The sequence below is a fragment of the Micropterus dolomieu genome, linkage group LG17 (assembly GCF_021292245.1).
Source record: "Micropterus dolomieu isolate WLL.071019.BEF.003 ecotype Adirondacks linkage group LG17, ASM2129224v1, whole genome shotgun sequence".
NCBI classification, from domain to species: Eukaryota; Metazoa; Chordata; class Actinopteri; order Centrarchiformes; family Centrarchidae; genus Micropterus; species Micropterus dolomieu.
In genome coordinates, this window is record NC_060166.1 from 22,851,506 (window position 1) to 22,923,594 (window position 72,089).

Consider the following 72,089-nt stretch of genomic DNA (forward strand, 5'->3'; position numbering starts at 1 on the left):
TTCCATTTGCTTTGTGACTACATCTGCATGCTTAACTGCTGAGGTCACCATGTTTTGCACCCTCTCCTTAGTTTGATTTGTCTCATCAGCACTCCCCAACAAGGGCTCAGCATGGCGACTTCCACTATTTGCATTTTCAGCGTCAGACTTGGCCCTCAATATTTCTTTCTCTGAGGCTGATCTTGTTAGGCCTGTCAGGCAACGGGTGCCAGGTAAACTGTCCCCTCCATACGGCGTGAGATTTAGCAGTGGTGACATGCTGCGGAGAGGAAACTGATAGGTTTTTGCTTTAGGGCTCATCGATGCCATTAGAGTCTGTCCAGATTTCTGCTCCGAATGGGCTGTCTGCTCTGACAGCTTAAATGACCATGGCTGGCTGGAAGTCATGTAAGAAGAGGAGGCGTGACTTCTCTGAGGGGCAAATTGCCCTTGGTGAGGCTGCAACTGGCCTATGGAGATGTGGGCCTCAGATGACAAGGCTGCAGCTGTGGGTGGCCTGATAGATGAGTCATTATACATCTGCTGGGGTGGAGCAGGATTCACTGAAGTAGATTTATTTAATTCTTCAGTCATGTTAGAGGTTAAAGAGTCCTTGACATTGGGTTCAAATAAATGGGCTGGTATAACATGTTTTGCTTGCTCTCCCTCTTTTATAGCCTGTAAAAGCGAACTTGCCATCGAAACTGAAGTACTAAATTTATGCCTATGATCTGAGATGCTGTAAATAATTGATACACTGAGAGTAGAACTATTTACCGTAAAGTGGGGCTGAGCTCTCAGGAAGCCAGCTGTGACTGCCAGTCGTGGGGTGGTGAGTGACAACATATTGCTGATACTGTTTAGTACAGGCTGTGCTGATTTAGATGCACTGCTGTGGGTGGGAATTGTTGGCTTCAGTGCATCACTAAATTTTGAAGTGTTAACTCCAAATGTTTGAGAGAGTTTTGGGACCATTTTTTGTATGGTAGTCACAGAAAACGTAGTCTCAACAACTTTGTTCTGAGTACTTTCTTTAGTAAGTGAAGGCGTAGCTCCATGCTGTGTAAGCATAGCCCTGTGGGTAGAGAGATGAGGTTTAATCTGTGTGTATGGCTCTTTGGGAAAAGATGTTAATCTTGATAGTTTCGGGCTCTGAGATCTCAGAGTTGAGTGTAGTGGTCTGAGATTGCTTGTCACTGGCTTATTTTTCATTTCCACAATTTGTGCAATATTTTCAACCAAATGAATACCTTTGTGCTCAGTAGTTCCCAACTGTTTAATCAAACTGTGGCAGGAAGACAGGTTTGTAACAGTGTACCCTTTGTCTCTGTTAGTAGTAGGTCCAAGGGGAACGTTTGTCATGTCCCCTCTCACAATTTCCCTGTTATGCTTAATGTCTTCCTTGCTCATTGTTTCCTTTCTTCGAGCCTCTGCTCCTTCCTTTGTCAAAGGCTGCTTTTCAGCTACATCTTTGTTGAAATTGTTTGTGTTTATTTTAGTCGCACCTGTTTTTTCAGCACTTTCTCCTTCCTTCACTTCCCCTTGTCTTGGATCTTTTTCTTGTCTCAAAGTTACATCCTCCTCTCCTATGGTCCCTCGACCTTCATCTCTACTTGTCTTGCCCTCATTCTCATCCATTCTATCCTCCTCCCTGCCTGCATTTATATTTATGTCTACTCCAGGATTAATTATTTTTTCTTGTTTCCCACTTTCCATCTCATCTAATCTAAATAATTTGTCCCATCTTGATTCTGAAAGAAAAAACTTCACAGGCACAGTAACTTTTCTTGTTGTAAAGGCTGGAGTTTGTGATCCTTTCATAACTGGTTCCTTCACTGGCCTTGAGGGATCAACAGAAGACTGTTTAACAATGCTGTTTGCAGTGATAAATGTCCGGTGGGACTTTTGCTTATCTGTCAGGTATCTTTTTGTGGTTACAGATGCAAGCTTGATGGCAGAATCCTTTAGTAACAAAGTCAACATGGGTTCTTTGGTCTGAGTGCTTGGTTTAGCTGGTGTTTGGCTCCTCAATACAGAGATCAAAGAATCCGCTCTCTCCGTCAGAGAGTGAGACTCAGGATTTTTGACTGCAGAAGTGGTTGGCTCACTAAGGTTGAAGGATATTATTGTGCTTTGAGTTTCAATCAACCTCATTCTTGCAGTTGGATGTGATGCAGCACTGTGATCACTACCTTCTGGAAAAACACTTTTCGGACCGCTGTGGAAAGCTTTAGTGATGCCAGGCGTATTGCTTACTGACCCACTGCTGAAGTCAAAAGGTTGGATTTTAATAAATACATTTTTGAAGTGTGTTGGGAGACCATGGGAAGCATTTTTGTTATTCTTACTGAGATATATCATTTTTGAGTGTGGGTCCCCGATGCTCACATTTTTTTCGAACATCATTTGTTCTCCATTTTTTACTGGTTTTCCTGCAGCATAAAGTGACTTTGATGAGCGATAAAGCGCAGTGGTTGTTGAAATAGGTCTCTCTGTTACTAAAGTTTCACTAGGATTGGTGTTCCTCGCTTGTATCTTGGTGTCTTTTTGTGTTACTGATGACATCTCAGCAAGGGGCCGTATGCCAACTGTTCCTGTATCTGAGAGAGAAGATTTGATTTGGAAATTATTCAAAATGCCATGACTGTAATTCACAGTTTTATTGACGGATAAAGGAGGAAGTGTCACATTATAAACTAGTTGTTCCCTCATACTGAAACTAGAATGCTTTGTAATGTTTTGGTGACTGATATCTTTGTTCAGCAATTCTTCAACAGGCTGTTGATGTAAAGTGGGTAATGAGGTTGTAAATTGATTAAAATCTAAGGCAACCCCCTCTGTAAGAAAGTCTGAAGAACCATCGGGTGACAGTGCAGGAACAGCCACAGATTTCTCAATGGACACTGCTCTTCGATTTTTCAGGCAGGTCAAACACAAGCTTGTCACAGTGTTTCCTCTAGCTGAATCTTCTGCTGTGTTGCTTTGGAAGATGGACTGCATCGTAGTGAACAAATGCTCATTTCTTGCCAGGTATGAGAGTCCCCTTTCATCCTTGCCTTGAGATCGTTTGCCATCATTGTCATTACGCAGCATGGCCAGGTTATCAATTACACGAGGATGAGATGCAGATAGGATTGGAACTCCCGGCCCTCCGTCAGCAGATGTGAAAGTAATAGAGTCAGTCTTTCTCTGATTCCTGTTATCAAACAGAGTGTGGAGCCAAAGAGAGGCTTTCACTGCATTTGCGGAGAAATGGACCTCTGGCTCAGAGGTGCCATTCATCTTTGATTCAAATGCTGCTGGTGTAGAAGAGAAAACAATCTTCTCATAATTAGAGATCAATGGCATATCTGATTCACTGTGGATTCTCATAGCTAATGGGTTGTCTCTTGATATGGAAGAGTCTGGACCATTTCTTGAAACAAAATGCCTTCCCCTCGTTGAGGCAATTGTAGCCATTGCTTTTGTGATTTGTGTTCTTTTGTAAGGTGCCGTTGGTCTGGTATCAAAGAGGACCGCCCCTAGACTCTTGGCCGTCACTGCCAGTGCAGTGTGTTGATGTGTGCTCCCGTCTGTAGGTATTGCTTCTGTGCCATGACCGATTGTGTTTTCCTTTTTCAAAAGCAGATCTGTTGTGACAGCTATGCCTTTTGTTTGTTCTGTGTGGTGACCTTGGAAATCTTCATTTTCTGCCCTGACTACACAGAAAAAAAACTCAAATCACTCAAATTTCTTCCCCGAAAGATGTATAGTACTAAGTACTGAAAACTAAATTTAGATTAATTAGTATTGTAGATTCATGCTGTCTTGTCTGCTGTATAGGAGTTGATTAAAATTAATGTTGAAATGTTGCATTATTTTAAACATTAACGTTTAATCAAATTTAAAAGGCTTGCTAGTGCTAGTGCTTTGATCCCACTGAGAATCAACCAGGGTTGCATTTCATGTTAGCAAGTAATGCTGTCAGGATGGGATGTGAAAATTAAATAACTTCCAAGTGAATAAATAGTACATCATGAGATCCATTGATATTCAACACATATAAGAGTGTCAGGTTACTCCAAAAACACTAGCTAGAAAGGAAGGAGTTCCAATAAATGCTAGTCTGCAGCTCTGTCCAGACTGGCATGTTATCATGATTTAGATAACATTATTAGATTTATTATCATGATTAAAGTACCCTTTGTATTTTTTCACAACTAAAGGTGTTGCAGAGATATATTTTTGTGAGTGGGTCCACATATCATTAGTATCACATATATGCAATAAGAACACGGGTGACGTTATATATTTCTGCTGTCTATGGAGGCCTATAATGGGATTTATGGTGGATTTATGCCTCTCTGTTGGCTCAGCTGGATGGATGGATTTCACCAGTTGATTGGCATACCATAGGTAGCAAAAGACCACAAAATATAAATTAGTCTAGCACTGGAACATAAAAAACAATTAAAGGTGGGGTATGCAAGCCTGGAGATCAAATACCATGACAAATACCATGATATAGAGCGGAATCTGGCGAATATTGTTGTTGGCTCGCTCTGAGCCACTTTGTTTGTTTGCCTGACGGTTTGTTTGCTGTGTACAAACACTCACAGCTAGCGGACGGTGAGGAAATATTCCCAGAATTTGACAAAAAGAACTGTAGTGGATTAGAATCGCATACCCCAACTTTGAGCAGCCCAAGCTAACCAATCACAAGACTGTTGGTGGATTTTGCAAATGTTTCCTGCGGTAGAAAATGTGTTTGACAGTTTGGTGAATGATGCAAACAAAATGGTTTACACTCCAACCTCCACAGGGTAACTTTAATAATTTCCATCCATCCATCCATCCATCCATCGTCAACCGCTTAACCTGCGTACAGGGTTGCGGGGAAACAAAGTCAGAGAAGTTAATTAAATTAATTATATTGTTAATAATATTGACACCGGGTGACTGATGTGACTAAGATATTTGTTTTTACTGTTTATTGCAGCACTAATAATATTAATAGGGAGCTTTACAATGAAATAAATTTTTGAAACGAATTTCTAGTCTGGTGTCAGATATCAATTTAGATGATGAACTATGAGGAAGGCAATGACAGCGTTTGTATTGTATAAGATGTTATATTAAAACATAGAAGAAATGATCAAGGAAAGTGCAGGAGGCAAAATGATCTAATTACATTCACACTGCTGTAAGTAGTGATATTTTCCTTACATATATTATATTAAGTATATTATGTTAAGATAAAGTTGTGTGTCAGCCACAGTGAGATGCAGACCTACTTATTTATTACTATTACTATTTCAATATTTCACTGTATAGTTGTTGATTTTATTTTTTTATTTTATTTTTCTATTGATTAAAGTGATTAAATCAAGTGAGTGATTAAAATAAATTTATAGAGAATGTTGGATTTTGGGCTACTTTAAAAGTGAAAAAGACCAATTAAAGCCATTCAGCTCCTATTTGCTTTTTCATGTTTAAACTGCATATAAAAACTTTAACCTTATAAATGTTTTTTGCTTTAAATCCATATTTATGGTGATCCAGAAAAAAAATCTCCCTATTTGTGTCAGTTTGTAGATGAATCTTTACAACATTTATCATCAGGACAGTAATCCCATAACTGACAACTGTGGCAGTATTCAAATTTAAAAAACAACAATGTGTATTATGTTTCAAATTCTGCATTTACCAACAGTGCAAATGTGCTGGAACACAATGGAAGTAAAAACAGTAAAATGAACAAAAATATGAAAAATACATACCTGTAAGCAGGAACAGTCCTAGTGTGAAACAGTAAAGCCTCCTCATTTCTGTTCAGTCTTGTTTAGTCAATAACTATCGCCCCGGTAAATAACTGTTCTTACTACTGTTTGGTCCTACTGAGCAGACGGTATCAGTTGTATCATCCCTTACAGGGAGCTTTTGTCCTCTGCAGTTCATTTATACATGGATTACATTTCTCAGTCACCGTTCCTTTGACAGTCACTGCAGTCACCACGTAGCCAAGTGGTACAAGAGAACAGAAATTACATCTCTATTTATGCCAAATTGTATTAGTTTATGGTAATATGAGTAAACATCCTTCTCTTCACTTTAACTCTATTACAAACTTCAGATTAATTGCTAATTCTATTGGTCCTACATGAAAAGTCAAGGGATCACCAAATTCATAAGGCACGGGCACCATAGATATCTGTGCCAAATGTCATGGCAGTCCATGCAATATTTGTTGAAATATCTTACTAAAAACAAAAATGTCAACCTCATGATGGCATAAGAAGAAAAAAAGTCACGGTATCATCAAAGTCAGTAGGCTTTTTTCCTCTTGGGAACCATAAATTTCATGGCATGGTAACATTTCATGGCAAATTATCCAGTAGGCTAGCTGTCGAAATGATTCAGTCTGGATCAGAATGATGGAGTCACTGACCAACACACCACCATTGCCATCCCAAGAATCCTTTTTTAATCTTTTTTAAGGTGTAATAAAGCTGTGCCCATACTAGTTAAGTGTTATCATGATTCTTTTGATGCCAGCCTTTTCAACAGGGCTATCCAGCCACAGGTTTGTGCATACTAGCGCTCATCATTCCTGCTCCATTTGTCTCTCCCAGTACTCTACAAGTCATCACCAACATTATGCTAGCAGAGTTATAACTCTGACCTTCTTACAGTGGTTTGGCTCACTTTGGTGCAGTGGTTCAAAGCTGCTGTCACACAACTAGAAACCTTTCTACATTAATTTCCTGGGCCAAGCCATTTCTGTGAGTTTACAATTAATCCTCATATTTCATTCACATCCAGATTCTGGCAGACATCAAACTACATTTACCTAACTGTAAACAGTCTTGAGATGACTTGTCCCTCCAGTACTGCCAAACAGATTTTTTTTCTTTATCAGTAATATGGGACTCAACTGCACCTTTCTGGAAAGGAAATTTTAAAAAAACTAAAAAACAACAACACATCTACAGAACCACAAAATAAGGGAAATACTAAAGGTCAGCACAAAGTAAAATTACCCTTTAGAACACACAATTTATTAGAACTTGTGATTATGGTCACATAATGGTGTGACTGACAAGATTCCCAGTAATACAAGCTGTTATGCAAGCAATATGCTCCATAATTTGCATTTAACACACTTCTTCATGGTAAATAAGAGAAAGAGTGTCAAGACGAATGACTAAATGACAGATTATAACACTATGACGCCTTAAACAACAGGGATACAGTACATCCATCTAATCAGCATCTCACTTCATCTCCCATCAGTATGTTAATGCTGCTTGATCAATATCTGTCCTTCAGAATTCCATAATTACAGATTGTACCACTGTTCACGTGAAGTCTTCAGACTAGGTGCTTGTTTGCTTAAACAGTGAATTCTTATAATTTATTTATGTGCTTAGCAAAAGCAAAATATTCATGACAAATATTTTGTTTCGTGAACATATTTTGTACATTTTAATGAAATTTGAATCTACCAACAGATACATAAAAATTGTAAAACTGGCTGCACTTGACCCTCCATCCACACATACTGTATGCATGGCAATTAATGATATAAATTCACAAAGGCATGAAAAACAAGGATAGCCAAGAATGTTAAGGTTTTTGACCTTGTTCATGTAGATTAGGCAATTAGGAGATTTTCTCATTTAGAGATAGCCTTAAAGGTTCTTTCAATAGAAAAATCCATATTATTAAAAAAATGATTGATTGGAATAGTAATAAATGATAAGTTTAAAAAAGAAATAAGTTATACGGTGCACAGTGTTTATTAGCAAATTTTTGTTTTCCCCAATGGGTTGGTAAGCGTCTAATCCTAAACCAGAATACAGAGAACAAGACTGATGAGAAGCAATAAGATTATAAAACATGTTACTGTCATGGGTTCATGTGATGAGCTTCATACAGGAGTGCAGAATCTCAAGGCCGTGAAGTTCTCGAAGTTTGTTCATATGTCTGGAATTGACCACAAAAAAAAACACACATTAAAAGCAAACACAGTGAGAGTGTGTGCAGTGGGTTGTGAATTTGTGAGCTTGGGAACTAAAGATCAACACATCCTCAACACAGTCATAGAAGAGTGTCTTGTCTGTTTTTATGAATGCAAATTAAATGTCTTAGTTTTTGACTGTTGGTTTGACAGAAAAAGCACTTTGTCAAAAAAAAGTCCTATATAATTGCCCAAGCTGTCATCTTCAAAGTTTATTCAAGACAATAATAAGCAGATTAATGGATATTGAAAAAAAAGTTAATTGTAGCCCTAAAATATTTCTAAAAGGCAGCAATGTTGATAGACTAAATGGACTAAAATTTGATAAAACAACCAAACAAATTCAACAACAACTACGGCCAGAACCCAAACCCAACACTAACCTTAGATGTATATTATGAAGTCAAAACTCTCTTTCGCTCACCCTTTATCTTTCTCTCCATCTGTCTGGACTGTCGGGGACACAATCTAAAAATGCAATCCGTGCAATAAAGACACTGTCTACTGCTGGCTATCAGCCTATCCATCATGGTTAAGCAGTAAAGCAACTGCATTAAGAAACAGTAGTAACGTATAGCTATAACCATGCATTAGAATACAGTATGACTGTGAAAGTGGGGGATGTTTGCAGAAGAAAATGAGACAAACTAAAAATATGTTAATAAACGTTTGAATACTGAATTTGAGTATAATAAACAATTTTTGAATTTGCCTCATGTGCGACCCACTTCTTTAGATCATCACATTACCGCTTTGTCAGTGTGGCATTTCATCTAATCTATCAATGTTCCATCAGGCTAGTTTCTAGAATGTAATGAACGACAAGTGGTTTATAGAGTAAAGCAAGAGGGCACCTGGGCTCAGATTGACACAGCTTCCCCAAAGCAATCGCTGCATTTTGCTGCACAGCTGTCCTCTTAGCATCCCCTGCAGCGTGACGCAGTAGCAGTAGCACAATATCAGTGCCCAGCAGGTTACTGGCAGTTCCCTCCAAATAAAGACAGTAAGCCAAACACAGGGCTGCATTTCCTGACACCATCTCATCACAGCTGGAACCCAGCAAATGGCGTAAAATAGACAATTCTGTGTAGAATGATAAATGAATAGCAAGCAGAAAGAGAACAGTCCTTTCAAATATATTCAGAAAAACGCATGTAATGAAATGAAAATGCACTCACACACATGCAGTATGCATACAAATGTAGACACACAAACACACACTTAATTTGCATATTAGGTCAACAATCAAATATTATCCATGGACCAATGAAAGACCTTGTAAAAGTAATGCTAACACCTAAGTCATTTCTCACTTTTATCAGTCTTCACCAGCTCCTCCCGGGCCAAGTGACTGGCAGCAGTGCACACTGTCAGAGTCTTAATGGCATACTTAGTGGCAGTCTGCCCTGTTCCCTGGGTAGGCAGATGCAAACATAGCAATGACATTAAACAAGTATGTTTGTGAAGTCGAACTTTATGTGTAGAATTATCTGAATAATACATACATAGTTACTTAGAATACTGATGCCATTCATAAATATTAAAATGAGTAAAGTACTTCATACAGATTAGAAAAGGTAGTTGTTTTTTCATGAGCGTGTTTTCATCGTGTCTTTAGATGACAGTGAATGTTTACGAGTATGTAGGTATAAGCTGGGTAGTCAGAAAATCTAAATATCTGGTTTTGTTTATTCATTTTAATTTTGTTACAACCTAGCTTGTGAATATGTATTTCTGATCAGTGATCACTTAAGCTGTTTGTGAATGCAATGTTGGCCACATCTGGAGCTTCAAACCAAACCATATGTCCAACAACACCATACAGCCAACAAACACAGCTCAGGCCTAATAAAGAAAGTGCTCTGCATTACAAACCACATGTCTTCTTTAATCTTGTCAGTGTTTTAAGAATTAAATCATATTTAAATATAGTTGGGGAATATATTAATATACAAATAAGTATTGAGAAGAAACTTGGCTATATGTATAGTTATGCACCTTAAGCAGTCGGTGCATGGTCCGGACCACATTCCCCTGTATAACATGCTGAACGGCTTCAGAGGACTGAGGGAGGACAGTGCTCAGTACGCCTGTGGCTCTCTGGAGGACAAAGAAGAATGTTGGTATTAGAAAAGAAGATAATAGAAGATAGAAAAAAAGCAGACGAAGTAAGATGGATGAGAAAACACAGCAGAGAAATAGAGAGGATATCAGAGGATCAAGAGAAGACTGCAGCATGTTTGACAACTTTAAGGAGTGCGGTGGGACAAAGAGGTGGACTGGTTATATTGGACTACTGGAACAAGACTCACAGAATTACGTTCACACAAGTGAGTACAACCACTGTGTTGCTTAGCAACATAGCATTGTGTGCACTACACTTTATGTAAGAATGCGCAGCTCTCTTTGCTTTAATATAATAGTGGCTGCAGCCGCTGTGGAGTTTATATTGTTTATACATCTCTGTTTTCTGCTTTAGTGATGATTAATTCTGCTGTTAGTGTTGCATTTATTTTATTTCTGTAGCCTAACAATGCTTGTTGCACCCATCATCCTCTTTTTATTTATTGTTGCTCATTTGTACAAGCTACAACGTACAAGGTTTTTTATTAGTAATTTTACAGCACAAGGCTGCATAACAAAATGAAATTTGTAGCTCCTTCATGCTACACATACACACACACACAATATAGGCTATAATTAAGTGTAGGCCTATATTAAAATATATTATATTATTTCTTAATATATTGTGTTTATATATATTGTCTGAGTTTTATCTCTTTTCTGGTTAATTGTAGTGAGTCTATACAGAGCAAGGCCATTGTATATTTATAATTTATAATCAGCGGTATGCATGACTGCAACATCTTTACAAATGGAATTTATTGCTTACGGTGGCGTGATGTTATTCCGGTAGTGTCACTAGATTTAATGCAATTGTAGCCCACTGGCTGATTATTCCCTTCAACGGAAGGATATTTTTCTATATATCTTTACTGAAAATAGTTTCAATCTTTCAATTTATACAACTTTTCTTTCAGTTTCTGATTGTTCACTGTCCCCTAGTTCAAGGTATGGTTGGTGGGGTTAAGACAGTTCATAGAACTTAGTTAAGTTTAAAAAGAAAAGATAGCGAGCGCGAGAGAGAAATGAAAAGTAGTGTGTATGATTTGAAAACAAAACAATTGCATTCCCAATGAATATTAGGTTTGAAAATACAACATTTGCCTGATTCAGCATGACTTCCTGTATAAACCATGCCCACGTCCGACCTTCTATCCAAATACAGATACAGAAACAGATCATTTTGTTGGCTGAACAGATAAAGAGAAGGACGTCTCTGTACATCTCTAGTCCTTACACCTCCACTTAAGAGAGCTTACCCTAAATGTATATATAGTAAAAAAGAGAAAAAATTTATAAAGCGATACACGGGGACCCTATGGATTGGGGGCTTTAGGGCTTTGGTGTAACCATTATCATGCATTAAAGAGAATATAAGGTAGGTGAAGTCAAGTCAAGACTAGAAATTCTAGAGCAGACAAATTGAGAACATTTTAAAAAGGATGTTGATACCAGGTGATAAGGAATAAAAAGTGCCAGCCAGGCAGTGAGTGAGCACTAAAACAGAGTAAAGAGGCAGGTGGGTGGAAGTGTGGGACTCTGAGGGCATTGCATAGGCAGTGAGAAACTCTACAACAGCCATTAGCACAGACAACAGCACCTGGAGCTGGAGTTTTCATCAACTGTAATGATACATATACGGGATCCTTTGCATATTGTGGAATGTTGTTGTGTGCTCACTGGCAGTGTTGTGAGCACACAAGCCCTTGAAAAGGCCCATTACTCAAGACGAATGTCTTTTATTTTGGTCTAATTACCTGGAAGGATGGCTTTATGCTTTATAGCATTTACGCAAGTTTGGAAAACAAACAAAAAGTTTTCAGCAAGTGTCTCATACAACTGTAAAAATGACTAATATTTTTAATTTTTCAAAGTTTTCCTGGTCCAACACTGTAATGAAAAGCTAATGGGAGGAATGAAGCAGTTAATCAACTGCCAATATTATGCATTAGAGCTTTCTAATCTTACTATAAGAATCTTTTCCAATCCTCCTGAGTACTGTAGTGAAGTGCTAAAGTAAGATTCACTCACAGTTATGACTCCTCCATCACTATCCCTCAGCAGGCCCAGACAGCAGTCACAGAGGGAAACAGCATGCTCCTACAAAGAGGAGACGCAAAAGTTGTTCAACCAATTTTCACATACATTTCACCTCCGATTAGGTCACACATCACTGTTCACACAAAAGCTCCCTCTACTTCCCTTGTTCACTGGCTTTCAACATTTTTTTGCATTACAGTATATGCTAATCTACTAGATTTCAGGGGTGTGCACTGAATTTTCTGTCAAAATGTATAGTTCTTTCAAGCTGACCCCCACACTGAATGACAGTTCAGCTCAACCTCCAATCTAAGATACAGTATCATCATATCATCAACTAGCACAGTGCCCACTATTAAGATAACTAGAGATACGTAAGATGGAAAGTAAATGTTACACTCATAACATACCCATACATAAGTGAAACTCCACACCACATACACTAAATATTCCACATCACTTCTTACCTGAATGACTGGAGAAGTGATAGTTGAAAGGTTGATGATCAAACCAAGCATTGGGTAAAGGACCTCTTTGTTTCCGCATGCACTGCACTGCCTCTGCAATGACAGCCAACAAATTAAAAAACAGTTAAAATGTTCCCGAGATATATATCCTATATATCCTATATCCTGAGTACTCAGATCTTTTATTAAAATAAGAGTACAGTATTAGCATCAAAATGTAGCTCAAAATACCAAAGTAAAAGTAGTTATCATGCAGAATGGCCCATTTCAGAATAATATATATACTGTCAATGGATTATAATTAGTGATGCATTAATGTGTAGGTATCCATAATATCTAATTGTGTCATTTAACTACTCTGAGTTGTACTTTTCTATGCAAAGACACCAGTCTGTAATGATACTAACAATGGCGACCAGAAAGGCCTTCCAACACTCTGGATCATGAGCAAAATTGTGACAGATGACGTCATCTCGAGCCAGACTGCCAACAGCCGATATCAGCGATGGAAGGATATGCTGATTGGACTTGCTGATATTTCTCTGGAAAATGAAGCAAACAGCACATTTTCCCAAGCACACACACACACATAAACACACCTATACATATTAGTGTGTTCTGTATATCAATATAATAGTTTGCATCTACATATCTTACCAGTATTGTTGTAAATGGTGCAATGAAATAGTCTGTCAACACACTCCTTAACTGAATGCAAAATCTGAAAGAAAATATGAATACATATCTACTGTACATGGAACACAGACATATTATGTATATGGGTTTAAACAGTATGTATAAATATGGTGCAAGGGACTTGTAGCATGTATGCAACAACACACACGTGTACAATGAACATGGATGCTTGGGCGAGGAGGGAGCGAGTAAAGTCTAATCCTCTTCACAGCCCAGCATGACACAAGTAAGCACGACTGCATCAACTGAGCAAGTAAAAATTTCAAAGAAAGCTTTGAAAGGAACCACATAAGAGGGCAGCAAATGCCCTTATTGTCTGAGTCATAAAGGAGTCGATTCAATTTAGTGGTCAAATTGCATTGATTGTCATGTCTCTGAAGTGTCTCATTCATCCACATCGAAGGCAGTAAAAAGCAGATTGAGTTGCTGTGATATCTACACAGAACAGTCCAGTTACTTTTGACTGATGACTAAAAACAATAATTAAATATGTTGTATGCCATGTACACATAGAATAATACACTGTACATAGATGTATGTGTGCAAATGTATATACATTCTGTAAATCTTTTCCTGGGAGGGGTTTGTACGATAAATTTGGAATGTGGGAAGGTATTCATTTATACTACAAAACAAAAATATCCATGAAAGCCCAACATTGACCCAGCTGAGCTTCTACAAAGAAGAGGATAGGATATAACATTTTTGTTGAATAACTCTCTTGACAGCTATAGACAAGCTAAATTGATCTCCCCATTTCACTGCTTGACACCTCAACTTATTTCCTGCTGTGTTTGAGTGCCTGGGTCGTCCTTTTATGTCTATTTTCATGATGCGCCAGAGAGGGAAACAGGTTGTGAATGGCCTTTTGCCTTCAAGTGACATTAACACTTGGATAGCACATGTTGAATTATTAAAGATGCCACACTTTCCATTTCTCAGGGGGCCCTTCCAGACGTGATGTGTCGACAAATATTAAAGTGCTTTTAATATATATGGATATGATGTAAGGGAAGATAATGAACTGTCTTGTGGGTCATATTCTGATGTCTGAGTATCTAAAAATATGGGTGTGATGAGAACAATTATGGTATTTCTGCTGGGTGTATCAGTAATACTTGTTTTCTGCTGTAAGGTTCTCCAGAATGTTGACCGCTGCGTTCTCCTGCCGCTGCTTTGGCTTTGAGATGCAAGCCATGAGGTTCCTCATTAGTCTTTACATCAAGGTAAAATAGAAACAGAGAGGCAGACATAAGAGAAAGAGAGTGAAGAATACAAAAAAAGAGAATCAACAATTTTGCTAAAAGACACGTTCATAATGAATATCATCAAGATATCAGTGAATATTTTGTACCCAGATAATGAGGGTGTCCACCTTTGGTTCAAAATAATGCCAAAATGGAGTATCAATATTATATAAAAGTATTAATTATTTATTAATTTTTTTCCTACTTTTCAAAAATAAAAAACAATCAGCTGCAAATGAGATATTATTAGATTATTGGGACAACATTTCTTGAAACCCATTTAACAGACGTTGCAATTGGACAGTCACAAACATAAAGTCCCGCCACTGATTTCAGTAAGGGGGATAAAGTGAAATGCAAAAGTATAATCTCCATATTATTGCTCTCATCAGGTGCATCTGATGGCAACATAGAGAAATATCTTACATGGGCACATTCAAGTTGTCAGCAGCCAAATGTCTGCCTTGTGGCATCTGTGAATACAAACAAAGTAATGCCAGGCATTCTTTCTGTGTTGCAACATGCTCTGATGTTACCAAGTCAACAATGGACTGTCTGGTGACTGGGCATGTCATCAGCATCTTCTGGTTTTCCTCTGAAAAGAAGAACAAGAAATAGTTCACAGTGCTCTGTGATGTTCCCACCAACAACAACCCAGTCTGCAAACACAATTATATAAACATTCACTTGCTGTGTGTGTAACATACACACACTGTGAATGGCTGTGTAAACAAATGATCACAGTTGGCACAAACACCTGATGTGCTGAAGCCCACATAGCTTGTGTGATTAAAAGACAAATGAAAGCTTGACAAAAGAGAAGTCTTGAGTATCACACTGACGAGCTGTGCAGTGATGACATAATGCCACTCTAGAGGATTATGCAGTATTTCAATTAGTAAATTGTTTCCTATATTTCATGAGAACTCAGTGAGAGCGAAGTGATATGTGGACTAAGTGGACAAAAAAAATGAAATGCAACTCAATTATTTACATACCATTTCCACAACAAATTACCCTCCATAATTTTAGAACAGACACACACAACTCCTGGCTGTCTGGATCCTTTGTTTTCTGCAACAGGCAACTGTGGAGAAAATAAACTCAATGCTCTTAGCTTGGTTCTCTTCCAACTGACATTATATAAATCAAACGGAAATATTACTGTCAAAGTATAAAAATGTTATTTACACAAAAGTATGCCAATAAAAAATGCATCTCAACACAAGACAAAGGATGGAAACAAAAACTGATTAATATGTTGATAACACAAGACATGGGAAGCAATTCACAAGAGCTAAGATGTCATCTCATTTCATATGAATATTAAGCGATCTTGCTGCAGCCCTGTTTTCTTACGTACCAAAAGGCACTCTATACAGAAGTTCATATCAGCACAGCTAGTACAGGTTTTCTGAGCATACAGTACGTATTTACAGATACCACACTTAAACATCGTAATGCACTTTGCCCTTCCATTTATCTACATTGATACATTTGTGTAACATAGCCATAACCAGAAGAAGTCATCTGTGATCCCGCTAAGGTGTTTGCAATTGACATAATCACTGTCTCTGTCCTGAAGAACCTTGTATGTGCTGCTACATGTTGGCTGAAGCTTATAGCCTATTTTTTTATCGTAGTATCTGTTACATTTAATTACAAATTAGCCCAGGCGCACGGGAGGACATTTTGGCTTAGGGGTGCTGCAGAGTAGAAATGCGCATGCAGTGTTGGGAGTACAACAAAAGTAACCCTTTTTGCTGTAACACAGTTATATCACACATTACTAAAAATATATTAGCAATATTATAGCCTACCCTTTACAATCTCAGTAATACATGTTACAACTCATTTTAACCCGAAATTAAGTGAACACCAAGAAAGATTTCAGCACCAGAAAAACAAATCCATGAGATAAAGAGTAACATTATTTCCTGTTGCGGGAATCTGATGATCGAGATTGTTGGCCTGGTGCAAACTACGGGGGAGCTCAGCTCCTCTTGGTAGCTTCCCTGACGGATCATGCGTAAATAGATTTAGGCTTTGTGTTTGTGCATTAATGAATTACTTTCATGATCAGAGAGGCTGCTGTCAGTTCATGTGTCAGGAGATTCAAATAATCAATGGCGTTATGCGGCTGTACCTCGTGGTAATCTTAATGGGGAGACGATTCATCCTATTTCACCACTCCACCGCTATTAATCAGAAGGTTAATTTTTATGACAAAGACCCACCCGATCCACGGATATACTGTAACTCATAGAACCCACCATTCCAGCGCATCTTACTATCAGAATAATGTGCCCATTAAACAGCAGTGAAAGTCACGCAAAGTAACGCAAAAGTAGTGTAAAGCATTACAATTCAGAGACTGAAACATTATAATATAACTAATAACTCTCAAATGACAGTAATTAGTAATCTATATTACATTTTGGAAGTAACTTGCCCAACACTGCGCGCATGACACGACTGTGTGTGTGCACGCACTAACACACTTTCCTTCAACATAGAGTGGTTACAAGCATGGTTGTATGAGGTCACCAAGGTCTGTACCTCCATAATTATATGTATGTATGTATAAATAAAATCATTTGAATAAAAAACATTGATAAAACGATCAACTTTAATGAAGGCTACGCGGGCACAGCTGATTACACCGTCTCTACCCTCATTTCAACTTGAAAATCTGTTCCATACTTAGTGTCCACACTTGGGGAAACACATGAAGTACATGAAAACCTTGTGCGTGCCATAACTGAGAGCACCGCTGCAAAACGATTTCTGACTTTCCGAGTGGGTGAAATAAGGTCAAGAGTCTCCCCATTAAAAGAGACGCTGTGCGCATTTACACACGGGGCACAGCAGCATAATATTTAAATTGACACGCCAACAGGATCAGTCAGAATCTAATTTTAATTAATGTTCTGTATTCTTCTACACATCCAAAAGGTCTCACACACAGCTTAGGTTAATACAGTGAAACTGTATGGAATAAAGCAGCCGTCCTCCTGATCAATCCTGAGCTCCATCAGAGCATCTAAATTATTTCAGAAACTAAAATGTTGAATTCTGTTTCCTCTGCAGACTTTCCTCTTGTCCTTTCAAGTTTATAACTACAGTTTTTAGTTTTGCTGCATAAATGTCCCAGGTTATTTGCTGACATTACAGCGCCAATGGAAACGTTTAAAATGACCGACAGCCGCCTTTCTAATCATGAAAGTAAACCGTTAAAGAAAACACTTGTACATCAGCACAATAAAGAAATCACGTGGGCCGGTAGAAGTGGGATAAATCTGAGAAAATAATAAGTTGGGTTGAGTGGATGATTTGTGCATACATGATTATTCAGATATTGTCAAAGCCGATCCGCACATCACACCAATGTAGCTCCTATAATCGTGACAAAACAGTGAAAACAGCTGCTGACATCAAATTATTAGGTAGAACATCAAGAGTATTCTCTGCATTCAGCACTAACCTGCTGTATTTTATTTTGTCATATAGTAACACTTGAGTGGATGATTTGTGCATACATGATTATTCAGATATTGTCAAAGCCGATCCGCACATCACACCAATGTAGCTCCTATAATCGTGACAAAACAGTGAAAACAGCTGCTGACATCAAATTATTAGGTAGAACATCAAGAGTATTCTCTGCATTCAGCACTAACCTGCTGTATTTTATTTTGTCATATAGTAACACTTGAGTGGATGATTTGTGCATACATGATTATTCAGATATTGTCAAAGCCGATCCGCACATCACACCAATGTAGCTCCTATAATCGTGACAAAACAGTGAAAACAGCTGCTGACATCAAATTATTAGGTAGAACATCAAGAGTATTCTCTGCATTCAGCACTAACCTGCTGTATTTTATTTTGTCATATAGTAACACTTGAGTGGATGATTTGTGCATACATGATTATTCAGATATTGTCAAAGCCGATCCGCACATCACACCAATGTAGCTCCTATAATCGTGACAAAACAGTGAAAACAGCTGCTGACATCAAATTATTAGGTAGAACATCAAGAGTATTCTCTGCATTCAGCACTAACCTGCTGTATTTTATTTTGTCATATAGTAACACTTGAGTGGATGATTTGTGCATACATGATTATTCAGATATTGTCAAAGCCGATCCGCACATCACACCAATGTAGCTCCTATAATCGTGACAAAACAGTGAAAACAGCTGCTGACATCAAATTATTAGGTAGAACATCAAGAGTATTCTCTGCATTCAGCACTAACCTGCTGTATTTTATTTTGTCATATAGTAACACTTATGCCCATTATGTAGTCTGCACATGGAATTTGCGCACTGTGTTCCTCCCTGTCAATAGAGGGTGCTGCAGCACCCTCCGCACCCCCCTACCCGCGCCCTTGAATTAGCCATATCAACAGGATTTTTTGCCTTTGACTTTCTTTTTTTATCTGACCCTTTCCCACTTTTAACTCTTAATCAAAATTTAGGCTTTCTAAAGCAGTGTCAAGAGCACATTAACTCACAGTGCCACTGCAGATTGTGATCAGGACAGGCAACAATGCACTGGCCTTCTTTGCAACATGGTTCACATAGGTGTTAGTTGGTTGTATGTGGCTCACAGCAGTATCCTTATTGGCTATTTTCATCAAGCTCAGACTGCAATTTCTTTACTCTCTCTATTTTCCAGACACTGTGTTCTATCTTGAATAATGACAATGCTAATAATGGCCAACATGGACAGTATGTGACAAGTTAATAATAACCTTACTGATCTGATATGCAGGAGTCATAATTTGTATCTGGTACAAAACATCCCCGCTTTCTGGGACAAAACACAGGGCCTTTGCTCATTTCAGCACTTCAAATCAATCTTCAGAGTGATCATCATTTCCTCTATGGGCTATCACACAAACAACCGGGGGAGGGGAGGAGGTGATCTCTCTAGTTTAGACCATCATTGTCTTTGTATGTCCCTGTCTCTGGGTCCATCTGTCAAAGCACCACTGAGGGCTGTCGGCTACCTCTCCCTCTGGTCTCCTTACCTCCTCATCGTGTCATTGCTGCTGATGATACTAAAGCCATTGTTCAGTCTGAAAAGGGTCTGGCCTGTACCTAGAAGAGAACAGTAGAACACAGAAAACTGTACTTCATCACCAGGTAGCCTCAAGGTTTTAGAGAAACACAACACCTCTCTCTTTTAGTTTGGCTTGCTTTGTTTAGTGGTGTACAGTCAAGGGCACAAGAGAAAAGAAAAAAGAAAATATGTTGAGAGAGTAAGGTACAGTGAGGATGGTCTATTTTCCACTAATAATGAGTTGGAGTATACAGAAAGTAGAGCAAGTGAGGTAGTACTTTTAGGGTGGAAAGCTTGTAATGTCAGCCCTGCTGAGATCCTTTGAGTTGTGAGTTATGTAAGTTTTGCCCTTTTCCGTTGAATGGCACTGTGAGACAGGCATTATATCATTTGACAGTACACTTTTATTCATCTAAATGAAGAAAAAAGAGACTGGATAAGAAATGTTATGCTATTCTGCAGTGCACAGCCAGTGCAAAATATTTTGGTGTATAATGTATTAGATTAAAACAAAAAAAGAGAGTTAACATTACACTGGACAAGATGTGGATTTTTTATAGCACTATTGTTTGTTGAGCTTCACACCATTAATTCCACCGTCCTCTGCTGTGTGGCCAAAGTTATCCAAGGCTTGTATGAGAACAGAAATGGGGTGGAGCATGTCATTACGGCTTCTTTCTTAGCTGAAATTTAACAAAATAAATACTCCTGAGAGAACCATTGAACTTGATAAATTGTACTGTTAGACTGTAAAATGCTACAATTGCTGCCTTTTGGCAATGGCTAAAAAGAGTTATATTAGTGGGGTGGAGTTTCAAAGTCATTTCTTGGGTCAAAAACATTTACAAAAATATCAGCAGCTGATAGAGGAGGAGTGAATGACCTGGTAGAGACCAACTGCTGCCTGTCTACAATGGCCCCTTTTCATACAGTAGAGGACGTAGTAAACCAATATCAGTTACTCGTCAACTTGATGCCATCATTATCAAATGTCTGCATGCTGTGAAACATCTTGTGCTCAACAAACTTCCCACTTTGAAGCACGAGGACACAATTCTGTTTTCCGTGCACGGAAGAAATTAGGGTCGTATGGGTGGGATCCTGCCCAGTCTGTTTGGGTCGATTCATCTGAAAGCTTGAGCAACAAACACCGTGATAGAACGAAGGTAAAGCAATTAGATGTGATTTGCCTTCTGCAACCCTTTCCTCCATCATGTTACAGAATGGGATTTGTTGCCTTTTGTTTTTAGTGGTACTTGTAGATGTAACTGGGACCAGTGCTCTTCTTCAACTAAGATTTATGATCTCTTTCATGGATGTTGCGAGAAATTCTGGATCCCCTGACAACAGCTCATTCTTGCACTGAAATATATATAAGCATGGATAATTCCTAGCATGTTCCAGGGTCCCTGTCCATCTAGAGGACCTCAGGCTGTCATAAATCCACAAAGCCAACAGACAGGTCTCACTATTTCACTAACTACCTCATCTGAATCTGACATGCCACTGAGATTATAGAATGGACACCTGCTATCAAAGGTGTTTCATTAAACTGCACCCAAGTTATATACACATACATACATGCACATTATCCATTACATCACTTAACTGATGGAACAGCTGACACTGCAGGCTAGAAACAGCCCACTCATTACATCATCAATGTATGCACCATGGGAATGTCTAATTCTGCTAATTCAGATAATCAGAAAAAGATCATAAATCAAATCATACTAGCACTGGATGTTTCACTCATCACCAGGCATTGCAAAATAAAAATGTGTTGTGTTATCTGAATATGCAAAAGATACAAAGAAAATTGTTGTTTTAGTGTTACATAGTGTTATAGTATACAGTATATACCTATCTTCAGCACAGTGGCTGAGGTTTTGCTCTTTGAGTGTAGCTAGCTATAGTCTATATTGGAAATGTGCTCACTGTGAAAAGCAAATGGAGCATGACGAGAAATCAGTGATGAACAGCATTAGGTCTACCCTCTCTCCCATTGTCACAGAGCAAGACAAGAAACAATTTGTTTTTGCAGCCCTGCTTCACCTGATGCCATACCCTAAGATGTTTGCTGTGAGTACTTAAGAACTGTGTTAACTCTCTTTTTCTCCTTCAATCCTTTTTTACCTTCCTGGCCTGAAGGCAATTTTAGACATGGTACTGGCAAATAGGTAGACCAGTGAAGCAGGTTATTGAAGAAAGAGTGGGCACAAAGAGATTAGAGGAGAACGATAATTGTGGATTGTGAATTGTGTGAAAAAGACCACTCACTGTCAGTAACTGCTAGTGACAGAATCTCCAATCCTCCACAGTAGTAGAGGGGCATCTGGCCGGGCCTTGACAGCTTCTCCAGCAGCTGCGGCACTATTGTGGCCTTCCCATGCCCCTTGTCAAACTCTTGCATCGCATTCATCTCCTGACTCTCTCTCTCTTCTTCCAAATCTACCTGGGTCAGGTATTCTTCATGCAGAAAAAAAAAGATAAAGGGGGGAAGAAGAGAAACCAGACTGTTAACTGACAGAAAGATATTCCATAGCAGTAACTGACAAGAAGTCACAGAAAAGAGTGCACTCAATGTCTCCTATAGTGCAACAACCATCCTGAGATGACCACCCCACTCAACTTTTGTAGTAAAAAGGCACTCACAAGGAAGTGGGTCTGTTGCCCAATTTGGGGTTTATACAACGAGACCATTCTCAACAATGTATAAATGATTCCATGGAATAATTAAATTGAATTACATAGGGGGAAAAACATAAAATGGTTGGACATGATACATGCATGGCCAATGAGGACAATTATGTCAATAGGACTTAAACGAATGTCCCTAAGCTAACTCCAAAAAAATCTTTACCTTTCACCATCTTCTCCCTCCCAGGTTCAATCTCCACTATCTTTTCAAAGCAGTTTCTGGACTGAAAAAGAGATATATGTATATGAAGAAGAATATTTGTTATATTATGTCCCTCACTGGTCTCTTCTTGACCCATGGAAATGATTCTGGCCAAACACTACAGAATTTCAGCACAAGAGTGTGGTAAATAGAAAAGTAGATGCAGTAATAATAGTATCAAATAAAGATTTCTAACAGATATCAATGTTAAATATAAGCCTATACTCCAGTGAAAGGATTAAACTAGCTAGGACTGCTCTTTTGCAATGTGCTTATTCTTACTTCAGATTCTAATTACCTGTGTTCTCTAATCCGGGCATACAACCCTTTCAATCTAGCCATGTTTCTGTCATAGTTAGATTAGGTGAAGCTATCTTTATACAAGAGCAATATATAAAAGAACACATGTGATTACATGTAATGAGAGGTAATTATTCTCACCTCATTATATTTCTTCAATGCCAAATATGCTTTCCCCATGTGTAGGTAAGCCTTAATACACCTCTCCTGACACTGATAGAGAGAAAATGATCATGGGAGTGTATCAGTTAAAGCACTTCATCAGCAACACATCTACATAATGGTGATTTAATGTTTCTGCATTGGTAATGCCAGCACAGTAAGAGAGAAATGTTCAATCTGAGCAGAGACAAAGCACTCCAGAAAGCTTGGTATGTGTTTCAGTGACATGATTACAGAAAACAGTTACTTTATAGAGCATATTCGTCATCCCAAACCTTTCATTATAAACGTGCAACGTACTTTGGCTGGAATAAAGTAAAGAAAACATAACTCAAAACAAATGTAACAAAAAAGGAAAAACTCAGAAACACTATTAATTTTTATCTACTTTTCCAAACACAATGTTCTCTTCGGAGAATATTTCTGCACTGTTCATGACCTGTATCCTGCATCTAATACTGTTGGAGTTCAGGATGGAGCATAGCCCACTGTTAACCCGTCCAACCCATTTGCCTACCACTAAATATATCCCTCTGAGTTCCTAGGTTCACAAAGATGGGTGCTTCAGACAACATTATGACAAATGAGGCAGCAACTGACTGACCCCAGTTCCCGGGCCAGACTTTACCTTTAGTGCCCATTCACAGTCACTGATGGCCTCCTTGTACTTTCCGAGCTTGATGTAGGCCTAAGTAGATTTAAACATTGGACAGGTAACTGATCATCAAAAACACATAAAAAGTAAATGTGGCTTTACAAAGCAAAAAATGTGATTAGTAGTGCAGCATTGTTTTAACATACCACAGAGCAGACTGTGTCCTTGGAAGGGGACATATTGATTGTAGCAATTAACTTAATTGCATGTGACCATAATATTGAAATTAAAGTCCCTAGCTGGCAACCCCTCAGGTTGCCTTGAGACGTCTGTGAAACCAAAAGTTTCTTTATTATGTCACGGTGACAGGCACACAAAAGCAGTTCTGCTTTGATGTCTTCTGAGGGACAAAAACTTGTTTGTCACTTTTCTTTAAATCTGGCATCAACTCATGGAACTTTTCATCCAAAGCAAAAGATCTGGCATCAACTCATGGAACTTTTCATCCAAAGCAAAAGATCTGGCATCAACTCATGGAACTTTTCATCCAAAGCAAAAGATCTGGCATCAACTCATGGAACTTTTCATCCAAAGCAAAAGATGAAAAACATCTGAAGGCTGAAGATACCTACTTGGGCTCGGTTGGTGTACAATGGCTGCATGTCCCTTAGTTCAGTCAAGCCATCGCTGTAATACTTCACAGCAGTTTCATAGTTTCCTTGAGTGTACGCTTCATTCCCCTTGTCTTTGAGTGCTAAAGTGACACAAACGGTACTAAACTTAAAATTACATATTGCAAGCTCAACAGAGCAGCAAGTACAGCAAACTGTTCACCTCCAGCAGCATCTTTAAGCAACAGAGAATCACGCACCAGTTGCCTTTTGCGCCTGTGCAACCCTCCTTAATCTTCTGTCTTCAGCATCTCTCTCCATAATCTTCATGAAATTCTCTGGTCAAAATAAGATAAAACTCGTGAGCATGAGTGCTACAACAGAGAAGAAAGGAACTGTAACAATATCTGTCATACGGCAATACTTCACACTGCATACAAATTTCAACTCTCTCCCTTGCCCTTGTTTTGAAATCACAGATTTCAAATAAGCACAACCCAATCATCAATTTACCAATCTAATCATAACTGAGGTCATAGAAATTACAACTGGGTTCTAAGTATGTGCTTGTACCCAAACGTTTTTGTGTTAAAAATGCCGTTTTTAAATTAGATTTTGAAAGTCATCTTTGGTGACTATAAAAATCCCACAGGGTACTTATTGTGTGTGATTGTTAACGCTAAATGTTCTCCCAAAGATAGATATTGCTCTCCAAAAGTCCAATGTAATAAATATCAGTTGGAGGTAATTTAAAAACTGTTTCACTTTCTCTTCAGCCTTAAGCACAGAATTACTTTTTCTTCCTCATTTTGTGAATTGAATGTATCATGTGTTAACTTCAATATTAGTGGTTTCACACAGAGAGGTGGAAAAGGGTCACGCATTTGTGGCTTTACTGTTATTGATGAGTTTTATCCCCAGAACAATTAAAATTAATGTTGATTTGTTTCATATGGAATACCACATTCAAGGTGCTGGGATAAAAAGGATGTATTGTGAAAAAAAGTAATACAAGCGTGTATGGCTTCTCCCACATTGTAGCCAGTAGTACAACTCTCCTGTCATGTAAGAGCACTCTAAACAGACAAACCAACAAAAACATATCAGTCATATCCAATCATTCATATCCTCTAATCCATAGCAGTGCCCTACTCACCATGGCATACTGACAGTTTGCAAAGGACGTGAAGCGTTCACTTCACACCCTATCAAACCTCTGCCAACTAAATTGACAAGAAAAAGCACAAACATGGAGGAGTCTGAACTGGTCTACACAGGCAAGCATCAGAACATGGTCACCCTTGAAAAAGGACGATAGAGCCAGTGTAATGCTAAGGACACACTTTGTACCGATCTCTATCTTAATGTGGTGCATGGGGAGCGACCATCCTGCCAAACAGGAAAATGTATATATTGATCAAAAAGATTGACTGACACAAGCCAAGACTTGAGGTGCACAGTCAAGGATGTTGATATTCACAGCGGCTGCTGAAAATCCAAGTGAAACAGACTGCATCTCTTACTGCTGTGTTTGTTCAGGCAGGCTAAATACACTGAGCAGTGTAAGTAAAAATGTAGTTTATATATATTTTAGTGATTACATCTTTTTCTTCAGTTCTTCACTGTTTCCAGAGTTTATATTTGAAAAAAGGATACATAGAATACAGAGAGTATATTATTGTATTTTGTTTGTTGCCTCAGAGAAACTTTGCTTGCCATGCACAATAAAGACAGAACCGAATAACCAGCTCACCTGGACTTTCATTCTGCAGGCTCTGTATAACAGAAAGAAGGAAAAGAATATTAACAAAAACTTTCCTAGTCCTTACAAGGTAATGTACGCCTTGCCCCTTCTTCCAAGGAACAACATAAGAAGAAGGTGTTGGTTGTATATAGTATGTGCTCTGTGTGTGCGTGTGTGTAGTGTTGGAGGGACAGTTACAGCAAGAGAAAGAGACAGACAGACAGACAGAAAGACAAACAGACAGAGTGAGGAAGACCAAGACAGACAAGGAGAGGAGAGAACTGCAAAGTCTTTACCAAAGAAGACTGGAGAGGTGGACTTGTGTTGATAGTGGTCTTGTTGACTTTTGTCATGCAAGGTTCATCCAAGGCAGCGATGTAGCAATCAGCTTTCTTTATTGCTTTTTGCTGGACTTCTACATCAGAACACTTTAGATCATTCACTAGCTCACCTGAAAAGAATTAATGATGTATTTTACAGTTTACAGCCTTCACTCACATGTTCAATATCTATAATAATCACATATGTTGTAAAATGTATATTTTTAAGACTTGTGTATCGACATTGTTTATTTTGACCAGATTAGAGTTTCATACAATTCATACATATGTTTAGATTGTAACTGCTGCAACGATTAATTGATTAGTTGTCAACTATTAAATTAATCGCCAACTATTTTGGTAATCTATTAATTGCTTTGAATAATTTTTAAAGAAATAAAAGAAAAAAATTCTCTGAATAGAGCTTCTTAAATGCGAATATTGAATTGAATATTTTCTGGTTTCTTTCCTCCTCTGTGACTACTGAATATATGTGGGTTGTGGACAAAACAAGACACCTGAGGACGTCAACTTGGGCTCTTGGAAACACTGATCAACATCATTATATAAACCAAACAACTAATCCTTTAATTCAGAAAATAATCATTAGCTGCAGTCCTAATTGTAAACCTAACCTGCATGTTAAAATATACCAATTACCAAAGTGGACATGATATACAGTAAAGTAGCCCTTCACCAACTGTAAATTGTTAGAAAAATAAACCACTAACGTTATGTTACATTTTACAATGCAGTTATTATAATGATTATGGTGTTGATGGCATGAAGATCCCTGTTAGCTCGTGTTACCTGGTAAATGGTAATGTCTAACCTTTCGCGTTATAAAAACAGTGGACTGTCTGAATCACAGCAATAATTTGAGTGAGTAACGTTAACTCTTGTGTGTTAGCTAACGGTGTAACGTTATAATGATCCGATTAACGTTAACGTTACAAAGTTAATAATGTAACTAACGTAAGCCATTTAAAGTTAACTGTTACAGTCCCTCGTCAGTCTACTTAACTAGCTAACTAACGTAATGAATTAATTAATTTTGCTCCATTTGGCACAAAGGTAGCCATTTTAATAGCTAACGTTAGCAATTAAATTACCTAACGTTAAGTTAGCGTTAACGTTAATAATAGGCTCCACAGCTCTACTCACTTATTTTGTCAACATTCTTCAAAAAACTCTCGATGTCTTCAAGTTTGTCCATCGTACTTTTGTCCTTTTAAGTATTATTTAATAAACTAAGTAACATTAGTTATTTTTACTTTTGCTAAAGTTGAATTTTTTTTCTGTCTCAGCGTTCAGTTACCATAGCGACGTGACGCCTTTACGGCCACCTGTAATCTTCTGACCTAAACTCTTCTTCTTCTTTTGATTTTTACGGCACCTGGCATCCATTGAGTTGCATTATTGCCACCTTCAGGCTTTATTTACCCTTTGCTTTCATTCATAATTTCTTATATACAGTCTATGTTCATACTAAATCCACCTATCTAATCCAGTCGCCCTCAGAAAACAAATTCCATTCCATTTCCTACCTTCCACACTCTCTCCATACTCCAATAAACCTTTTACTGTATTATCTACCCGTCCTATTTTTTTTAACTGTGTTGTAATTTCTTGTCTTACCTGAGTAAATTTCCTGCATGTTGTAAGAATATGTTCTACTGTTTCAGCCTCCTGACATTGTTCACACATTCCTGTAGGATGTTTTCCTACAATTAAAAGTGTGCTGTTAAGATTGCTATGCCCAATTCTCAGCCTGCTTATTGTCACCTGTTCTTTCCTTTTTGCTCCCCTACTTCTTGATATGCCTACTCTGCTTTGGATTGCATGTAAATGTCTCCTTTTCATTGCATTATCCCAGCTCAGTTGCCATTGTTGATTTACACTTCTCCACACTATCCCTTTCCCCTCGGATTTGGTCAAATTAATATTGACTTCAACATCTCCTTTTTTTTAACTCCTTCTTTTGCCAGCTTATCTGCTTTCTCATTTCCCTGAATTCCTGAGTGTGCAGGGACCCGCAAAAATATGATATTTTTTCTGAACTAAACTTGCAACTGCACAAAGTTGTCATTACACCATAGTATAAACAATGACACAATAGCTGGAGTCAGTGGTTTATTAATTACCCCGGTTGTACATGCAGAACGAAGACTAACAAATGCCACTGTTATTTAAAAGGAAAAAAGAAATATCCCACCTGTTTCCTAAACGGCATGTGTTGTTATCAACAAAATGTATCACTTACCACTTTTTATTTTACTTTGTCATAAGTATGTTGTGTCCCAAGTAGTGAATTATTACATTACATATTTTGTAATTTGTTTGCCTTAATCCAAGAATCCAAGAACAGAATTGCCAAATGTATTTCTTTTATAAATAAATATTAATAATATTTATTACTCTTTGATTTACCTGACACTTTTATCCAAAGCGACTTACAATTGCTATACATGTCAGAGGTCCCACACCTCTGGAGGAACTAGGGGTTAAGTGTCTTGCTCAGGAACACATGGTGGATGTCTCACAGTGGGAATTGAACCCAGATCATCTTATCTATGCGCCATCACCACTTTTTGATATTTTCTTCATTGGACTGTTAAGTATTCAAGGACCCCTTTCCCTGCACATAGGCTATATTCTGCTCACCCCTACTGTACAGAGTGACCATCTTAATATGGGAGCATTCTTCACCTTCAATGCCTGCCTGCCTTTTTCTCAGCAATAGATCAACACCGCCTCCCTGTGGCTAAAGACACATCAAGAAATGCAGCTAAACAAACACATTTTCTAAAATCAGCTGATTCTCATTATAGGGTAGATGAACATTTAATGTTGCCATAACTTTAGGATGGAGTAAGATGTGACTTATCTACATAAAAATGTAAATATATACAGTGAGTAAAATGAATAGCCACAAAATGAATAGAGGAAGGAAAAAAAACAATAGGATTTGATAAGCCTCATCAGTTTAATAGTTCACCACAAAATCTGCATATGGACATTAAAGTGTATAAAAAGAGGGTCCTTCCTCTTGCTGCCAAAAAAAAACAAAAAACAGGTGCAGCAACTTCCTAGCCTACTGAATTTCTTCATACTGCGGAAGGAATTAGTAACAGCAATGTTAATGTACCATTAAAGCAATAAAGGAAGGATGAATTTGATTCATGTGAAATAGTTGTATCTATTCCAACTGTAGTAAAAACCAAACTAGTCAGTTCATTTGTGCAATATGAGCAGAAAAAAAACATTATATTGACCCCCTCCCCCAAGCTCAATTTCTATTTGCTGACACATAAAAGAACATTAAAACATTTAATTAGTGAAATAAATACCAACAGTTGACAAATTAATTTGTATTTAATCAAATGTATTTTTTTTAGGTAAAAGGCTTCCCCCTTCATGGGGTAAAATCACATATTTATCTTAAGGCTCCCCTTAGCCAGAGGAAGTGTTGAGGAAAGCTATTGTGACATTTTGTGTGTGTGGGGGGGTGTTGGGTAGTAATCAGCAGTAGGGGAGACTGGGTATGGTTGTAACATGAGGATAGTTGTAACAACAACAATTCCACCAATTAGAGATAAGATAGGAGTCATGTGATCATTTCAGTATTTACCTACTTCAGGCTTGATTTTTGTCATGGTGGTTGTCAAGGCTGGAAACAGTTAGATTTAGAATATATAGAGAAAAAATAGATTTTGAGGTCAGAAAGTAATTTTTTTGACCAAGACTATATTTTGTTTAGTATCTATACTATTGCAGATAAAATTTTTGAAAATTTTGAAATGTAGTTTCAATATGTGATGTATTTTTTCCTTTCTAATTTCAAACCACAATGCTAATACAGCTAGCTAGACAATGGCTGACAGGGGTGGGATGGGTTGTAACACTTCTTTAAAAAGTGTTGCAACCATCCCCTATACATACAACTAGGGACTTTAATGATTTTAATATTGTTACAGAATGCAGTCTCTCAGCTCACTCAGCTTGCACTCCAGGGTTACCAGCATTAAGTTGTCATCACTGTGACCACTACTTCCCATTCACATGTTGTTCACATGTTGGCGTGTGTATCGGCATTAAATCTTTTCCATACTCCATCTCCACCGGTGGACAGGGGAGAGAAGAGTACAGGCAGCTTGTGAGAAGTATCGGTGTGCAAGAAAAAGTCGCAGTACTCCAAAGAGTAAAATATAGAAGTGCTGGTACTGCGTACCAGTGAGTACCGGCCCACTTCAAGCACTGACTGTGACTCTGATTAAGAATATACACACATTGACACAGACAGACACACACCTCTTTTTTTGTTAGACCTAAGGATGCACAAAGATGTTAATTAAGTACATTGTATTAGTATTTATTGAGTATACTGTTAAGTCAGTTTATTCTATATCTATATCTAACCAAAACTAGTGTCAAGTTCATCCTTCAGCTAATGCAAATTATCAGGATCTGCTGATTATCACCAAAATATTTAATAGCTTTGCAGGTTTGATCTGAGACTTGTACATTCAGGTGCAGTGCAGCTGTAGCAAGTTGGACTATAGTTTTCTCCAAATCAATCAAATGTCAAAGGTGGCATGTACATGGCACAAATGGCTCTCAGCTATTTGTGCTTATTGGGGTCCATTTACCTCAGTGACAGAGGAGTTTATCGCTTATTGTGAAAATATTGCAAAACACAAAGCCAAATGCCAACTTACATGCTATAGTAATCTCAGGTATGAAAACATTAAAGATTCAGTGTGTACATTTTAGTGGTGAGGGTTGAAAATTGCAACAAATGGCTCACTGTGCATTCACTTGCTCCTCGGGCGAAATAAGTACTTTATAATAAATGTATTAATTCTAATGGCAATTGTAAATTCAGCAGTAAACAACAACAAAAAGGCTGTGGATACTTTACATAATATAGACTACCCCTTTCTTATTTATTTGTAATAATTTCTGCAGACTATAGAGCACTCTGTGACAGCAAAATAACTCACAATGAAGTTCTGAATGCTATTCTAAAACTCAAAATAACAAATCTCCAGGCAATGCCAGTCTCACTTCAGAATTTGAAGTTCTGCAATGAACTGACCCCTTTTCTTTTCAATGCCTTTTCTGAAAGTATTGAATTTGGACTATTACCGCCTTCAGTAACTCAAGGCCTTATCACCCATATTCCAAAACCCCAAAAAGACTTACTTTAGGACAATTTGTGTCATATTTGTCTGCTCAATAATGACTACAAAGCACTAGCTCATATTCTTGCATGTACAAAAAAAAAAACATAGCCTCTGTAATTGACGAATCACAGTAGGGGTTTATGTAAAACAGGCATATTGCAAACAATGTTAGGCTGGTTCTGTATTTATTAGATTACTCTGAACTCATTCATGATAACAGCTTTATTCTGTTTTTAGACTTTTATGCGGCCTTTGATTCCTTAGAACACAAATTTATTTATCAATCATTTCTCCTTGCTGCTCAATTCCTCTCCATGCTAATTCATGAAAGTAATATTCGAGGTATCTCTCTTGCTGGCAAACAGATTACCATAAGTCAGGTTGGTGATGACACTACACTTTTTTTGGAAGATTCAAACCAAATTTCTGTTGCAATTAAACACAATATTCTCTGAAGCATCCGGTCTTTATCTTTTTGTGATAACTAAAACTGAAGTTGAACATCAGCCCTATTATCAATAAAACTCAGAAAAGATTAAATCTCTGGCTCCAGAGAGACTCAACCTTAAGATGTAGAACTCTGAAGTTGAAGGTATATTCAGGCTAACATATGCTGCACTTGCCTTAAATGTTGATTCCTGTTTTTGTTAATCTATTGATAAGATGCTATTTAAGATTATTTGGAAAAACAAAATCCATTATAAAAAAATACTGTGATGATGAACACTATTGACTCTGGAGGACTTAACCTACATTTTAGATTTTGCTACCTTGAACTATACCTTTAAAATCAAAATGTCTATGTAACCCAGAATCCATTTGGAACTTTATTCCAAATTACATGTTTTCTAAATTAGGTGGTCTTCCTCTTATGTCAAACTACAGTATTGAGAAATGACCACTTAATTTAACTAATTTCCTCTAACTAATGCTGTTAGCTTGGTCTCTGTTATACAAGCACTCTTTCTCTCCGCTTAAATATCTCATCTGGAATAACTGTGACATATTAGTGAAAAACAAATCTATATTTTTCCAAAATTGATTTAACAATAAAATTCTATTTATAAAACAGTTATTTATCTCAGAAGGTTTTCTAATGGATTACTCTGAATTCTTGTCTTTCTATTACACCACTGTCACCCTAAAAGAGTTTGCTATTGTAATGGATGCCATTCCCAAAGGTCTGATGATGTCATTTAAGGGTAATACTGAACCACTTCTTTCTCTTTGTTGTCATTGAATGACACCATGATTTTTTATCCAGCCCTTCGAACATAAGGATCAGGTCCCTCTTTCAGAAAGACATTGTCACCTCCCATATGTAATCCATTACTGGGGAAAATTTGTTTCAAATGTCAAGTGGAAAAAGGTTTGGACCATACCTTCAAGATACTTGATCACAAACAAACCTCAAGATGTCTGTTTCAAACATTGATGCGATTCAGCAAAAAACTACTTGCAAAGAAATGACATTGACATTAACTGCTCTTTCTGTGGACTTGATTGTAAAACAACCATCCACTTATTTTGGAGCTGTCCCTGTACTGTTACTTTTTGGAAAGACTTGTCCCAATATATCTAACATTTCTGTCCATTTTTCATTACTGTACAAAGATGTACTGTTTGGCTTTTAAGATGTCTGCAGTTTAGAACAAAAACAGTATATCATTAATCTTTTTATTATAGCAGCAAAATTTCACACTCACAAAAGTAAATTTGTAACCACAGACATTAAGTTTAAGTTTTTATGAATTAAATACAACAATATTCAGCACTCTTAAAAGCTTTTGATATATGTAAATATCTTAATTGCCTGAATTGCTTTATTTTATTTTAATTTTGTTTACATCTTAACCCCTGGTCTATATTTATTCTATTCCTTTAAAAAATGTAGTTAGAAATGGCTGATTCTAAGGTAATAAAAACGGTTCATTATACACTGTAAAAACGCCAACTTAGATTTTTTAAATTATTAAAAGGGATTTTAAGTTTTGCAGACTTAAAATTCTAAATTATTGACATTTGACGCATTAACTAAGTCAGCCTAGCAATTTAAAAAAGTTTTTTATTTTTTCCCTCCAAATAGTTTTACTATGTATGTGTCTGTTTACAATATTTCAGCTACATGAGTAGCTGAGCTTACATTTGAATGGCTAAAACTGGAGTTCCAATTTTTAAGCTAGCGTCAGCTTCCAGATGAGCTTTGGTATTGGTAAAAACAAGAATAAATGATTAAATTTAATTAATTTTAATATTCTTGGCTGTCACAATACGCAAGCCTATAGTTAAAATTCAAAATGAATGAGAAAGAATATAGTTTGTCATTGGTAACTCCAGAGTGCAGTTTACTTTTTACAACGACAGTTGTAACTGTCACATATTAAGAAAATATTTGTTTTAGGGAAATTAACCAACTCTTGGCGTTCCACCAAACTGGAAAATTCTCGTTTAATTTGGCAAGATAGTCTTAAAACTTATAGGAAGGCCCTCCGTAATGCCAGAGCAGCGTACTACTCGTCATTAATAGAGGAAAATAGGAACAACCCCAGGTTTCTTTTCAGTACTGTAGCCAGGCTGACAGAGAGTCACAGCTCTATTGAGCCAGGTATTCCCATAGCTCTCAGTAGTTACGACTTCATGAGCTTCTTTAATGATAAAATTCTAAATATTAGAAACAAAATTAACCAAGACCTGCCCTTAACTGGCACCAACTTATCTCTTAACTCAGGAACCTTAGAAACAGCTGTAGAACCAGATATATGTTTAGACTGTTTTGCTTCCCTCAACCTTTACCAACTAACTAATAATTTCTTCATCTAAACCATCAACCTGCCTCTTAGACCCCATCCTGACTAGGCTGCTTAAAGAAGTTTTACCCTTAGTTAGCACTTCTATACTAGATATAATCAATCTATCTTTATCAACAGCCTATGTACCACAGTACTTTAAAGTAGCTGTAATTAAACCTCTTCTGAAAAAGCCCAAACTTGATCCGGATGTTTTAGCCAACTATAGACCTATATCTATCCATTTCTCTCTAAGGTCCTGGAGAAAGCAGTTGCTAAACAGCTGTGTGACTTTCTACAGAGCAATAGTTTATTTGAGGATTTTCAGTCAGGATTTAGAGCTCATCATAGCACAGAGACAGCACTGGTGAAAATTACTAACGACCTCCTTATTGCATCAGACAAAGGACTTGTTTCTGTTTTATTAGATCTTAGTGCTGCATTTGATACCATTGACCATCAGATCCTATTACAGAGACTGGAACATTTCATTGGCATTAAAGGAACCGCTCTAAGCTGGTTTAAGTCCTATTTATCAGTTTGTACATGTTGACGAGTCCTCCATGCTTAAGTTAGTCATGGAGTTCCTCAAGGATCTGTCCTCGAACCAATCCTCTTCACTTTATATCTGCTTCCCTTAGGCAATATTATCAGGAAATATTCCATAAACTTTCATTGTTATGCAGATGATACTCAGTTATATCTATCGATCAAGCCAGATGAAACTCATCAGTTAGCTAAACTTCAAATGTGCCTTCAGGATGTTAAAACCTGGATGACCTGTAATCTTCTAATGTTAAACTCAGATAAAACTGAAGTTATTGTTCTGGGGCCTAGGCACCTCCGTGACGCATTATCTAAAGATATAGTTTCCCTTGATGGCATCGCCCTGGCCTCCAGCACCACTGTGAGGAATCTTGGAGTTATCTTTGATCAGGACATGTTGTTTAAGTCTCACATTAAGCAAATGTCAAGGACCGCCTTTTTTCACCTACGTAATATTGAGAAAATCAGGAATATTCTGTCTAAAAATGGTGCAGAAAAACTGGTCCATGCATTTGTTACTTCTAGGCTGGATTACTGCAATTCTTTATTATCAGGCTGCTCGAAAAAGTTCATTAAGACTCTTCAGCTGATCCAGAATGCTGCAGCACGTGTTCTGACAGGAACCAGGAAAAGAGAACATATTTCTCCAGTAAAATCCAGAATAGAATTTAAAATCATTCTTCTTACCTACAAAGCTCTTAACGGTCAGGCACCATCTTATCTTAAAGAGCTCATAGTACCTTACTTCCCCACCAGAGCACTGCGCTCCCAGAATGCAGGGTTACTTGTGGTTCCTAGAGTCTCCAAAAGTAGACTAGGAGCCAGAGCGTTCAGCTATCAAGCTCCTCTCCTGTGGAACCAGGTTCCAGTTTGGGTTCAGGAGCCAGACACCATCTCCACATTTAAGAGTAGGCTTAAGACTTTCCTCTTTGATAAAGCTTATAGTTAGGGCTGGCTCAGGTGAGTCCTGAACCATCCCTTAGTTATGCTGCTATAGGCCTAGACTGCCGGGGGATTTCCTATGATGCACTGAGCTCCTCTCTCCTCTACTTTCTCTCCCTCTGTATGCAACCTCATCCCATTATTGCATGTTACTAACACAACTTCTCCCCTTTCCGGTAGTCTTGCGCTTTCTCGTCCCTCTCCTCTCTCCTCCTATCACTTCCTGCAGGTGTTTCTGGCTCTGGAGCTGTGGAGTCTGGATCTGTGGCTGTGGGTCACCTGCTGCTCTCAGGTTCCTGCTCGACACCCTCTGCTACAACAATTATTGTTACTAGTCCTGTTGTTATTATTGTTAGTATAATCATTAACATTACGATTATTATCATTAACACTACTATACATATCTATACCATTTTTCATTTAGTCATTTAGTCTATAGCAACATCACCTTTACTGTCTGTATCACTGTGTGTATATTGTGTAGGCTGCCTCCCTCCCCTCTCTCTCCTTCCATCCCTCTTTTTCTCTCTGTTCCTCTCCTGCCCTCTCTCTCTCTCTCTCTCTCTCTCTCTCTCTCTCTCCTTCACCCCCAACCGGTCGGGGCAGATGGCCACCCACCCTGAGCCATGGTTCTGCTCGAGGTTTCTGCCTCTTGAAGTTTTTCCTTGCCTCTGTCGCCTAGTGCTTGCTCTTGGTGGGAATCTGTAAATAACATCATAGAGTATGGTCTAGACCTGCTCTTTTATGAAAAGCGCTGTGAGATAACTGTTGTTGTGATTTGGCGCTATATAAATAAAATTGAATTTAATTGAATTAAATGTTTATTCTATTGCTACATTGCTAATTTCTAGCAACTTGTCACTTATGTCTTTCAGATTGAAATGAATGCTGTGCAAATTCTATAAGTTCACCCACACCAGTGTTCTCCTGAAACCAGCACACCCGAAGACTCTATTGGGCCAGGAGGGCAGCTTTTCCATCTGAGATGGATCAACTCCTTAACAGACTGGATGAAGAGAATATTCTTAATATTTTTTACACTGTGAACATGAATGTATGCCATGAATTTTTTTCCCACAAATCATTTTTTTAATAAACAATCGATCTGATGTAAGGTATTGCTTGTAGTGACAGTCAGTTAGAATAAACAAACTGTACACTACATGAGTGACAAACAAAGACAGTGACTTAGGTGAACATCTATCAGATAAAAAGATATTTATATTAGGAGACAGTAGCCTTGAAGGTCCTTCATTTGTATCTCTGTGACAGTCAAGAGAAGCGGTTCAGGAACTATCTTGTGAGTGTTGTTAGTAACATTAAATATATCTTGTTATATTGAAATTAAGTTTCAAAAGTTTGTAGTTCCTTCATTGCTACACACATAGAAAAATATAATGAATTCATGGGGTAACATAAAAGAAATAAAATAGACTAAACCAATATATTCCATTTTTTAAATACAAACTGTAAATAATTTAAATAAATAAATAGGTGCAACTTTTGGATTTGGCTCTCTGTCCTTTTCTCCAAGCATTTTAGAGTAATGGCTTATTCTGAGGCACAGTATTTGAATAACATGTCTTTCACTTTGATTTACTTTTAATGTTTCCTTTCTGTCATCACAAGGCAGCTGACCCAGAAGAGCAGCAGATTAAAGAGCTTATTGTGGGCATCCTCCCTATGTTGGATGATGATTCAGCTCCTGCAAGTGTCACATTTGTGTTGTCATAGAAGAAGACATCATCCTTCAAGATCTCCCTGACCTGCCAACAGCGTTTGCCTACCTCTTTGGGCTGATCTATGCTTTAAACCTTAAGTATCCAAAGGAATTGAGGTACACATTTGAGACAATTCAGAGAACCAAACTCCATGCGTAAATCCAGTGTGTTCAGTTGTCATCTGACTGTTGGATCCTGGACAGTTTTGAATTTCACAAATCTCTGTTGGCCATTATGTAATAATGTTTTAACGGTTCATGTCTTTTTAATGAGATGGATCCTCCTCAATTTCTTCTGATTTGCTTTTTTCCCTCTTTCTCTCCTCTTATTCTCCTCTAGTTGTCAAGCTTTCTCTCTTCTCTGCTCCTTTTATCTCAAGTTCCCTTTCCACCTGTCTTGTAGACACTACTTCTGTGCGCTGTTTTATATCAACCCATGAGCTACCACTTTTTGTAACTGTAAGCATATTTTATATTGATGTTGAATACTAATATCAACTCCATCTTGGTATGGTCAAAACTTCCATGGAAATCCCCTCGGATCTCCCTAAATGCTACTTCATTGTATTTTGCTGTTTGAGAGGTGATACATTGTTACAACCCAAGAAAAGTGCTAAGGCCGGGACAGATCCAGGTTCTAATTTGCTTGGCCATTAAGAACTCGATAAAAATAAAACACATTTTGAATGTAGACATTGCATGTATAATTATTTATAAATTTAGATGTGTCAGTTGTTGCAAGTCAAAATTATACGTTATTACAACTTGGGGTTAACAGAACCCAGAGGAAAAATCTTTTGCTCAGAATAGTCTTTTCTTTAACTCTTGAGAAAATACTAAGATCTCAATAGTATATCTTTTTGAGATCACTCCAATCTGAATTGTTGCTGCTAAAACCCCTTAGGAGAAAAGGATGAGATGAAGTGAGATTGAGGTTTTGAGACTTGGGTAAAACAAATGGATACTGAATTGAGATTACAACAGGAGATTGGAAGTCATAGATGAGATCTCATCATTGTATCTTTTTGAGATCACTCCAATCTGAATTGTTGCTCCTAAAACCTCTTAGGAGAAAAGGATGAGATAAAGAGAGATTGAGGTTTTGAGACTTAGGTAAGACAAATGGATTCTGAATTGAGATTACAATAAGATAAATGAAAGTAACAGATGACATCTCATCATTGTATCTTTTTGAGTTCATTAATGTCTTGCTTATTGCTCCTAAATAGCAGTTCGGAGCTCTGGGGAGATGTTTTTGAGCTTGATTGTATCACATTACTGTCTATGCTTGGAGAACCGTGCTGGAGGCTTGCCCTGAGCTGGATTTAAACCCTGTTCCTGCTGTTCAAAGGGCAACAACGTTGCGCCATCCAGCTAAAATTAATAATGAAGGACTTAAGGACTCTTTAAACAGAGGACAATTTTCCTTTACTTAAAAGAGGAGAAATACCATATCCACATTTAAAGTCCTCAAAATTCTACTCAAGTAAACGGTATAAAAGTATTTCATAGTGAAATAACTCAAATAAAAGTAAAAGTGCTTATTCTGTATGACAGATACTTGTTGTATCTCAGTTCTTGCGTGCATTCGGTCATTAATGAATCATCTCTAAACGTTATGTCAAAGTATTGGGTGTACCAGTTATGCTGGCTGTGACTACCTTAACCAATTGGAAAGCATGACATTTGAAAGTGCATTATTTTCAATGTCAAAATTTATTTTTCTCAGTAACTTGAAATTTGAAATTAAGGGGAGTAAAAGTCCAAACCCCCATAAAAAGAAAATACTCAACCTCAACATTTGACGTAAGTAAAGTACTTTAGTAAAATAACCCCTAAGTGGGGTCACTAAGACAAAACTGAGAAATATCTTGGAGCTTTTTTTCTGATCCACGTTCTGGAGACTGACATTACACTTATTTAAGATACTGTAGAGATCTCATCTTTTGATCAGAGTAAGACAGAGATGAGTTTTTGCTCCTGAGGCCAATATGAGAAAACTGAGACATATTTGAGAAGAATCATGAGATCCCAGGAGTCATAGCTGAGTTTTCTTTGAGCTCTTTCTCTGATCTCATGGTCCAATGTTAGGAGACTTAAATAAGACTTATTTAGGATCAGTTAGAGATCTCTTGTTTTGATCAGAGTAAGACATAAATAAGATTTTATATGGTTGTTTCCTGAGATAAATTTGAGAAGTGGGAGAAAAGGCCTTTGGTCTCACCTTGGTATTAAAAGCAGCTCATTTGTGTCCAGAAGCAAAGAAGGAAACAACTATGAGATCTCATCTTGGATTTTGCTTTCCTATGGGAAGTAATAATTCTAAGTTGATGCAATTCAAAATTACAAGTTATTACAACTTAGAGTTAAGTTACCAGAAATAATAATTCTAAGTTGTTAAATTTTGTTTAATTAAAAATTATTAGTTATTACAACTTGGAGTTGGTTTAAGAAAACTTAAAACTGAAAGTTGATCAAACTCTAAAGCAAAACTTAAAATGTTAAGTTTAATTTCCCAAATTAAAATTTTATAGAAGTTTGTTGCCTTAAAGGGACTATATGTAAGTTTTTCAATGAAATTAATCAAATTTTCATTGCCTTATTGTCAATGGGCTCAAAACTCACTTAGAAATGAAGCACACGCCTGTTTTCTCCATTGCTTGCATCAGCCACTTGTAGTGAACCGACAGTGTGGATTTTTGCATTTTATATTAAATAAATTTGGCCTACTCAAAATAATTCCTCTCTCTCTGGGAGAGTCCTCGGACTTGCATCTTCCAGGTGTAGCTGGATTTGGCGTTGCAAGCGACCCAGGACTTGATGCCGTACTTGGCCGGCTTGCTGGGCATGTACTGTCTGAAGGGACAGAGACCTGTGGAAATAATATATATATATATCATCATTTTATATATTTATCACCATTTTATACATTTCATCATCATTTTATACATTTCATCACCATTTTACACACACACACACACACCCCAACAACAACAACAACAACAACAACAACAACAACACGGCGATACCTCTGAAGGGAACCAGCTGCTCGTCCACCGTTATCTCGGGATCCGGGTTGTACAGGAACCAATTGTTTTCCTGTTACCAAATGCTTAAACTTAGAACGGTACAACCGTGTAACAATTGAGGTTTGATTGTCGGAAGATATTTGATTATAATGCGCACAAATAGATTTTCTTTTCCTTTTTTTAGACATAATTAAGTAATTAATAAGTTTAGAAAGACAGTCCCTCGAGAAACCAGAAACGGCCACTAAGGACTGCCCTCTGGGGAACCACGCCTCAACCAACAAAAGCGTGACACACGATGTCGTTCGCTCTCTCTACTCTCTTTTCTCTTGTTCCTGGCTCTTCATTCCAGACGGAGAACCCCGGAGAATTCTCTAGCAAAAAGCCAGGAATTGGGCTGCTAGCGTGGGACCCGTGCAACAGGCCAAGGCAGGCCGCCGACCTACCGTAAGGCAAAACAAGGCATTCTGTGTCCAGTGATGTCCAAAAGTTGTTAATCCATTATATTCAGTCCTTAAACCCCTAGACAAATTTAACCGAGTTATCATCTAATTGCATTCATTAGCTGCCGTATGAGTCAAATTCTCCTACAATAGACCTCCATTCTCATTGTTTAGACATTGTTTATTTCTCTGATGTATTTAACCGCATTTTTATATCACCTTAGTTAGCTAATAAATTCACTGTAATCAAGGAATTGTGTGTGTTGCCTATTTCTAAGTCCCTGCCAAGAGAATTTACCCTACAGATGAGACTGACTGATTGATTTAAGATAATTGAGCGATTATTAGCTAATTGATCACTAGTGAATAATTGTATAATTATTAAAATGCTACCCAGAGGTCCGGAGACTTTGGGTTAATAACAACTCCGGTGGTTTCCCCCGAAATGAGAGATTTATGGATTCATATTTTCTGAATATTAAAATTCATAATTGGGTATTCTCATAAATTTATTAAAAATCATACTAGCTTTAGACCTGCTACACACTATTGTGCTTTGAATGTGAGGTCTCCAGGTCGGATTCAGCCCTGTGCGCGCTCCCGAGCCTTTCTCTTACTACAGCGACAACACGGCAGCTAATGACATGTGGAGAGGATGTAACGGTAAAAAGTAAATGTGGATCGATTTGTTTTCTAACATTAGCCTATGGTGATGCAGCCAGGAGTAGCCAGGAGCAGCCAGCTAACGCTACAGTAGCTCGGACTTGCCGCTGTTTTTATATACAGTCTATGGATTTTACCAATAACGTTACTCAGGTACACAGCTTCTCCACCTCAGCCACTGTAACTCACGTGACCCACATAATAATACTGCAACAAAATGGGGATAACACCACAGAGGAAGAGCCATCCACTAACACTACAGTAAAGTTACTTACTGCGGTCTAACTGTTATAAAGTTTGACACAATCGCATTATAATATTCAGTCCAGCTCACTAAACGTTTCATTATCATCCAATATATGGAGACAGATTCACAGATAGTAAAGATAGTTACTGAAAAGCAGCAGGCGAGCTAACGATGTAGCACGTTGGCTAAATGCAGTAAATGTAACGTTATCATGTGACAACCATGGATTAGTTCTGCATGCAGCTGATAAAACTATTACTGTAACGTTGCAGTGGGAGTTTACCTGAGTTTCCAGCTCTGTCTGTTCTCCCCCCTGTCAGATAGCCGCTGTCACTCTGCCTTTTTCAGGAGTATTGTGCCGATATGCGGCTCGCTGCGCTGAATGAAAGGCACGGCGCTCTGAGACGGGAACGTTGAAGTAAAACAGCCTGAACATGTCTGAAGAAAAGCCACAGCCAGCATGCTGGTGTTCCTGCGTTTATTGTGGTGTTTCTGTATGAAAGTGGTTGTGTTTCGGGTTATGCTCGCTCATGAGTTCAAGCAAGCACGCGTACGAGCACACACCTGGTTGCAATCTTAGAACCGCACCGCTAGTGGCCGCTGGAAACTACATAATGCCCCTTTAAAATTTTAAGTTTTCCCAACTTTTTATTTTTTACAGTGTATAAGGTCTTCATACACGACTGAAAACTTTTTGCATTTCTGTCAATACAGATATCCTACAAACTGATCCTTTCAGTGCAATGGAATTAATATGAAAAGTCTATCTGTTTTTTCTATGTGAATATGTCTATGTGTTAAATGCTACACAATGGGAAACTGACTTGACAGTGTAACTATCATATTTTTATGATTCGATAACTGAAAAGGTCATTTGAATTAGATATTATAATGATGCAGTTATTGATAACAGAAAGTGTATTAAGTTAGAGTAATATTAATTACATCATTTATGTGAATGGCTGGTAAGAGATAAGTGGTAAGGAGAGTGCTTATCTCACATATTTCCATATTGACAGGCCTTTTAAAATCTCAAAATAGCAAGCTGTAAAGCATTGTAGAACAGAACTCAAAGTTTTAGAGATCACAGACAGAAACTTAGACAGTGATGAGCAGGGGAAAAGCAACTCATAGATGGGAGATGTATAATTGCTTTCAAAATAACGCTGTCATGTAGATTTCATGTCCAGCTGCTGTTTATACATTGTGTGTCAGGATAATTAACATAACTTTGGAACTCCCTGAACACGTCAGCTGTGAGGAATAAAAGCTGCTTCCTTGCAGTATGTTTGGATTGAAGGAGGACATAATGTTTGGAGTTGTTTCTGTGAGGGCTTACTGCACAGACAGGGGCTTCTCTATGGCCCGATTAACTGCTGGAGATGCCATAGTGTTGTGTCTCAGGGGATGACAGATACAGGCAGCACAGTGCAGTCATTGATTAAATGCTTTCCTATTTCTCTGCTTTTGCTCAATAAATCTACTCATGGCTCCAGTCTTTCTTTTGAGGTTATCTCAAAAGATGAACCCCACTTCAAAACTACACTGCAAGGTAAATATTCAATATTCAGTTCAAGGCTATGTTAGCTGTTTCTATACCTGCACGTGATAGGTTAACATTCAGTGTCCTTTTAGTGTCTTTATCATGTGGTTTTAAAATAACAATTACAGTGCATTTCAAATCCATCTAAATTTTTGAGCACAACTTCGATCCAGAATTTGACTAAAAGACATAAAGAAAAAGAATTACAGAGAAAAAATATGCAAAAAATGCAACTGATAAATGACAACAATAATAAAGTAAGTAAGTAAGTTAGTAGTCTTACAAGGGGGAAAGGGAATAAAAAGCAAATGTAGGTAAAAACAAATGATGGGTGATAAAAACTAGATAAAAACATAAAATGAATGTATTGGTATTTTCAAGTAAATTCAAATACATGGATATTCCAAACATTTGCAATACTCCTTTAAAATGTATTAAAATGGTTATTTCTTAACTACTGGACCTTGAACCAGATAAATGACCATCACTGTCAAAATCCTAGAATGTAAACATGTGACGCTTAAAGCCCACTGCCATTTATGGTTGGGACATTACCTTGCACATCTGGTTTACTGGCACTACAACTGAGGCCTAGTCCACATGGACACGGGTATTTTTATGAGTTTTTCCTCCTTCGTTTAAAAGAAATCTCCATCCACATGAAAACGCAAACACACGTTATCAAGCGCTGTCAAGAGCATACCAAACCACCTGGCAGAAATATGGCCCTAACCGTAAAGCCACGTTGGCCAATCACAGCCTAATAAAATTGTAAACAAAGCAGGCAGTGGTGCACAATCTAACATCAAACACAGCGGATAACAGCGCACACTCCGACGTTTTCAAGGCAAAACCCCCGGTTTTACTGTCCACACGACAGCACTGCAACCGGCGTTTCTGAAAATCCTCACCCTGGCAGGGGTTTTCAAAAATGTTTCAGTGACCTGATACTGTGTTTCCATGTGTACGAACGGTGCAAAAAAAGTCACGGTTACAGAAATACCCGTGTTCGTGTAGACAGGGCCTGAGACATGATAAATGGAGGCCATTATCCAAAAGTACCTGCACCATCTGTGCTCACTTGGGAAGACTGCTGTAGTATACTCCAGCCAGTACCAATTGTGACACACTCAAACATTAATTTTGCAAGACAGCTAATTTATCGTTGTAGTCTTGATTGCTATTGGGAATCTATTTTGATGGCAATGAGAAAATCTGCTCTTCAGTTGAGAAAAGAATGAACTTAATTAGCCCTGATTAAGGCATTGTGCTGTTGTGTAATTACTAGCTATGAAGATGGTTAGATGATGTGTAAAATGATTTTACATTCAAAAATAAGATAATAAGCAGAAACACTGAGGCTTATTAAGACTTTTAATTGACAGGGATCAAAAGTGAGATCTCAAAGCTGCATAATTGGAAAAATGCAAATGTATGTGTTAACAGAAGATGCACAGAAGTAGGAAAAAAGGACTGCCTAAGTCACTGCAACTGATTATCATTCTCTCCTAAAATCAAGCGTTTACCAGGAACAAACAAGTGGCATAACTACTGGTGACAAACGCAACTGAATGAATGACCCAATTACCTACTTACAATTCAAACTGCGTAGCCGTAATTAATCATTGTGCATGTTGAAAATCCTACTTGCACAGTGTGAGAATGATCTGCAGAAGATATTTAATGTTGGGGCTTGATGGTGGTGTTGTGGAGACGGCTACAGTACATTTAAGGCAGCAATTAGACACAAAAAGTGCAGCTACTTTTAACTGGTGTAATATTAATGATGCTCGGCACAAATTGCACCTTATGCATATTCAAACAAAGATGGTCTGTTGATGTCTGGCACAAACATTATTACAAGCTATACTGTCTGATGAAAAACAACCACAGTGTAGAGCCTTATGTAAAGCAGAATTGAACCAAAAGTCAAAGAACTGTGTGCATGTTATATATTACATTTAGGTACATTGCATACTTTGTTATGAGATTTTGAAGTCCACTGAAGTCCATTTCATGTTTAATTGTTTAATATAGGATTATTTAAGGGCTACACTTTTTAGTAAAATGTTCTTTAATTCTGGTGAGTTCCTCTGGTTACAAAAAACTCTTGCTATAAAGGGAAGAGGACCTTTTTGTTGCAGATTTTATTTGTCAAGTTCATTGTTTGCAATGTAATGTTACATACTGCAACAGTATTTTAAGTCAAACTGTTGCATCACAATGATGCAAGCAGAATAAACTCAGTTAGCGTGTGATAAACTGAATTTAAAAGCAGGCACAAAAGATAACTGCATATTGAAAAAATGTTTTATTTGAGAGCTTTCCATCTTGAAGTCTCAACTATGTAGGCTATAGTTACTCCAGAGTAAAGCTCAAGTCGCAAGAGATGCCCAATAAGTCTCAATTTCTGTTAATTTTTTTTCTTATAGCTGTTCCCCTTAAACCACACCCATGAAAGATAAAAGGGTGTGGGCTGCAAGCTCCACCAGCCATTTGATCCAAATATTTTCCAACTACACATACACTCCCATCCACTTCAAGTGAGACAGAAAGCCACTATGGAAGGAGGCCAGAGCCCTGCTGTTACTCCAACCTACCTAGGATGGTCCATCTTTAATACTTTATGTTGTTGTCTGCCTCTGGGGATTGCCGCTATCGTCTATTCCTGTAGGGTAGGTAACTTTTCCTGAACCTTTTTACGTCTGTATCTTCTGCTTTCTACTCCTGTATTCCGAGATACTCATGTAAGCTACTTTGTTGAGTAGAGGCTTTTATTTTGAAGTGGATAAAGAAACAGAAGTTGGGGTGCTGTTCCGGGGCAACAATGTGCGAGAGACAAAGAGAAAATAAAGATGTCCTGTCTTGGTTCAGACAACGGAGCCTCCGTGTTATTTTGGTAACCACATAAAAAGTATAGGCAAACTAATAACCGCTCAGTTACATTGGTGGCAGCAGTGGTTGTTTTGCTATGACGTCCGCCGAAGAAAAAGTGTATTTTGTGAGACTGTTAAGGTAGTTTGTAAAAGTTTCAGCTAGTTAGCTCACGTTAGCCACTGCTAACACACGCGTAGCTTCACTTTGTACAGTGTTCAGCTAGCAGGAGTCGGAGATTTCATGCCGCGGTTTCTCTGTGTGGTTGTAGTCCATAAGGGTAGACAAGAATTAAATGCATGAAGACAATAACACATGGCAAGATGTGGACGTAGGACAAGAACCCCCCTGGACTGCGGGGAGCGACGTGGGGAAAGGCCATTTGCAAGCAACGTGAGGATTGAACTGCTGATACCCTTCGCGGGAGCAGAGAAACACAGTTTTCCCTGCTGGGCTGCTGTGAAAGGCGCTGGTCAACGGCGTCGGAGGCGACTGTGATTATGAACTGGCGGGGATTTTGCCGACACGACTGACCAAGCCTGCCAGCGGCTGTGCAAGCCGACTATTCTGCAGTGAAGGAGTGTTGGCAGGAGGCATTTGGACAAAGACATTTTCAGGTAGCGTGCCTTCTGCTCGCCCCTGTGCTCCAGGGGAGCACGGGTCTCGGTGGATGTTTTGGTGCTCTCTCGGATGGGGCGTTCAGACTTGCATTTTTCTCATGCTGACTTTGTGACCTCTCTGATGGGGAGGCTGGAGACTGCTTTCAGTGGCGCATGGCAGTGGGGTGCCAGCGCCCATGAGGGACAAAAACTATAGCATGATGCGGCTGCCCACCACCAGCCGTGGCTGCATAATCCTGCTGAGGAGCGCATGAAACTTGCTCTCCACTGGACGGACCCTTACAGGTTTCTGTCAGTGTTGGACTCTCAGGGGGTGCCAGGACTCACCTATCGTATTGGTGATCATCTGACCTCTGCTGGACAGGAGCAGGTGGTCCATTATGATAGACTGAAACCCCACACACACTGCTGAGGAAGTTTTTTTTGTGTTGTCCCCTGACTCCTCCTCTTCATGCTCTCTCGCTGCTGGACGAGGGGTTGCTGGATGTGGACTGTGGTGCACAGGAGCTTCTGGCCACAGGTGGTTCAGGGACTGTTTATGTTTTAGTCTCCAGTGAGCCACGAAGGACTGTGTCTCGTGCTGGCAGAGTTGTGGACCAACCAGTTCGTTTCCAGGACTTTGTCATTTACAAGTAATTGTTTTAACATGTTATTGATGTTCCATGTTGCAGTGACATGTTGTACTGGGTTCATGTGGGTTAATGCATTCCCTCACTGGTGTGACACAAGGGATCAAAATGAACTGGCACAGGCACAAAGGGAACAAGGGTTTATATATACTGGGGCAGGGGAAGACAATGAGACACAGGTGGTTTAAATGTACCGCTCCTCCACATACAGGACCACTAAATAGAAACAGAGGTCTGTATGTGTGTGCGCACAAGTCTTTGTCTGTGTTCCTCTTTTAAACAAGAGTCTATAAACACATCCCATGAATGTTACATTGCACTGCTTGTGGTGGTAAAAGCCAAAAACATACAGTGGAATACTTCATGTCAGAAATAATGTTCAGTGATAAGAAAAAGATGATGTAAAATGGAATTATAAGTCACTAGTTGCACCAAAGAAATATTTTTTGGTAGCTAACGGTGTAACGTTTTGGTGAAACAGTACCAACCTATTTGACCTGATTACCAAGTTAATAATGTTCATAATATAAGCCATTTAGAGTTAACTTATCTGGTAGGTTTACACATAAGTTAATGTAAAGTCCCTCATTAGTATCTTAACCTAGCTAACTAATGATGTTAATTTTGCTCCACTTGGCACAAACATAGCCATTTTAATTATCAGCTAGCAATTACCTAGGGTTAATAAGCTCCACAGCTGTACGCTTGTCAACATTCTTCAATGATGTCTTCGATGTCTTCAAGTTTGTCCATTGTGCTTCTGTCCTTTTAAGCCTGTGTTAATTATTTATTAGCTAAGTAGTCAAGTTATTTTATTTTAGCTAACGCTGAATTTACTTTTCCGTCTCAGCGTTAAGTTACCATAGCGACATGACGCCTTAAGGACGCTCGTAATTTCCTGAACTAAACTTGCAACTGCACACAGTTGAAATTACTCTACAGTACTATACATAATGACATAATAGCTGAAGTCAGTGGTTTATTAACTTCCCCTGCTGCACATCCAGAACGAAGACTAATAAATGCCACTGTTATTTTTTAAAAAAGCTTGTCGTAAGAAATATCATCAATAGCTGTATCCAATTCTCATCATCATACATGCAGACAGCTGTTACCCACCTGTTCCCTAAACGACGTGTGTTATCAAAAAATCACTTCCACTTTTTATTTTACTTTGACATAAGTGTGTTGTGTCACATAAGTGTTACACATTTGTTGATTTGCATATTTTTCCCTGAATCCAAAACAACAGAAATGTCAAATGTATTCTATTATAAGTAAATATTAAAACTATTTATTACTCTTTGATCTCTTCAGCACTTGTATGCACTGCACCACACTGCCGTCCCTCTCTGGTAACTTTTACCAGAGAAGAGCTCTTAAACATTGGACTTTCAACTGCTCATACTATTCCACCGCTCTTTATTGACCCTGGAACTTTCCCGGAGTTACTAGTTGGAGGAGCGGCAGCTCTGTTTGGGATCCTTCGGAAACGGCGCAGGGAAAAACGTGCTGGCGCGCTGGTTAAGCTGAGACAGCGGGGATTTCGCACTGCGCTCCCTTCAATCCACCTGGCGAATGTCCGCTCTATGGCCAACAAAATGGATGAACTACTGCTCCTCAATAGAACTAGCTCGGACTTCTGCAGATCTGCCGCCCTCTTTTTCACCGAATCCTGGCATCCTGGACAGCGCACTTCATCTACCGGGATTTAATCTCATCCGCGCGGATCGCGAAAGGTAGCTCACGGGAAAAACACGGGGAGGTGGACTCTGTTTCTATATAACTGAAGGTTGGTGCACAGATGTCACAGTGTTGAAGAAATCATGCAGGCCTCACCTAGAGACATTATTTATAACTGTAAACCGTTTTATTCACCGCGGGAGTTTTCCTCGTTTGTTCTGGTTGCTGTTTACATTCCATTCTCAGGCCTGTGTTAGTGAGGCGTTACTACACCTGGCCAACCAGATAACTAACGTGGAGAAAAAACACCCAGACTCCCTGCTCATTGTTCTTGGGGACTTAACAAAGCAAACCTCAGTCATGAACTTCCAAAGTACAGACAGCATATTAAGTGTCCCACCAGGGACACTAACACACTGGACCACTGCTACACAACATTAAAGGATGCCCTAGCCCTTGGGACTCTGATCACTGATCATCATCTTCTCCCGACACACAGGCAAAAACTGAAATCTGCTAAACCTGTTGTAAAAGATGGACCAACGAGTCAAAGCTGGAGTTACAGGCCTGCTTTGACTGTACTGACTGGAGTGTTTTTGAGGCTGCAACCACTGACCTGGACGAACTGACACTGTGACATCTTACATCAGTTTTTGTGAGGACATATGTGTGCCGACTAAAACCTTCCGCACATACAACAACCAAAAACCCGGTTCACAGCGAAACTCAGGCAGCTTCGTCAGACCAAGGAGGAGGCCTTCAGAAGTGGGGACAGAGTCTTGTACAACCAGGCCAGGAACACGCTGACTAAAGAGGTCAAAGCTGCAAAGAGGTGTTACGCTGAAAAGCTAAATAACAGCTTTGCAGCCAACGACCCTGCGTCGGTGTGGAGAAGCCTACAGACACTCACAAACTACAAGAGACCATCCCCCAACACTGCTGGTACTCAACAACTGGCAGACGAGCTGAATGGTTTCTACTGTAGGTTTGAAAAGCCCAGAGTCACCCCTCTCCCCCACTCCAACACCATCTTCAAACAGTCACCTTCCCCCTCAGACCTCTCACCTGCACTCAAGATCTGTGAAGAGGACATGAGCCACCTCTTCCAAAGGCAGAAGATCAGGAAGGCTCCTGGCCCCGACGGTGTCTCACCATCGTTCCTGAAAATTTTTGCGGACCAGCTGGCCCCCATCTTCACTCAGATCTTCAACAAATCACTAGAGCTGTGTGAAGTTCCCTCCTGCTTCAAACGCTCCACAGTCATCCCAGTCCCAAAAAAACCCTCCATCTCTGGACCAAATGACTACAGGCCCGTCGCCCTGACATCTGTAGTCATGAAGTCCTTTGAAAGACTGGTGTTGGCCCACCTGAAGGACATTACAGGCCCCCTGCTGGACCCCCTGCAGTTTGCCTACAGGGCTAACAGGTCAGTGGATGATGCTGTCAAGTTGGGTCTGCATTACATCCTGCAACACCTCGACTCTCCAGGGACATATGCAAGGATCCTGTTCGTGGACTTCAGCTCGGCGTTCAACACCATCATCCCGGACATCCTCAGCACCAAACTCACCCACTCACTGTGCCAGCCTACACCTGTCAGTGGATCACAGACTTCCTGACTGACAGGTGAGGCTGGGAAACATCACATCCACCCCCCGGACTATCAGCACTGGCCCAGGGGTATGTGCTCTCCCCACTGCTCTTCTCCCTCTACACCAACGACTGCACCTCAGGAGACCCATCTGTCAAACTCCTGAAGTTCGCTGACGTCACAACGGTCATAGGCCTCATCCGGGACGGTGACGAGTCGGCCTACAGACGGGAGGTTGATCAGCTGGCTCTCTGGTGCGGTCAGAACAACCTGGAGCTTAACACGTTCAAAACTGTGGAGATGACCATGGACTTCAGGAGCCCCCCATCACCATACTGAACAGCCCTATGTCTGCTGTGGAATCCTACAGGTTTCTGGCTTCCACTATATCCCAGGACCTGAAGTGGGAGCCCAGCAGAGAATGTACTTCCTGCGTCAGCTCAGGAAGCTCAACCTGCCTAAGGAGCTGCTGATCCACTTCTACACAGCCATCATCCAGTCTGTCCTCTGCACCTCCGTCACTGTCTGGTTTAGATCTGCCACCGAAAGGGACAGGGACAGACTACAACTGACAGTCAGGACTGCAGAAAAAATCATCTGTGCCAACCTGCCCTCCATTCAGGACTTATACATTTCCAGAGTCAGGAAATGGGCAGGAAACATCACTGCAGATCCATCTCACCACGGACATAACCTGTTCCAGCTCCTCCCCTCTGGTTGGCTCTACAGAGCACTGTACACCAAAACCAACAGACACAGAAGCAGTTTCTTCCCACAAGCCATCACTCTGATGAACAGCTGATTTCTGACTCACAGTGTCAGGAACAATTCCTGTGCAATAACCCAGTAACTCTGCCTCTAATCAGCTACCTGTTTACTGGTTTCCACTTATTATTTATTTATTCACCATTCTCTATTTCAGTGCTGTTCATACTATATCACCCCCGAACGGGGAAGAGAGGAGTCGGAGCCAGCAGACGAGGAACCGGAAAAAGCCTCAGCAGTCCCGATGCCCTCGGAAATGTCGTGCTGGGAGCCCCATGACCGAAGCCGCCGCGCCGCCTCAGCGACCACCGGGCCCGAGCCACAGGGAGAACGCATCCGGTCGTCTTCAGAAAAGAGAGAAAGAAAACAAAAGGCCTCGCAATGGCCGCAAGCAGCCCCCTCGAGAGCTGCCTGGGCATGCGGCATCCCCAGACAGGAAACACATGACCGTGATGTAGCGCGGGCATGGAAAAACACACTGCCTGAACTGCTGACCAGCCTTCTCCTCTGCTTCTCCTTCCAGGTATCTAGATCTTCTCATGGTTGCTTTCTTCTGAGTAGTCTCGAACATGCCAGAGTGCCTGCTGAATAGAAAAAAGCTAATGTGTCCGGTGTGCCAGCGTGCTTATATACGCCTCCAGTTACGCCGTCACACGCTACCGTTCTAGCAACGCCAATAGGATTGGAGTAGTTCATTCATGATTTTAGCCCTGCCACGCCCAGAGGCGTTCCCATAGTGTCATCACCGACGCAGTTCGAGTTCCCTCGAAGGGGAACCATTCCTTTTTTGGAGGTTGTCTTGTTGTTACCTACATGTACATTCAGGTTGAAAAACTATGGTTTTCCAAGAATTAATCAAATGTTACCCACATGTGAAAGGAGGCACATGCATGCGAGTTAAACTCTTCTGTGTTAAATGCTACACAATAAGAAACTGACTTGACAGTGTAACTGCCTGGGTTATTTTTATGATTCAATAACTGAAAAGGTCATTTGAATTAGATATTTCTTAACGATGCAGTCATTGATGACATACATTGTAGCAATTACCTGTGGTGTGAAAAAATGCATGCACTCATGAAAACAGCAGGAAATTAACAGTGGGTACAACTGGACTTCATGAGTATCCTGAAATGGGAGAGTTGACCTCATCCCTCCAGGGCGACTGTTCTCACAGCTAGATCCCAATCAACAACAACCACAGACAATGAGGCTCTTTATCTGTATGTGCAGAAAGCAAATGAGGATAAAAACATTCCAGTGACACAACAGAGCTTGTTGTCGAAATATTAAGTAATAGTATTATTACATCTCACATATTTCCATATTGACAGGCCTTTTAAAATCTCAAAATAGCAAGCTATAAAGCATTGCAGAACAGAACTCAAAGGTCAAGAGATCACAGCCAGACACTTAGACAGTGATGAGCAGGGGAAAGCAACTCGTAGATGAGAGATGTATAATTGCTTTCAAAATAACACTGTCATGTAGATTTCATGTCCAGCTGCTGTTTATACATTGTGTGTCAGGATAATTAACATAACTTTGGAACTCCCTGAACACGTCAGCTGTGAGGAATAAAAGCTGCTTCCTTGCAGTATGTTTGGATTGAAGGAGGACATAATGTTTGGAGTTGTTTCTGTGAGGGCTTACTGTACAGACAGGGGTTTCTCTATGGCGCGACTAACTGCTGGAGATGCCATAGTGTTGTGTCTCAGGGGATGACAGATACAGGCAGCACAGTGCAGTCATTGATTAAATGCTTTCCCATTTCTCTGTTTTTGCTCAATAAATCTACTAATGGCTCCAGTCTTTCTTTTGAGGTTATCTCAAAAGATGAACCCCACCAGTCACATGTAGGGCTGAAACGATTCATCGATTAAATCGATTAATTTGATTAATAAAATGCATCGACGCAAATTATTAGGCTTTAATCCACATAACTGTATAGCTCACTGTTTCACACGGACATTTATTACTGTCGCACATCGCGCTTACGCTGTGTGAACATGACGTGATTATGATGCCGCTGTTTGCAAAGTGGAGGAAGAGAGAGAAAATAGCAAGAGATGAAGAAGAAAGTGTCCAAAGTATGGGATTATTTCAAGCTAAAAGAAAACAACAACTCCGTAATTTTACAGTCCGTCCACTGTAAAACGAAACTTATGTCGCCTAATGTTACCGCAACAGCACAACAGCACCTGATCAGAAAGCACCTAGGTTTATGCCACCAGACCCCAGACAAAGTAAGAGTAACAGCAACTTTAGCATTTAACTGAAATCAAGATTGATTGTTGAGTTGAAGTTCGCTAGCCAAAGTTCTCAGCTGAAAATGTATACACGTGCATTTGTTATTCTCCGCCTGAGCTGTGAGTTTGGGTTGTAACGTTACACTCATGAGTTAACTGGGTGTCGGGGAGCTGCACCTTAATATAACTTGTAAATCACAAGGTGATGTTTGTGTTGGTAAAGCAGCTGTCTGTTTGCTGTATGACACACTATGAATTTCCGAAAGGACTAATAAATATCAATCATCTATAAACGTACACAGCTGATCCCGTTACCAGGGTGGGGGTAGGGGGCGGCGGCGCCAAGCAAAAGTACTTCTTAAACAAAGCATCAATGAATCAATAAAATAATCTATAGAAGCTTGTCAGTACAAACAGACACAGAACATGCTCAAAATAAAAAACATTGTGACATTGTGTAATTAGTAATTATACCGTAAATATTATAACTATAATATTATATTATTATATAATAGTTTACAGCAGCAGGCATATCCCTCGACTACACAAGACTGAATTCATGACACTTTATGATGTAGTGTGTGTGTCCATGTGGGGATATGCTGTGTACTACAGTAGGCATGTAGTGTGTTAGTAGACACACACACACACACACACTACTTCATACAGTCATTAATTTAGTGTGGTGTTATGAATTGCATTGTGGCAACAAAGGCAGTAGACAGGATAATTAGCCTGCAATTTATTTGTAATTGCAATGAGAAAATGTGTTTTTGAAGGGTTAAAAATTATCAAAGAAAAACAAGAGCATGGCAGCTCACCACCTCACATGGTGTTAAAGGCAGTCAGACAGCTGTTGCAGAACAAGTCGATCAGAAGTTCAGCGAAGGATTTTGACATAAGCTTCCATATCTGACTCTGTACTGTCAAAAGACTACCAGAGAAGAAACCGAAAGTTAGACAGCCAAGCAAATCACTCTGGATGGATGAAAGATATGTTCTTTGTTGACTTCCTGAAGCATTTCAGTGAACATGCAAAGTGCTTTGAAGGAGAAGCCTTGTTTCCTCCTTTTGGAGAACCACTAGTGTCATCTGTCTATTGATGGACTCAATTATTCCAAAGAAAATGGTATAATTATGGTGTCATTCCCACCTCACTGTTCACATTGGCTTTTTTACTGACATTTTTTTTACAGTTGTAGTAATTGTGTTCTTTTTTTGACATTCCAGTGTGACAAATTACCTAGTGATGGCGCAAATTGTCACAAGTGCACACCCTGTATTCAACAGTCTACAAGTTCATATCTAGATGTAATGAATACAAAATATGTGCTTCCTTCATTTGGTATGGTGTTATTGAGATGTATGGTGCCCAGTAAATGCTAGACAGTGTTAAAAATGTGACAGCATACCATGCTGTTCCCTACCTATTGTGAAACTGTATTGTGCTGTATTGTGAACATTCATTTCACAAGACAGCTAATTTACCATGATATTCTTGATTGCTACTGAGAATCTCTTTTGATGGCGATGAGAAAATCTGCTCTTCAATTGAGAAAAGAATGAACTTAATTAGAATGCAAATGTATGTGTTAGGGAAAAAGGACTGCCATAGTCACTGCAAATGATTATCATTCTCTCCTTGTATCTGATGTATTTATCAGGAGCAAACAAGTGGCATAACTACTGATGACAAACGCAGCTGAATGAATGACCCAATTACCTACTTCAAACTTTCAATTCAAACTGCATCGCCATACCTAATCAGAATGCATGTTTATGATGAGATGCCAATCCTACTTGCACACTGTGAAAAAGATCTGCAGAAGATGCTTAACGTTGGGGCAGAATGGTGCTGAAGTGGAGACCGGTACAGTAACGCAGCAATTAGATGCAAGAAGTGCAGCTACTTTAATGAAAAACAACCACAGTGTAGAGCCTTATTTAAAGCAGAATTGAACCAAACGTCAAAGTTCTCTGTGTGCATATTACATTCAGGACAGAAGACAAAGCCCTTAAGTCAAACTGTTGCACAACAATGATACAAGCAGAATGAACTCAGAGATAAACTGATACAAAGGAAGCTCCTAAGTCAACTGCATATGAGGGTCTTCAAAAATGTGTTATTTGAGAGCTTTCCATTTTGAAGTCTCAACTACTGTATGCCCAAAAAGCCTCCATTTCTGTTGATCTCTTTTTTCTCTCCATTGGTGGCTGACATAACTGTTAACCTTAAACCACACCCATGAAGGATAAATGGGTGTGGGTTGCAAGCCCCACCAGCCATTTGATCCAGACATTTTCCAACTACACATAACTCCCATCCACTTCAAGTGAGACAGAAAGCCACTATGGAAGGAGGCCAGAGCCCTGCTGTTACTCCAACCTACCTAGGATGGTCCATCTTTAATACTTTATGCTGTTGTGTGCCTCTGGGGATTGCCGCTATCGTCTACTCCTGTAGGGTAGGTAACTTTCCTGAACATCAAACTTTTTTTAGTCTGTATCTGCTGCTTTCTATTCCTGTATTCCAAGAGATACCCTAGAAATCAAAACAGTTTTAGTGTATTGCAACTGTGTAAATAAATTATTTTTTACAAAACTGAATTGCATGCAAATTTAAACTAATTCTGTTACTTGTTTTTTAAAGGCACAAAATGCTAATGCTGTTGGAGAATCAGCTACAGCCATGGATGCATCAAGGACAGCCAAGATCCTTAATGTTATTGGACTTGTCTGTGGAGTGATTTTAATCATCATTGTCATCCTTGTCAAATACCTTCAGTATTAATAACAACAACATTAAATTTACCTGTTTTTGCTGGCAGAGTTGTTAGAATGTCACCTAAGCTTTTGTTACGATAAAAATGTTCCCCTCCTCCACACGCAGGACCACTAAATAGAAACAGATATCTGTATGTGTGTGCGCACAAGTCTTTGTCTGTGTTCCTCTTTCAAACAAGTGCCTATTAACACATCCCAGGAATTCTGTTATAATGCACTGCTTGTGATGGTAAAAGCCAAAATGTGATTTGTATAAGGAAAAAGCTGCTTCTGGTTTACAATGGAATGCTTCAAAAAATAAACACCCCAAAAAGAATTTTCTTTGTGATCAGTGATTTTAAGAGTTTAATCATTTCATGAATAATGTTCAGTGATAAGGAAAAAAAAAAAAATTGGTATGCAAAATCACTTGCACTAAAATCGAGGGGAAAATGACTCCACATATGTTTACCCAATCTGGTCTTTGCCTTTCTCTGTGGCTTCAGAGCTCTCCTTTCTCAAAATTCCTTCAAGATGTGAGAACAGAGAGGTTTCTCTGTGTTTCCTCTGAAGTTCGTCAACTTCCTGCTCCATAATAGAAAACAGACACACAACAAGATCCATGCAAGGTGGCCATGGTTACTCACAAATATTATACTGCAACTCTTCACAATTCAACAACAATTCTGACAAATTATATTTTGAACAACCGTGCTTATATCTGAACTATCTGAAAAAAGAAGGTAAAATAACCAACATGTAAACAATGCTTTATGTAATGATCAAAGAGGAAATATTCTTACATTTTCAGACAGCAATGCTCTGCTTGGTTTGTGAAGCCTGTGAAGCAGAGAGGCAGCATAAGAGTCTGACAATGTCCCCCTCAAGTCCCCTGAAGGGGCCTCACTGTCTTGAAACCATACACACAAATTGGCTTCCTGTGCAGAGGGGGGCACGTCCAGTCTGGCCTGAAACAGCTCCCCTAGACATGCCTGCAGTATCTGTGATAATTAAACAAAACAAAACAAAAGAATTTCATAACTTTATTTGAAGCTAAATTTGAAATCAAAATGTACTTACAGTTTCCAGTAACAGTTTTCCAAACTGTTTATGATTCATGCACACTTGTGAGTGTTTGTCTATACCTTGAAGAAAAGCCTCTGGAAGGCAGGACTGGAATCAGAGATTATGTCTTTGACTGTGATATGGGACAGACAATGGAGCAGCAGCAGAGAGAATCCTCCAACTGACTGGAGCCTCTGGCGACGGACAAAGAGCGTCTCCTCTGCCTCCTGTCAACAGACCAGTCATTCACATGCATATGAGAGTTATTTTCACTAGCACATTACAGCTGCACAAAGACATATACAGTACATGCACAATTCAATGGTAAGAAACAAGCAGGGCGCTGCATTTCATTACATGAACAATAAAATGTTGTGTCTTGCCAGTTGAAAGGAAATTAAAGGAGTCGTTTTACTGTTTAGTTTTATGACTAACAGGAATAAACAAATGAGAAAATACAACAAATGGCCACTAAGAGGGCAAGGATCGATTAAAATGTGTCTCTTTAAATGCACTAGATGGAAGCTGGAGTAAACCTATCTTTGTGCCATACTACATAAGCAGCAGATATGAAAAAGGTGGTGGTGGGATATAACTAAGCACATGTACACAAGTACTGTTCTTGAGTACAATTTTTAGGTATTTGTACTTTACTTGATTATTTCCATTTTATGCTAATTTATATTTTGCTACAGTTTGGAAACCAATATTATACTTTTTATTTTACGACGATTTATTAGACAACATTACTTACTAGTTACTTTGCAGATTCAAGTTAAAACATTTAAAATAAACAATACATTATAATTGTAAGTATGGATTAAGCTATCCAGCATTATATAAAGTTGTTGACATTAGACTTGTATAGTTCTACTTAAGTAAGATTTGAATTTTACTTGTAACAGGTGTTTTTGGTGTACACTGATACGTTTATTGCAGTATAAAATCTTATGCCACCACTGGAAATAAGGATACAGTATACTTTAAATATTACAAAAGTTTGAATCTCTCTGAACTCTAAAGGAATCTGAAACAGAAAAAGCCTAACCCAGAAACAAACTTTATAACCCTGAGGCCATGCAGGAAAGGTGATATTTGTGGGATTGCTGGTTATTTACTGATTTGAGGTGTCTTTTAGTCTGACTTCTCTCACCTGTAAACGGAGGGGGTGAAGAGAGACAGAGTGTTTTGTGTCCACAGACCAGTAGGGCTGAGCACGATGTTCTATAAAGCCTTTCACTGGCGGGACTATCCACTGAATGCCCCTTCAGCATTAGTGAAGGCTCCAAAAAGATGTAAACAGCAGATGGGCACATCAAACTGCTGTTGTGGTGTTGTCTGAGCTGTTTTGCTGTAAATTCTGGTACTAAGAAAGTTTAGTCAGAGTGCAGAGGGAGGTGCTGTTGGTCACTAGAATTATTATCTACTATAATACTATTGTGTCATTGTCTCCTTTACCAATTTTCCCTCCAGTATTTTTGATTTTGTTGTAAGTCTTGATCCTCTTTCATCACTCAAAATTGTCAGAGAGAGTCTCATTTACAATTATCATGGTAGTATTCCTTGGTGGAAGAAGTATTCACGTCCTTTACTTAAGTAAAGGTAGGAAAACAACAAAATACTCCTGCATTCAAAATGTACCCCAACTGAAAGTATTAACAGCAAAATAATACAATTATATTATAAAAAATGTTTCAGTACTCATTGGAAAGCAGAATGTAATAATAATAAACACTTTTATTATAGTATGTCATAATATTGGATTATCATAACTGATGTATTAACATGTAAACAGCATTTTAATGTTGTATTGTGGTGGAGCTAATCTAAACAATGCATTTTACCATTTAAAACTATGTATTGTATTTTATAAGCTGATGATACAGTTTGGGGTGGTGATAATACACATGCCTTTGGTGTGAGAGACCCGGATTCAATTCCCCACTGTGACCCATCTACCATTGTGTCCCTGAGCAAGACACTTAACCCGTAGTTATATTTATAAACCCACTTGTAGGCCATCAATATAATACATTATGACAGGCCAAAATCTGAGTGTGCCAGCACCTGCATACCATCCTGTACACAATCCTGTTTCAGCAGAGAAAATGAAATCCTAAAACAAAAAAGGGAAAATATGGATATTGAACCGGAACTTTTTCACAACTTTTACAGAGCTGGTTCAAACCGTGACAGATCTTTGAAGGGCACTGTTATCTGTGGACAGCATGTTTACAGGACAGAACTAATCTTCAGGCAACCTGCAGCTTCAGTGTGTGAAGTGCTTTGATACTTGAGCTTCCAGATACTGCTAAAACTTATCTCCACAGCTTGCTTGTGTTTTAGATGATCTACTTACCTCAGTATGTTACAGTGAACACTGCAGACACTCTATTTACTCTATTTACTTACACACAACCAACTGGAAGTACAACCAGGCAACATGTCACCTTCAAACATTCTGTGATCCTGGACTTTTACAGCCATTTACGCTCAATCCAAGATGTTTTGGGGGTTTCATTCAATAATCATTGTCTATTTTATCAGTCTCGATGTAGGTGCATTGTTTTTGACTTTACAAATATCCTAAAATACTGTATAAACAGTGTGTGTTGTGGCATCGTCAAGATACTGTAGATGTGCAGTATCTTGAACACACACTATTGAGCAGTTGTATTGGTACTGGAAGTATTAAATTACACTTTCACATCAAAGATCTAACTTTACCTGATAAAAGAAGGAATTTCTGAAGGCATTGTTGGAGTAGTTGTTGTTTGGGAGACTAGCTGCTATCTGAAGTGAAATGTCTGGAGTCTGTTGGAAAAAAGAACAACAATTCAAGCATTTTGGTGTAGCTCAGCCCAGCTCGACTGATATACCTAGGTATTAAAGAAACAAAGAAGACAAATAAATAAAGTGCCGTTTAAAGCCCCAGAGCTCTCAAGCCAAAGCCAAGACACCTTTGGTCTTTAACTAGGAAACATGGATTGCTGGAAGGTTTTCTTGCCTGAGCACTTCAGGCGGCACAGTGGCTCATAAGAAATTTAAATCAATAGCTTGGGGCCAGGCCACTCAAAGCGTCAAAATGAAAAAGTAAAAGCAATAAAAAATTAATAGGCAGCAAGGTTGAAAGGAAGAGTGAAAGTTCAGCACCAACCAGTTTTAGATTATGTAATGTATGCATTAGGAATAGTCCATGCTGGTAGACCAGGAACTCTCTGGGGTTAAGAACTGACAGATCCAGAGGGATCAGCTCTCCTTCACATTCCCACTGAGCATCAAGGACATCTACGAAACCTTTGCCTCTGTCTGGAAAAAACACAGAACACAACCAGGATCTACAGGCCATTACTTACCCTACTGTCATTGCTACAAACTCGTCATCTTTTGCCGAAATTTGAATTTCTAATGAAACATATGATTCATGTAGAAACACACTTGATGCAGAACCGTGCTTGACCACACGTTTGTGAATTCTGAACATGAATGTTTGTACCAAATTCCACAAAAATCCATCCAAACGTTGTCAAGACATTTCACTTAAAACCACAAATGTCAATTTGAAGTTGGCATAAGAGTAAAAAGTCAGGGGATCACCAAAGTCAGTAGGCTGCATCCTCTGAGGACTATGAATGTCTGGACAAAATGTCAAAGCAATTCATCCAGTATTTGTTGAGATATTTCAGTCTGCATCAAAGTGGTGGGCAGACAGACAGACACTGCCACCCTAGAGACAAAATGCTGTTTCTTGATAGTTACACCAGGATCTATTTTTGCCACATTTTTCGGCAGCACCTGAAAGACATTAAATCAAACCCTGAGTCCCTGAAGCCTAACAAACTAACATGCCGCAACACTTGAGGTTCAAAGAATACCATCTGGCCTTTATCAAGGCTTTGGAGAACAAGAAAATAAGAACGGCTGAGAAAACAATCTGCCAATCTGTAATCTGCCCTTTTCACAAAACTTCATAACCACATAATGGGACCCTTATTCGGTATTCATAAATATATTAAAAAAATACAAGAAATCAAGCCTATATTCAAGTTTTCTCCAGGTAGGGTTGATTTGGGAAGATGCTTGATTGTCTATGAATATCTGATGATTATGCTGTCTACAGGTGTCGTATGTGTGTGCGCGAATACTGTATATGTGAATTTCTGCATACAGTTGATGCCTGTAGGCCCATTAATCAGTCAAAAATAGGCAGCCCCAACTGAATCTGACCTACCAGCAAACTCTCCTCTAAGAATCCCTGCCCCACAGGCCCAGCCCTTCAGTTGCCGCTCCACCCCCTTCAACAGCTGGAACAGAGGAGAGAGCTCCAGTAGGTTGTTCCACTCCTCTTCTGGAGAATAAAAGCAACATGGATTTATAAAGTTAATGTGACACACCACGTGGCACACTTTATAACTATGTATTATTTTTCACCATGATGTTACCTGGAACCGTTGGGACAGAGATATGCGTCAGCTGAGCAAACTCTTTCATCGGCTGGTTCTCTGTTAGGAAGTCAAGATTAAAATGACTCATTATTATCAGGGGAATTATTTGACATTTTGGGAATTGGCCTTATTGCTTAGCAATATGCCACACAAAAACCTAAGAGTAAAAAAGATATGTGGACTATATAGTATTGGTGAGGCAGCACCTAAATACCCTATATTTTCATGTATTGATGTGTGAATATCTTTGTGTCTTATCCCAGAAGTCTATTACCAGAATCCGTTGGAGAATGTACAATAGGTACATCATATAGTGTAGCCAGAGATCGGCAGTATTTTATAAAATAGGATTTTTTAATTTGTATTTGATAGTGTGGTAAAGCAAGGTCAGGTCAGCTCCAAAATTCTGAAAAAAAAGAAATCATCTAAATATCACAGCGTGGGAAAGTGTCTAACTAGGCACAGAAAATGTGGCCTTCAAAAGTGAAGTGACTGAAAACAAACTGAACAATGATGTTTCAATGGGAAACTGCTCAGAAAAAGGAATGTGTTAACCTTCTGTGACCGTGACAGAACTAAATTTCATGGTGCTAGCCAAGAAGAAGAAGTGGGTGTGCATGTGTCATCAAGCATAATGTGATTGTGACTAAATTGACAATTATTAATTTGACTAATGTGACAAATTAATCATTTATAAAGGCCATATATGATTCTGTATTCAGTTATGTGGTTAAATATACTAGATCTTAAAAGATGTTAGATAATCAGAAAGGAGAGGTTTTAGTAAATTATGCAATTTGATTTTTGTATTCACTGAGAAAAAGAAGCAAAACCGTTGGCCTTTAAGGGTCAGGGGATTATGACAAAATGCCAAAAAAGTTATTTTCTGTCTTAAGTAAAAATGTATTCTTTATGTAAATTGGGAAAGCAAGTGTACGAGGAATCCAAAACAATAGGGTTGATTCATAATTTGTGTCAAAAAACTTGCATTGTATTTTGTAGTTTAAAAATACTGTAAAATTTGTTGTGAGAACTCTCCTTGATGACATCATAAAAAGGCTGCCTCTGATTTGTGCCTACTCAGTAATTTTCCCAGTCTTGATGAAATCAGAACATAAAATACTGATCCAAACCTGAAGAAGCGGATCCAGCTGAGAAATGTGCAGGTTTCCATAGATCTTTAGCATAAATTGCCACAATTCTTACAGACATTCTTCCAGAGTTCCTCTTAAGTTTTGGTGTTTGTTTTAGTAGCCTAGGCTAAATCATTTACCAATTTACAATGTACCAGCCCTCACAGTTAACGTTAGCTTGCTACTTTCAGTTTGAGTAAAGTTTTCATCGGTTGTGCACAAAAAATAACAATAAAGCATTTCAAAGTTGTACAACATTACTTTATGCAACAGTGTGACTTGTTAAATGCACACACCTGTGCCTTATTGTCATTGTCAACACTGTGCTGCAATGCCATTAAACAGCAAGTTGTCGACCCATCCACCACTCGTGTTTTGTTGTAGCCCAGATGATGCAAAGTAGGCCCTTCATTACCAAACACCAAATAACAAAGCTAGGATTCAATTGTGAGTCATTAGCAAACTGTTAAACATTGAACTGTTGGTAACTTTAAAACTAACCTTCATCTGGGTGATCGCAGGGATATGTCATTATTTGATATGTTAAGTGGTTGCATATGTCAGATTTATCACATGACTCAGAGGCAGAGAAAAGCTATTTCTCTCAAACATTGTCCACTTAATCAACTGAGTCAGTGAAGGGATAGATCAGATTGGCTGATAGATAGGTTTGTGAAGTGATTTCATAGCACCTTGGAAAAGTAGTACAATCCAAAATACAGTACGTTATTTTGACACATGGTGGGGCCGCTGTATTTTGTAGTTTATTTATTTAATACACTTAAAATTAGGGTAGATATGGTATCTTATTTTAAAATACATTTTGATGTATCTTTGCGCGTCTCTGAGTTTAGCTCACTCACACACACAGCACAGCGCAGGAAGCGCAGAAAGGGGTCTTACATTCAGTAAAACTGTATAATATGTGCTTCGTCTCACCCTGGGAGTGAATGGCGGAGGATGCGGTGTGTCTTTGTGAGTTGTGTGTCGGTGCTGAGCTGGCCTGCAGACCCGTGTCCTGGGATTGAGCTAAATTGACAGGCTCCCTCAAAGACTGGGTGGAGATTCCTTCAGAAATACAAACTGTCAGAGACCTTTGAAACACTGCAAACCATAGTCCCAGCCAATCCATGTGAAAAAGTCAAACTATCTCCCCAAGCAGCTGTGAGGCTTTGTTTTGTAATGTAAATTCTTCACAGACCCAAGACACATTATTTTGAGCCACTTTACTTTAGGGGGCTAGTTTAATAGAAACATGAACTATGTATGTTTTCATATTGTAAAAGATATCCTAGTGGTTTACGTACCTGCTATACGCTGTATATATACAAGCTTTGACACATACTGTAATAATAATCTGATTTTTCACTGATCTCTAATCTCCCAAGACAGAAGCAGAATAACACCCTGGAGCTATTGTTGTACACTATATTGTACCAACACAGTGGTTAATTCCCTTGTTACCGCTCCTGCTGCATTTTAACAATGAATATACTCCACAATATGACTATGCATTCTGTGTACACAAACTCTTTCTACACACACATAAAGACATGTTGCCACAATTCTGGAGTGGCTTGAAAAGCACATACCTTTCACCACAGGCACAGATGCTGTCCAGACTCTGGAGGCTATTTCCATCCCATATGCCTGCTTTGTTGACAAACCTGAAACATTTCAGAATTTAAAGGATAAGCCCTGGCAATATTCTTTATTTACACTTATTGTTAAACAAATCAAATGAAGAGACTCAAACCAACATTGAGTTGATGCTACTAACAAGTATTGTCTGTTTCGTCAATACCAGTTGTACCGTAATTCTCTCAAAAAAATATTGAAAACACATAAATGAGCCTCACTGGGTCCTATATTCCTTCATTACAATGAACATGGGTGCTGTCGTTTGTAAGAGTTAATCCCACATACATTGCTGCTGTAAATACTCACTGAAGCACCAAATGTGCAGAGAGAAGCAAAAAATTTGTATAGCTACCAGATAATGCCATTGTTCAAGGAGGAATTGTGCTTTCTCCACCGCTGTGCTGTATAGCTATCATGTATTAGTGCCCCACCCCTATCTGGTACCAGATATGTGCTGATTGCAGGTGTTGGGAGAGAAGCTGGTAGGCAGTTTGTCCAGGAGCTGGTTCAGTCTCTCCAGCAGAGGCAAAGCCTTCTGTTGTAGCAAATCCATGACCTTCACAGTCGGTCTATGCCCACTACACTGGACCAGACCGTATTCCTTGTACCAAAAGTTCCCACTCAGTACTGCCTAGACAACAAGAAGAGAGAGGTTACTTAGATTAACACTGGAAGAAATAACCAAAACACGTATTTCTCAACTTCTTGATAATCCTCTATAATTATCTAATTAAGCACTATTTGCTTTGATGGTTGCATCTCAGGTTTAAACAAACTTGATGGCGGCAGAGTCAATGATGAGAAAGACAACTTTGCTGCATCATATATATTTAGGTTTCTTTGTATTCACTGTTATTTATGTAGTGTGCCTGTGTGTGTTTTGACCTGAGCCGTGATGGCGCGGAGCTGAGAGAGGTGTCTGACAAAGTGAAGCGCATTAAGGGCAGCCTCCAACTCTGTCTGCCTGCAACAACACTGCTCCCACAACTCTCTATGTCTCAGCTCCCTGTCCTGGAGGGTGAATAAACACAGGCTCTTGCAACAGGAATCACACAGTCTTATTTACATTTAGACGACAATGTTACAGAGTGGATCTTACAGCACAGCGCAGACATCAAAGTTCAATTACCAGACTTTTCAAAGCTCCCTATTGTATCATGAGTCATCTACATTTGGCACGGGTGGACTGAGAGAGGAAGTGAACATTAAGCCTAACTGTGTCAGTCACCAATTAAGATGCAGGGCCAAGAACCAGACCATAAAGCCATTAGTCTGACCATAGCATGGAGGGTTGTAGTCCAGTCTCCCCCATGTGTTGTCCATTTTTCTTGGTCTTGCTGCAGCTGCTCTATACACACTTCCACCTTATCAAGTCCTGACACGAGCTCTGAGTGCCAGACACACTGCTGATCCCACTCCTCCTCGTCACCTATGCACAAAGACAGAGATGCACAAAGATGTGCCTGCCAACCCAAATAAAGCATTGTACACTGAAATTATGTTAATTGCTCTACAACTGAAGGGTGCGATATGGGACGCTGGCATGAAGTATCTCTCTTTTGGAAAGCAATGAATATGAACACAATGCAGGTCATGAGTGTAATTTCCTTCATGCTCCTCATTCTGACAGTTTGCCATTCAATTTACCCAGTGTGAGGATGTGTAATACATGTGGAGGCAAGACCAGAGCCAAGTGGTAGCGCTGAGATGCTCTCCTCTGGGCCTCGGTCTGCGCTGAATCCTGCAGCTCTATGGCTGCTTCCCTCAGCTGCTTCCCGGACCACTGGACCTGCAGCAGAGTACATGTACAAAGAGTATTGGAACACGAAAAGTGGAGGCACATATTTGAAAACTGACACACAAAATGATCAATTTAAAGAACAAAGGCATGGGAGCACACATGCACACATTCATACACACAGATAGAGTGACTTTGTCCTAATTCTTAGTTGCGCAAACAAAAAACCTAACCACCAACTTGCTTGCTAGCAGTGTGCCTTAGAACATGAATAGATTCTATAGAAATACTCTCCGATTCAGTTTGCCCCAGTATTCAAATAACTCCTTACTCCTTCCACATGTTCAAAAGGCTGGAACCCTTTTGAATTTCTCCTATACATAGAGACCATGTTATTTAAGATATTTAGAAATACAAAATAAAAACAGCAAACAAAAAACAGCAAAATCTTGCTGACCCGATAAGAGTTCACTTCTGTGACTCTAAAGAGACACTGGTACAGAGCTGAGTCCAGATCGGAGAGAATATCTTCCTCCCGCTGCTTCTGCTGCTGCCAGTGAGTGTTTCGCACACACACCTCTCTCTGCAGTGCCTCTACCTGGCATACAATAGCAGCAAAAACAAATAAAGCACATCAATTCAAACTCAGTCTCAGTAAATTCACTGGGCTGCAAAATGGAAGGCTGGAGGTTAAACACATAAAGACTTATAAAATAACTTATCAAAATTCCCTCCTGCTGAATTAATTAGGCTGTAAAATAAAATAAAAGGTATGGTTACATTAAAGGTTTATTGTGTTTTATCATTTAAGGAAACATGTCTCTCAATTACCTCCTCACCTGCACACTATCAGTTTGATCCGCCACAGTTAGCCAATAGGAAGCTGTGATAGGTACAATGTTTTTTCTGGACACATCCAGCCTGGCTCCAACCACCGGGGCCAACACCCCTGTCACTGGGTCAACAGTCTGAGATCCATAACGGATGGCCACTAGGCCTGGGAAGTGCAACAACACAGACACAGAAAAGGGTACAAGATGTCTGTGTAGATTTTCAGTCTTCCAGGTCATAGTTATCCAAGGAAGGTTAAAGTCAAGGTCAACTGTCCTTGAGTCCCTTGTCATTTTACTCTGTGTTGTTCAATATAAATTGAAAGTGGTTTAGAAAAATTGCTTCAGATTAACAACCTTTGAAATAGCTTATTTCTTACAGTACCTTTTCCTTCGGGATCCTCCATGGTCCCTGCCAATGGTATTATAATCCCAGAGACAAGGTCAGTCTGACGCCCGAGTACAGGTACACTAAGACCAGATCCCATGGGGTCAGGGTACTCCATCCCCAGCAGAGCTGGCACACACATGTCTGAACCTGAGAGAGGCACCTCTCCTGGTATAAAGACAACAGTAGCAGTCCGAGGGTTAAACAAGGGAAAACCAAATATGATACGGTATTTATTTCTCTGCATAGTATCCCTGCATGTCAAACGCATTTCTAGCAAGTTAGAGAAGAACAGAATTAGGTTGACAAGACTATTCTGACCAGTTTAGAACAAACTGACTGTTTTTACATTCACTTTACTTTAGTGCCAACATGAGCTAACACTGTTTATTAGTGTTGCTTTTGGCTAAGATCAAACAACCTCTAAACTAAATTAACGCAAACATAAACAAAGACAGGGTGAGGTACATGAAACAGGATTTCAACTACATGGCACATCTGGCAATTGGCAAAGCATGTTAAACACTATAAGATGCCAAACTTAAGCGGGTTATCAAGCAGAGCACACATACAACCACAGCAGCTGAAATTAGCCACAGCAGAGTTGCAATGTGAAAAAAATGCAGAGAACATGATAACCCTGTATATGGCAAGGGCCTTGAGCAGAGCAACAACATTTCAGTCTGAACATCTGATTATTGATGAATCACAACTAAGAAAAGATATAAACATTTACATAATGTAATTCCAGTGAAATTTATATTAATCTTGCCACTTTTATGACATAAAGCAGAGCTCTCAAACAGCATTGTGGGTAGCCTGCTGCACTGTACTGTATACGGCAGCGTGATGACTCAGAATCGGCACTTAAATGTTTCAAAGAGGTACATTATGCTTTTTGGCTTTTTCCCTTTCCTTTACCATCTCCCTCAGAACACACTGCTCCTGAACTGCCTGAAAACAGCTCGACTGTTGTCCAGCCTTTTCCTCCGTAACCTATCTGCATTACTATGTAACATACGCCATAATGCTCGCCCAGCAGCTTGTGTGGCACGCTCTCAAAAACACTGGTGGAGAAACTCACTGAGTAGCAGCACACACAGTGACAAGACATCCACCATCTGCCTCCCCTCACCCCCACCCTCCCTACCAAATGTTAGATACCAGTGCACAGTTAAAATGTTACCTATGAACGATAAACTTTACCACTCTGAAACACCTTGCTCCAGTCTAGGCTGCGAAGCTGGTTTAGGTTGTTCTGCTTATGTTTCGGGATCATGTACAGCTGGTTACCAGCTGGAGCCGCTTTGTTTTGGACCACTCTACTTCTCTTGTCAGGACCCGGCCTATTCTGCTTCTGATTGGCTAGTAGTCTTTACCCAGGTACTGCACATGTACACTGCAACTCCCAACAAAGATCAAATCAAAGTGAGAGGCTTCACTTGGAAGCTAAAACTAAGCGTTTAACACAGGCTGAAAAAAGGTGCTGCTGCAACGTGCAGTATTCCATAAATATGGTGGGGTTTTTTTAAATGAAACCATGTAAACCTGTTCTGCTACAACTCCTAAATAAAATTATGAACCTGATAATGAGCATAATATGACCTCTTTAACATCTCTTTTTTTAGCTCTTAGCAACCATGTTGGAAATACAAATGGTATAATAGTTCTGTGTTCACCTTATCCTAGAATATGATTATGGGTTTCATATAAGTTACTGTAATACATGTGCCATTTATAATGTGGTTATGAGGGCCAAGCAGGTCACATGCTTAGTTTCTGGGGAGGGTGGTTGCATGTGACAAATAAAGGTCATGGGAAAAGTCTTTGAGGTAAGAAAATGTCATCCTCCTCAGGCTCAAGGAACCTTTCCAAAGGCTCATTTTAAATTTAAAAAATACACAAGTCATTTTATTCCTAAAACTCTTTGTCCTCTGCAGTAGAAGCCCCTTAAGGACAACACTGTGACAAAAGGTTTTTCTATATTTTCCTGTGTGCAGTGTTATATCTCAAAAAAGCTCTTACTTTTATTTATTTCTTACTTTATTTGATATAATTTCGATGATTATTGCGTACAGCTTATGAAAACCCCAATTTCAAAATCTCAGAAAATTAGAATCCATCCATCCATCCATCCATCGTCAACCGCTTATCCTGCGTACAGGGTCGCGGGGGGCTGGAGCCAATCCCAGCTGACATCGGGCGCAAGGCGGTGTACACCCTGGACAGGTCGCCAGTCCACCGCAAGGCAGAAAATTAGAATATTACATGAAATCAATAAAAAAAAGGATTTTAAATAGAGAAATGTCAGCCCTCTGAAAAGTATAATCATGCATATGTACTCAGTACTAGGTTTGGGCCCCTTTTGCATGAATTACTGCCGCGTGGCATGGATGCTATCAGCCTGTGGCACTGCTGAGGTGTTATGGAAGACCAGGATGCTTCAGTAGCGGCCTTCAGCTCTTCTGCATTGTTCGGTCTCATGTCTTTCATCTTTCTCTTGGCAATGCCCCATAGATTCTCTATGGGGTTCAGGTCAGGCGAGTTTGCTGGCCAATCAAGCACAGTAATCACATGGTCACTGAACCAGGTTTTGGTACTTTTGGCAGTGTGGGCAGGTGCCAAGTCCTGCTGGAAAATGAAGTCAGCATCTCCATAAAGCTCGTCTGCCGAAGGAAGCATAAAGTGCTCTAAAATGTCCTGGTAGACGGCTGCGCTGACTCTGGACTTAATCAAGCACAGTGGACCACAGATGACATGGCTCCCCAAACCAACAGACTGTGGAAACTTCACACTGGACTTCAAGCATCTTGGATTGTGTGCCTCTCCATTCTTCCTGGGACCTTGGTTTCCAAATGAGATGCAAAATTTGCTCTCATCAGAAAAGAGGACTTTGGACCACTGAGAAACAGACCAGTTCTTTTTTTCTTTAGCCCAGGTAAGACGCTTCTGATGTTGTTTGTTGTTCAGGAGCGGCTTGACAAGAGGAATACAACATTTGAAGCCCATGTCCAGGACCCGTCTGTGTGTGGTGGCTCTTGATGGAGTAACTCCAGCCTCAGTCCACTCCCTGTGAAGCTCCCCACCCATTTGAATGGACTTTTCCTGTGAATCCTCTCCAAGCTACACTCATCCCTGCTGCTTGTGCACCTTTTTCTTCAACACTTTTCCCTTCCACTTAACTTTCTATTAATGTGCCTTGATAAAGCACTTTGAGAACATCCAACTTCTTTTGCAATTACCTTTTGAGGCTTTCCCTCCTTGTGGAGGGTGTTAATGATGGTTTTCTGCACAACTGTCAGGTCAGTAGTCTTCCCCATGATTGTGAATTCCACTGAACCAGACTGAGAGACCAATTAAAGGCTCAGGAACCCTTTGCAGGTGTTTTGGATTAATTAGCTGATTAGAGTGTGACACTTTGAGCCTACAATACTGAACCTCTTCACAATATTCAAGTTTTCTGAGATTTTGAATTTTTTCATAAGCTGTAAGCCATAAATATCTCACTTTGCATGTAATGAGTCTATATAATATATTAGTTTCACCTTTTAAGTTGAGTTACTGAAATAAATGAACTTTTGCACGATATGCTAATTTTTCGAGTTTCACCTGTATATATGGATTTCTATTCACATATCACAATAAAGGTGTAAAGAAGGAGCAGATTTGCTAAAACAAAGTGATAGGCCTATACTGCATATTTTTGAGCAGATTTGTGGACGTGATGGCAAGCAGAGATTAAAATGCAAAGTTTAAAGGAGAAATCCTAGTATGTGTTTTTCTTTTAGGATAATTCCTAAACACTAGCAAATTTTCAGCAAAGTGGAGGACAAACACCACAAAAGGTACAGAAAAAAGAGCAGCTTATTTACAGCAACAAAGGAAGGAGTAGGAGAGGACCATATCAACAAAGAAAGCTGAGGGAGGAAACATTTAAAAAGGAAGTGTACATAAGAGTCACATATGGTTTTTTGTGTTGGGTGCAAGACTCTAGTGGGCCAGTAGGTGGCACCTGTCTGCTTTGTGTCAAAGTTAGTTTAAGCAGGAACAGGTGTTGCTGGACCAAGTGGAGCACCTATAGTTTTTTGACGACTTCGTTTGGCACGCTGCTCTGGGCGAGCTGCACAGTGTTAAATGAGAAAATGACTGCATTATGGATTATTGTATTTACCTGAAGACCATCATCTGTAAACCATAAATTTAAACAAAAACGGCAAGAGCAAATAACCAGGGCTCTCAAGTTTTATCAAAAGTTTGGAGTGAGATTACATCTGTTAGAGGAGGAGCCATTCAGATATTTGCAGCAG

At 39.2% G+C, this 72,089-nt stretch overlaps 2 protein-coding genes and 1 long non-coding RNA gene across 10 annotated transcripts; 1 reads left to right on the forward strand and 2 right to left on the reverse strand.

The window, feature by feature from the left end:
• Positions 1 to 7,000: 7,000 nt before the first annotated feature.
• ttc12 (tetratricopeptide repeat domain 12) lies at positions 7,001 to 27,735 on the reverse strand. 7 transcript variants are annotated; one of them, XM_046074625.1, is made up of 23 exons: positions 27,428 to 27,571; positions 26,240 to 26,394; positions 25,953 to 25,974; positions 24,460 to 24,537; positions 24,221 to 24,342; positions 23,795 to 23,917; positions 23,622 to 23,681; positions 22,973 to 23,044; positions 22,493 to 22,553; positions 21,910 to 22,098; positions 19,598 to 19,667; positions 15,551 to 15,639; positions 14,979 to 15,147; positions 14,424 to 14,519; positions 13,267 to 13,330; positions 13,017 to 13,151; positions 12,610 to 12,702; positions 12,134 to 12,202; positions 9,977 to 10,078; positions 9,292 to 9,391; positions 8,833 to 9,061; positions 8,403 to 8,446; positions 7,001 to 7,944 (listed from the first exon to the last, which is right to left on the reverse strand). In XM_046074625.1, exons 1-23 carry the CDS (start codon positions 27,477 to 27,479, stop codon positions 7,937 to 7,939), a joined length of 2,202 nt encoding a protein of 733 aa, XP_045930581.1. In that variant the 5' UTR covers positions 27,480 to 27,571; the 3' UTR covers positions 7,001 to 7,936. The 7 variants fall into 7 exon arrangements, with proteins under 7 accessions (XP_045930581.1, XP_045930580.1, XP_045930583.1 ...); XM_046074624.1 differs by lacking the exons at positions 8,403 to 8,446; positions 27,428 to 27,571 and adding an exon at positions 27,625 to 27,735; XM_046074627.1 differs by lacking the exons at positions 8,403 to 8,446; positions 27,428 to 27,571 and adding an exon at positions 27,582 to 27,718.
• A 28,236-nt stretch (positions 27,736 to 55,971) lies between these two features.
• On the forward strand, positions 55,972 to 56,879 carry LOC123986290. The gene is made up of 2 exons (XR_006828837.1): positions 55,972 to 56,244; positions 56,430 to 56,879. It is a non-coding gene; the product is annotated as an uncharacterized LOC123986290 (long non-coding RNA).
• A 115-nt stretch (positions 56,880 to 56,994) lies between these two features.
• On the reverse strand, positions 56,995 to 65,412 carry si:dkey-103g5.4. Of its 2 annotated transcripts, none has more exons than XM_046074695.1 (10): positions 65,271 to 65,412; positions 64,778 to 64,852; positions 64,125 to 64,253; positions 62,050 to 62,109; positions 61,839 to 61,955; positions 60,765 to 60,916; positions 60,335 to 60,421; positions 57,688 to 57,834; positions 57,346 to 57,543; positions 56,995 to 57,127 (listed from the first exon to the last, which is right to left on the reverse strand). In XM_046074695.1, exons 1-10 carry the CDS (start codon positions 65,377 to 65,379, stop codon positions 57,011 to 57,013), a joined length of 1,191 nt encoding a protein of 396 aa, XP_045930651.1. In that variant the 5' UTR covers positions 65,380 to 65,412; the 3' UTR covers positions 56,995 to 57,010. The 2 variants fall into 2 exon arrangements, with proteins under 2 accessions (XP_045930651.1, XP_045930652.1); XM_046074696.1 differs by lacking the exon at positions 56,995 to 57,127 and adding an exon at positions 59,675 to 59,723 and having other exon boundaries at positions 57,412 to 57,543.
• Between the last annotated feature and the right edge of the window lie 6,677 nt (positions 65,413 to 72,089).

Bases quoted from the DNA above. Each gene is read 5' to 3' on its own strand.
- ttc12 (XM_046074622.1), bottom strand. From the start codon at position 27,479: ATGGACAAACTTGAAGACATCGAGAGTTTTTTGAAGAATGTTGACAAA. The intron at 19,668-21,909 runs GTGAGTGGTCTT...GTTCTCTTCTAG, and splicing joins GTCACTAGCAGTTACTGACA to GTACAGGCCAGACCCTTTTC. The intron at 9,062-9,291 runs GTGAGAAATGAC...CATTCTACACAG, and splicing joins GCTGGTGAAGACTGATAAAA to AATTGTCTATTTTACGCCAT.
- si:dkey-103g5.4 (XM_046074695.1), bottom strand. From the start codon at position 65,379: ATGGATTTGCTACAACAGAAGGCTTTGCCTCTGCTGGAGAGACTGAAC. The intron at 64,254-64,777 runs GTATGTGCTTTT...GTATTTCTGAAG, and splicing joins ATCTGTGCCTGTGGTGAAAG to GAATCTCCACCCAGTCTTTG. The intron at 61,956-62,049 runs GTAACATCATGG...TTTATTCTCCAG, and splicing joins CTCTGTCCCAACGGTTCCAG to AAGAGGAGTGGAACAACCTA.